This window comes from Aedes albopictus, chromosome 2 (assembly GCF_035046485.1).
Source record: "Aedes albopictus strain Foshan chromosome 2, AalbF5, whole genome shotgun sequence".
Taxonomy (NCBI): Eukaryota; Metazoa; Arthropoda; class Insecta; order Diptera; family Culicidae; genus Aedes; species Aedes albopictus.
The window spans coordinates 278537889-278609977 of record NC_085137.1 but is presented as its reverse complement, the minus strand read 5'-3'; the positions used below and the strand labels follow the sequence as shown (position 1 = coordinate 278609977).

General features: G+C 42.8%; 2 protein-coding genes and 2 long non-coding RNA genes across 4 annotated transcripts; 1 reads left to right on the top strand and 3 right to left on the bottom strand.

Moving 5' to 3' along the window:
- Positions 1 to 12559: 12559 nt before the first annotated feature.
- On the bottom strand, positions 12560 to 12994 carry LOC134286584 (uncharacterized). The gene has a single exon (XM_062848219.1). It carries the CDS (start codon positions 12992 to 12994, stop codon positions 12560 to 12562), a length of 435 nt encoding a protein of 144 aa, XP_062704203.1.
- Positions 12995 to 55073: 42079 nt separating this feature from the next.
- Positions 55074 to 57816, bottom strand: LOC134288105 (cytokine-inducible SH2-containing protein-like). Its single transcript, XM_062851837.1, has one exon. It carries the CDS (start codon positions 57154 to 57156, stop codon positions 56497 to 56499), a length of 660 nt encoding a protein of 219 aa, XP_062707821.1. The 5' UTR covers positions 57157 to 57816; the 3' UTR covers positions 55074 to 56496.
- Positions 57817 to 60285: 2469 nt separating this feature from the next.
- Positions 60286 to 61166, top strand: LOC134288106 (uncharacterized). Its single transcript, XR_009997757.1, has 2 exons — positions 60286 to 60910; positions 60983 to 61166. It is a non-coding gene; the product is annotated as an uncharacterized LOC134288106 (long non-coding RNA).
- A 1435-nt stretch (positions 61167 to 62601) lies between these two features.
- LOC134288107 (uncharacterized) lies at positions 62602 to 63163 on the bottom strand. The gene is made up of 2 exons (XR_009997758.1): positions 62858 to 63163; positions 62602 to 62785 (listed from the first exon to the last, which is right to left on the bottom strand). It is a non-coding gene; the product is annotated as an uncharacterized LOC134288107 (long non-coding RNA).
- Between the last annotated feature and the right edge of the window lie 8926 nt (positions 63164 to 72089).

Sequence of the window (72089 nt, the reverse complement as noted above, 5' to 3'; positions counted from 1 at the left end):
TTTTTGAAAATAATGTGTACGAAACCCGATTTTGAAAATATTGCTTCGTTAAGGTGGAGATATGACGAAGCCATCCATCAAATTTTCAAGAGCACAAATCTAAGGAACCAAATGTCGGTTTGCGCTGAAAGGTTTATCGATTGGTCACCACCAACGGGTAAACAGTCGATCAACTTTTCAGTGCAAACCGCCATTCGGTTCTTCAGAATTGTGTTTTTGAAAATTTGATGTTGGCTTCGTCATATCTTCACCTTAAATATTTTATGAAAAATCAAAAACTAAAAAATGAGGAAATGGATCCAGTTTCGACTTTATAGAAAAATCTTTCTTACTAATGAAAAATATTGATCGTTCTACGACACATAAATAGTGAAAATTTAAAAAAAATGGTTGAAATCGGATGAGAACTGGTTCCACCGTAATCACCGCATAAACATTTTTGGAAAAACATGATTCCGAGATAAGAGCGTTTAAAGTTTCAGGTTTAGACAATGCACCCGTAAGGGAGTGTGGTACAAATCGCTATATCTTTGATTCTACTGCTTGGAGCTCTATGAAAATTTGACACAGCTTTCTTAAGAACTCATACTTTGGGGTAAAACTTTTATTTTTTCAATTTTTCTCCCGACCTCAACATATTAAGTTTTTCAAAACCACAATTTTAAGAATCATGACGTTAAAGCGTTCCTAAATGGAGCGTTTTATAACTAGTAAATAGTCCATATTATAATAAATAGTCCATATCTATATATATAAATGCAGTGACATACGTGGGACCGCGCATAACACAAAAATGGAACGTCGGATTTGGGTTGTCTTTGTTTTGTTCTGTTAGTTTTCACCCAAGGAAGGTTTATGAAGCAAAAAACATGGAAAAATTGCGAGTTTTTGAAAATCGATCTTGCATACATTTTGACCGGGGACTTGATCTTGGCTAGAAACTTGAAACGTCAAAAAACGCAGTAGGCAAGACAAAGTTTGCCGGGTACAGCTAGTTTATAATAAAAGCCAAAATGTCGCGTAAAAGTTTGAAAAAAAAACATGAAATCACTTCTACTGTTTTGGCTTCCTAATCAGTGGTGAGATAATTCCATATTCTGAATCTGCACGCCAAACTGGGCCGAAATTGAAGTTTTCATGAATTTTGGGCCCTAAAATCAATTTAAAGTTGGTATGGGAGCGATTTGTTAAATCACCCCTTGACGGATTTTATACTGGATGGAGCTGTCAAGCAGTTGCACAGTTGTCAAAAGGTGATTTCAAAAAAATCTTTGGAATTTGCTTTTTTTTGTTCATTAAAGACCTTTTACCCTAAAAACGCAATCGGCCATTCACGTCTAACATTTTATTAACAATGTATTTACAAACTACATTTATCAATATTCGATTTTTTTTTCGTTCGCTTTTCCACTTTTCTCGACCGCTTGCTAAAAACGCAATCCATTTATCCAAATCCTCTGGGGCAAGCTCGGGTTCTTAACCGTTATGTGTCCGACAAACTTTTTGCTTTTTTCTACACCGTGCTTTTTAAATGGGCGTTGGGTACCCGAGTACCCTGTCCACGCTGCTGGCTGTATCCAATGAATTGTCCAAAAAAAAGTCTTACGAAACCTACTGCAAGCCTATCCATATACATACGTGAAAACAAAAGATATTTACGAAGTTCTAACAGATAGATTAACACGGGAAATCTGAACACAAACCACTACCACACAGGAATTTGGATTGGTCAATATCATTCTCCTCATAGCAAGCGCGTCCGTGTGTGGTGGTTGTTTCTGCAGCAGTTATTGTCGTCGCGGTTAAAACCCGAAGTTTCCCCACACCCAACAATTGAAGTTTCTCAAAATCCATACGTGAAACCTAACGTCGGACATAGTGCGCTGGACAGCGGACCTGGCCCTCTGTCCAGCGCACTGTGTCCGACGTATGTCCGACATACGGTTTAGGAGAAAAGTCGATTTTCGCGTGTCAAAAATTCCGATTTTCAACTGCACGAACAATACTTTCTTATCAACTCTCTTTGCTGAAGGCGGCTTTGTCTCAAGTGTAGCGTTGGGCAATTTCAAATCGGTGTTCGCAACATCGACGATTGGGCTGCAAAACGGTGAGTCGATAAGGAGAGCGTCCAATATAGCTCTGGTCCTCACAAGTTCCTACCTCATGCTTCCACGGGTCAAGCGATGACAAAGACCGCCAGCTAAGAATTGTGTGCTTAGCTGGTAGTGCAGCCTGGGCACTGTTGTCCTTCTAACTTCAGCTAGATTGAGGAGGAACGATCCGAGTGTCTGTTCACCAAGGAGGTGCGGCTCAAACAGCGTCTGTTCTGGCATCCAGCGGCTGAGTAAGAAACGCTGCACCACGCCCAGCTAGATCCAAGGTGGTAGCCCCATCAGCGTGGTCGTCCCAGTGTTGGTTGGGACGTTAAACAGAACTGGCACGATGGCCCTCCGGCGAGACAGGAGTGTTGGCGTAGGCCCAATAAGCCACCCGTAAAAATCCCCATTGCGAATAACATAGGAGAAAATACGACTCGATACAATCGGCAAAGACCCACGCGACGAAATAAGGACTACGATTGGAAACTTGGAACATGGAATTGCAAGTCACTAGGTTTCGCAGGATGTGACAGGATAATCTACGACGAACTACATCCCCGCAACTTCGACATCGTGGCGTTGCAGGAACTTTGTTGGATTGGACAGAAAGTGTGAAAAAGCGGGCATCGAGCGGCTACCTTCTACCAAAGCTGTGGCACCACCAATGAACTGGGAACAGGATTTATAGTGTTGGGCAAGATGCGACAACGTGTGATCGGGTGGCAGCCGATCAACGCAAGGATGTGCATGTTGAGAGTTAAGGGCCGTTTCTTCAACTACAGCATCATTAACGTCCACTGCCCACACGAAGGGAGACCCGATGACGAGAAAGAAGCGTTCTACGCGCAGTTACAGCAAACATACGATGGTTGCTCGCCGCGTGACGTGAAAATCGTTGTCGGCGACATGAACGCGCAGGTAGGAAGGGAGGAAATGTACAGACCGGTAATCGGGCGCAACAGCCTGTACGCCGTATCAAATGATAACGGCCAGCGATGCGTAAACTTTGCAGCCTCCCGTGGTATGGTAGTCCGAAGCACCTTCTTCCCCCGCAAAGATATCCACAAAGCCACCTGGAGATCACCCGACCCACAAACAGAAAACCAAATCGACCACGTTCTAATCGACGGTAAATTCTTCTCAGATATAACCAACGTCCGCACATACCGCAGTGCGAATATAGATTCGGATCACTACTTAGTCGCTGTATGCATGCGCTCAAAACTTTCGACAGTTATCACCACGCGTCGAAGTCGAACGCCGCGGCTCAACATCGAGCAACTTCGTAACGTAGAAGTGGCTCAAGACTACGCGCAGCAGTTAGCAGTGGCCCTACCAACGGAAGAGCAGCTTGGCGCAGCTACACTTGAAGATGGCTGGAGGGACATCCGATCCGCCATAGGTAGTACCTCGGCTACAGCACTAGGCTTCGCGACTCCGAATCACAAAAACGACTGGTACGACGGCGAATGTGAACAGTTGAAAAACGAGAAGAATGCAGCATGGGCGAGAATGCTGCATCACCGTACGAGAGCGAATGAGGCACGTTACAAACAGGCGCGGAACAGGCAGAACTCAGTCTTCCGGATGAAGAAGCGCCAGCAGGAAGAACGAGATCGCGAAGCGATGGAAGAGCTGTACCGCGCTAAGGACACACGAAAGTTCTACGAGAAGCTGAACCGCTCGCGCAGAAGCTTTGTGCCACAAGCCGACATGTGCCGAGATAATCACGGGAATATTCTCACGAGCGAGCGTGAGGTGGTCGAGAGGTGGCGGCAGCATTACGATGAGCACCTCAATGGCGACGTTGCAAGTACCGAAGGTGGCGTGGTAACAGATCTAGGAGTATGTGCACAGGACGAAAGACTTCCGGCCCCTGACCTTCAAGAGATTGAGGAGGAGGTTGGCCGGTTGAAAAACAACAAGGCCGCTGGAGCAGATCAACTACCAAGCGAGCTTCTAAAATACGGTGGAGAAGCACTGGTGAGAGCACTACACTGGGTCATTACCAAGATTTGGGAGGAGGAAGTATTACCGGAGGAATGGATGGAAGGTATCGTGTGTCCCATCTACAAAAAGGGCGACAAGTTGGATTGCGGGAACTACCGCACGATCACACTACTAAGCGCTGCCTACAAGATACTCTCTCAAATTTTATGCCGCCGTCTATCACCGATTGCAAGAGATTTCGTGGGGCAATATCAGGCTGGATTTATGGGTGAACGCGCTACAACGGACCAGATGTTCGCCATCCGCCAGGTGTTGCAGAAATGCCGCGAATACAACGTGCCCACACATCACTTGTTCATCGATTTCAAATCGGTGTATGATACAATCGATCGAGAACAGCTATGGCAGATTATGCACGAATACGGATTCCCGGATAAACTGATACGGTTGATCAAGGCGACGATGGATCGAGTGATGTGCGTAGTTCGAGTATCAGGGGCACTCTCGAGTCCCTTCGAATCTCGCAGAGGATTACGGCAAGGTGATGGTCTTTCGTGCTTGCTGTTCAACATTGCTTTGGAAGGTGTAATAAGAAGAGCGGGGATAAACACGAGTGGGACGATTTTCACGAAGTCCGTTCAGCTGCTTGGTTTCGCCGATGATATTGATATTATTGCTCGTAAATTTGAGACGATGGCGGAAACGTACATCCGACTAAAGAGTGAAGCCAGGCGAATCGGATTAGTTATTAATATGTCGAAGACAAAGTACATGATGGCAAAGGGCTCCAGGGAGGAATCACCGCGCCCGCCACCCCGAATTCATATCGACGGTGATGAAATCGAGGCGGTTGAAGAATTCGTGTACTTGGGCTCACTGGTGACCGACGACAACGACACCAGCAGAGAAATTCAGAGGCGCATTGTGGCAGGAAACCGTGCTTACTTTGGACTCCGCAGAACTCTACGATCGAACAAAGTTCGCCGTAACACGAAGTTAACCATCTACAAAACGCTGATTAGACCGGTCGTCCTCTATGTGCACGAAACATGGACCCTACGTGCAGAGGACCAACGCGCCCTTGGAGTTTTCGAACGGAAGGTGTTGCGTACCATCTACGGCGGAGTGCAGATGGAAGACGGGACTTGGAGAAGGCGAATGAACCACGAGCTGCATCAGCTGCTAAGAGAACCAACCATCGTCCATACCGCGAAAATCGGGAGGCTACGGTGGGCGGGTCACGTCATCAGGATGTCGGATAGCAACCCGACTAAAATGGTTCTCGAGAGTCATCCGACCGGTACAAGAAGACGTGGAGCGCAGCGAGCTAGGTGGGTCGACCAAGTGGAGGACGATCTGCGGACCCTACGCAGAGTGCGGAACTGGAGACAAACAGCCATGGACCAGCAAAATTTTGCTGGTTTTCAGCAAAATGAAAATAGTGTGTGACTGCGCGCAAAGCGGGTAGTCCATTGCAACGTCACTTTGACACTAAAGTGCATCGAAATGCACTGACAGCATGACTTACAGCACAAATTTGACACATGATTGCTGTCAAATCATCAGCATGTCAAAAACCAGCAAAATTTTGCTGGTTTTCAGCAAAATGAAAATAGTGTGTGGCTGCGCGCAAAGCGGGTAGTCCATTGCAACGTCACTTTGACACTAAAGTGCATCGAAATGGACTGACAGCACAAATTTGACACATGATTGCTTTTTAATTGCAAAAACTTGTCAAATTTTGCAATTAGCGGTCTTGCAATTAAAAAGCGTTGCAACAAGCGGGTTTGCAACGAGCGAAAGGACGCTGTAGGATGCACAAATTTGTAAACAAGCGAGTTTGCAACGAGCGCAAGGACGCTGTAAGATGCACAAATTTGTAAACAGAAGCATAGGCTCTGTAACAGAGAGACAAAATGTGTTGCCAAATGCGTAACATATCTCCCAACCTTTTTTCTCCTGGCATTTAAAGAGCAGTTGAAAAGCATTCTGTATGCTCCCAAGTGAAACCACTTTAAGCAGTTCAAATGCTAATTAACAGCCGAAAGCTTTTGAGCAGCACAGCTCATGCTAACTCAAGGCAGCTATGCATTCGAACTGCTTATGTAGGGCAGCAAGCAGTTTAAATGCGTAATACGGGCTGATACACGGCTTATTCAAATGCTTAGTGGTTACCTGGGTAATATTAATATTGTTGATCCAAACCAATAATTCAAATATTAGAACAATTTCAGATGGAATGCGTTTTAACTTTTGTAGATAAAAACTTATAGATTCCAAATTTTTCGGTCTTTATTGATGAATCGGTGAATTCTTTATCGGTCTTTATCGGTGAATTATTCATGCATATTGATGGAATTTTGGAGCAGGTTTTGTTAAAATACGTTTCAAATATATGTATCGACCGCAATTTCTTGGGAATTATAGGAAATATCTTTCGTTCGATTTGAATAGGTCGAAAAACAGAAGTTCTTTCTAAAAGTATTACAGTAGACGTTCGGTCGGTGCAAATGGTTTAACTGCAATGCTTTTTATTTGCAAGTTCGGTAAGTGCAACAAATTTGCAGTTATCGCACCACCAAATGTCAAAATGGTGCGCCAAGTTAGCCCAAATGAACAGTTGGATGAAGTTAACGTTCATTTTACGTCAGTTGATTGTTTGTTGACACTGTTAGGCGTTGCAGTTATCGGATTTTCGTTCGCTAAATGAAACGTAAACATGTTGCAGTTATCGAACGTCTACTGTACCAATACTTTTTATTCGAAAATTCTCACCAGTACTTCGTTTGAATTTCAAACAGAGGTACGTCCAGAATTTCACGCAGATTTTTGCGAACATTTTTCCAAGAAAGTCTGTTAAGATTTCTTCAGTACTTCCTCGAGATGCCTCAAGAAGTTCCACTGGAATTCCTTCAGGATTTCATAAGGAATTCCTCTAGAAATTCATTCAAGAGTTTCTCGGGAATTCATCCAGGTGTTCCTCAGAAATTCCTCCAGAAGTTTATCGTAAATTCCGCCTGGAGTTCTTCGGGAGAATATCGGGAATTCTTTGCGGAGTTCCTAGAAAATTCCCTGGAATTCTTCCAGGAGTTTCTCGAGACCTCCTACAGGAGTTTCTCGGGAATTCATCCAGCATTTTCTCGGGAATTCTTCCATTAGTTCCTTAGGCATTCCCCCAGGAGTTCTTCAGGAGATCCTTAAGAAATCTTTAAGGAGTTTCTCGGAAATTCTTCCAGAAGTTTGCCGAGAATTCAGGAGTATCTTGGGAACTCCTCTAGGATATTCTCTGGAATTCCTCCAGGAGTTCCAAGGAAATTCCTGCATGTATTCCTCCAGAAGCTCCTCGATAATTCCCCCTGAAGTTCTTTGGGAGTTTCTCCAGAACTTCTTCTGGAATTCATTCAGGAGTTCCTCGGGTATTCTTCCAGAATTTACCCACGAGTTCCGCGGAAATTCTTCCAGGAGTTACTCGGAAATCTCTTCAAGAGGTTCTAGGCTATACCTGTAAGAGTCCCTTGGAAATTCCTCCAGTATTCCTCGGAATTCTTCCAGGAGTTCCTCGAAAATGCATTAAGGAGTTCCCTGGAAAATCCTTTGGGGAATCCTCGAAATTCCTCCAGGAGTTCCTCGAATATTTCTCCAGAAGTTCCTCGGGAATTCTTTCAGAAGTTCCTCGGAAATTTCTTCACGAGATCCTCGAGCTTTTTCCGGGAGATCCATGAGAATCTCTCCAGGAAATTCGCGGTCAGACCTCCAGGAGTTCCTTGGGAATTCTTAAAGAAGATCCTTGGGAATTTCTCTAGGAGCTCCATGGTAATGTCTCCAGAATATCCTCGAGAATCCCACTAGCATTTTATCGGAAATACTTCCACGAGATTCTTAAGAAATCTTTCAAGAATTCATCAGAAGTTTAACTGGATGTTCCTATGGATACCTCCAGGAACTCCTGAAGAAATCCCGGAGGAACTCCTGGAGGGATTTTTAGAAAATTTGAAAGGAGGAATATCCGAGGAACTCTTGGTGGGATTTCCGAGGAATTTCATGAGAAATTTCTGATGATCTCCTGCAGGCATCCCGACGATCTCCAGAAGGAATTCCCTAGGATCTTCTGGAGCGTTACCTGTGGATCTTTTGGAGGAATTCCCGAGGAACTCCTAAAGACATTCTCGAAGACCTCCTGCAGGAAAACCGGAGGAACTTCTGGAGGAATTCTCGAATAACTCATGAGGGATTCTCCGTTGAACTTCAGGACGACTTCCCGAAGATATCCTGAAGGAAAATCCGTGGAACTCTTGGAAAATTTTTCGGATTCCTTTGTAGAACTAGAGGAAACAAGAACGAGGGATTTCTTTAGAAAGTTTCGGGGAAAACCATGAACTTCTGAAGTAAATTTCTTGAAAATTCTAGATAGAATTTTCCGGGAAATTCCTGGAGATATTGTCGAGGACTCGTGGAGAAATGTGCATGATACTCCTATAGGAATTTTGTGGGAACTCCAAGATACATTCTCGAAGACTTCTGTAGAAATTTCCTTCTATAGAGAAATTCTTGAGGGTCTCTCAAAAGAATCCCCAATGATCTCCTGAAGGGATTACCGAAGAGCTCCTGGAGAATTTTCCGAGAAACTGCTGGAGGAATTCTTGAGGATCTCTCAGAGGAATTCCCAAGGATCTCCTGGAGAAATAACCGAAGAACTCCAGGAGAAATATCCAAGGATCTTCTGGGGAAATTGTATCTAATATTCTTCCAGAAGATCCTTGGAGAAGTTTCTGTAAAACTCCTGGGGGAATTCCCGAGGTTCTCCTAGAGAAATTCCCGAGAAACTTCTGGAGGAATTCTCGAAGAACTCCTAGAGGAATTCTCGTGGAACTTCTGGAGGAATTTCCAAGAATCTCCTGTCGGATTTCCCAATTATCTGCTAGAAGAATTCCCGAGGAACTCTAGGAGTAATTTCTGTAGACCTCCAGGATGAATTCCCGAAGATTTTCTGAAGGAATTCCCAATTTTTTTGTGGAGCTCCTGGAAACAAATCTGAGGAACTTCTTAAGGAATTTTGAAAAAATCCGAGAAACATTCGAAGGGAATCCTGAAAAAAAAACATGCATTGTTGCTGATGACCTTCTTGAAGTAAATTTCATGGAAGTTTTGGAGGGAATTTCCAGATTATTTATGTAGTTATTTCCAGTTAGATCTGTGGGAGAGTACGATTTGCCGCACAGGGGAATCTGCGTAGGTTTCGGATAACCGGAAAAAGAGTCGACCACGAGTTTTAGTGAAAACTATACAAAAGAACTTTTACTCTGCGTGTTTCTCGTACGATGTACAAAGTTGGACTGAAATCTATCGTATGATTGTCTCACGCCTCGCCGGCGTCGATGTGCGGCGTCCACCCCAGTGGAAATTAATAGGGTAGTGTAGGGTAACTTACCGAAATGTGAGGAGGGGCAAGACATTGTTAAAACTCTTCACTCCTCCTCAATGTTTGACGCTCGGCTCACCTCCAACTAGACCGAGCTGGCTGGCTAGGTCATGATGCTTGAGTCTTCCCAGCGGTTTCGTGAGAACGTCGGCCTTCATGTCCTCCGTTGGGCAGTAGACCAGTTCTACCTCGCCACGTTCACAAAGGTCTTTCACGAAATGTCGTTTTGTCTCTATGTGTTTTGATCGCTTGCTACATCGTTCGGAATGAGTGAAGTTGAGGCAACCTTGGTTGTCCCCGACTAGATGGACATTACAAAATTATAACAAGCTGTGTTATTTTGTTACAATAAATTTTTATAACAAGGGTTGTTATAAAACATGTACCGTTAGTAGTTAAAATAACAAAAATTCGAACAAAGTTCCCATATGAAAAGAACAAAAATGTAATAACTTTTGTTATGATCATAACAAAAATATTACAAAACCTGTTCCATGAAATATGGTAGAATTTAACAAAATTATAACAAATTGTGTTATAATTCCTTGGCTACCTTTCAGGGTAAAAACTAATTTTTATACTCATTTTTTGGGTAATTTTTTTTAAGTGTACTATTCTATTTTTAGAAGAAGTAGGTAACATAAAAATAAGTTTCCAGTACGTTATAAAATTTTCAGAGCCGAACGGGATTTGAACCAAGACACCAACCATCGGTAGCAATCTGACGCCTCTGCCAATGAGGCCATCACAACACTTGAAGAGGGCGGTGGTAGAAGCTCTACTGGTTCTACGTATTGCCAGCTTCCTCATTCAAGTCCTTGTTTGTCAGACGCACACGAGCGGGATAGTATGACGTCACATTGAGTTCGTTGACGTATAATAGACTTGATTTGTGGTTAGTGATTTTGTTTTAATCTATCACAATTATATCATAAGCAGATATGATAATAGCTGTAGACATAATTTAGTTATATTCCACTTTTTTTTTATATTAAGCAATGAAATGGAATCTATCACATAAGGGGTCATCCATTAAATTTATCGTCACGTATGGAGGAGGCAGGGAGTTTCAAATTTTAGCGTTACGTACTTAATAGATGTTCCCTAAGGTTGAAGCAAAATAGTAGAATAAACAAATTCCATGTTATAATTATTTAGTTCCAGTTTTGCTTTCTCCATGTTAACATTTACATTCATCACTTGGTGTACTTTTTGGCGAAATGAGAACAGCAGTACTATTTTGGTATTTATTGTAATCGATCTAAAACGATCGCGTGTAGAGATACGTCATTTGTGTAAAATTCAACTTAAAAGTATTGCAAGTCCGGTTACTTTCAGAAACGCTATTACAGTAGACGTTCGGTCAGTGCAAGCGGTTTAACTGCAATACTTTTTAAATGCAAGTCTGGTAAGTGCAACAAATTTGCAGTTATCGCACCGCCAAATGTCAAAATGGTGCGCCATGTTAGCCAAAATGAACAGACGTTCACTTAACGTCAGTTGATGGTTTGTTTATACTGTCAGGCGTTCCAGTTATCGGATTTTTGTTCGCTAAGGGCCGATTTCTTCACCTCGGCTTAACTGGTAAGCCAGGCTTACCCATATAGTTAAACCTGGTTTAACGCTTAAGCCAGGATGAAGAAATCGCCCCTAAATGAAACGTTAACATGTTGCAGTTATCGAACGTCTACTGTATCTTTGACATCCTACTAAAATTTAAAAACGGTCTGATAAAAAGTTGCAAACCTTTTTTTATGTTGTTTACCCGACTATCTATCGCGTAAGAAAACAAAACTAAGGTTAACAGAGAAGAAAGAAAAGCTAATGGTGTGATGAAGGGGAAGTTTGTCAATGTTTACTTGTTGTGTTTCACACCAGACAAGACATTACAATGGATCACTAAAATAACTAAAACGGCCACTATGAAATGAACAGATAGCACCACCGTAGCCTTGTGTGTTTGACGTAACTCGACTGCTGTCACTGTGTTATCGTCCATATACGGAGGCGCTTTTGTTTTGATGTGGTGAGTATTGGAAAAGTCGGCTTCATTGATCCATTGTGCCACAAAACTAACCCAACAACATCTAGAAAATACTGTGCTGTTGCGTCAACAGGTTCTTCGCCACAGCTTCCAGCAGAAAGAATGTTCTTTAAATCGCTACAAAGCTCTGCAACAGTATCAAAACGTACCAAACGTATTCTATGAAAGCAGCTGTTTTGTTGGTGAGGATTCTTATTCGATTGACACATTACCGGGAACTATTCCGGTTTTGGATTAGAGTTCAATAAAAGAACCCCGAAAAAATAGAAAAAAGATAGCTGTGAAGTATTTGATTTCCACCTATATTCCAGCTTACAGTTAGTATTAATAATAATGTTTACATTCGACAAGCCAAGGTGATATCACAACAGTTATTTTTTTAAAACACCTTCCAGCTGTAATTACATCGCATAACGGTATTAGCTTTAAAGCACTGCTGGTTTGGGAAGAATTTGGTAGATTATAACTAAATTTTAACAAGTTGTTCTGTTACATTTTTTTTAACAAATATGACGCCGTTACCAAATTACGCGTCGCTCAAGGGAGAGGGGAAAGTACATCCAAGTGTTACGGTCCATACAAAAATTTTAGGAGTTTCATACAAAAAAGCGTTCTTCAATTACGCTTTACGGGGGTTTTAACATGACGACTTAAGCGTTTCGTTCTAAATGAATGCTATAAGTTGTGTTTTATGGATTTTGGTTCGAGTGATCAATATTACAATAATTGTCAAACTATTTCGCGTCAATACAAAAAAACCCAACAAATTTTGAAATTATTTTGTTACAAAAAATGTAGCAAAAACTACAATAAATGTGTTACGAAATTTTGTTATAGGCAATTATTTTAATATGCATAATGTAACAAATGCTGTTATATATCTGTTTGAATAAATAATACAAGTTTTGTTATAGTTTTGTGATTAAAATAATAACAAATTTTGTTTCAATTTTGTTATGGTTATTCACATATACGAATATTTACAACAAAATTATATCAAATTGTGTTATTTCTAACAACGGTTGTAATAATTTTGTTACAATCTTGTTAGGAGCATCTGGTCGGGTCCTCATTCACCACAGTCGCAGTAGTCTGCTCTTCTCCCAGATCACCAAGCAGTCGTCGCATCCAGACCACCTCCTGGCACGTCTCCGTTAGGGCGACGTACTCCGCTTCTAGTGTGGACAGCGTGACACAGTCTTGGCGGCGACTGGCCCACGAGACAGCTCCTCCTGAATAAAATAGCACGAAGCTCGTCGTAGACTTCCGCGTCCCAGTGTCACCTGCCCAATCGCTGTCCGAGAATGCCACGAGCTCTTCACTATTGCCACCGAGGTTCAGCTTCCAATCGCGTGTCCCTTTGAGGTAGCGGATTACGCGCTTGGCTGCCGTCCAGTCACTCTCAGAAGGTGCACTGAACTTGCGGCCAAGGATAGCAGCACTGTTCATGATGGCAGGGCGAGCGCACACGGCAATATACATTAATGCACCCACCGCACTTCTGTATTTTGTAATGTCTTTCAAAAGTTCACTGTTCTTCTCATCACCGAGGAAACCTTTGTCCATAGGCGTCTTTGAAACTTTCGCTTCGCTGAGTCCCGTTCTGTTCACTAGTTAGGTTCACACTTTATACATTGTTCTCTTTCCGTACTTGGAGACCCAGGAAGCATTTCACATCACCAAGGCACTGAATGTCAAAACTTTTCTTCAACTGTCCAAAAACCTCTTCACTCTCGCAGTCCACAAGGAAATCATCCACGTAGACAATTAAATACACTTTCTTCCCGTCTACGGTGCTCACAAACAAGCACGCATCTGCTTCACTCGCCTCGAAACCCATTTTCTGCAGCACTTCCGTCAGCTTCTCGTTCCAGCATCGGGCCGATTGTTTCAGCCCGTAAATGCTCCTGCGCAGCCGGCAAACAAACTCCTCCTCGCCGCCTTGAGCCGTGTATCCCGGTGGCTGCCTCATATAAATTTCCTCGCTGATGCTGCCGTACAGATAAGCGGTTCGAACGTCAAGATGCTTCAGTACGAGATTCCTTTTCCCAGCCAACGCCAAGAGAGTCCGCAGAGTGGCATGTCGCGTTACCGGGGCGAACACGTCCCCGAAGTCCACGCCAGGAGTCTGCGTATATCCCTGCGCCACGATTCGGGCTTTGTAGCGCACGATCTCGTTGGCTTCATTCCGCTTGAGTTTGTAAACCCATCGGCTTCCGACGAGCTTCTTGCCTTTGGGAAGTCGAGCTAGTTCCCAAGTGCCATTTTTCTTGTGCGATGCCATCTCACTGTCCATGGCGGCCTTCCAGGCAAGCCATCGCCTCCTCGAAAGTAACCGGTTCGAACTCCGAATGCGCTGCTACACCAACGACGAAATCCGATAAACAGGTGGGTAACACGCCCCGCGTCCGGCGGCCTGATTGCCGAACACCTTCCGCTTGGTCCGATCGCGCTTTTTTCTCGTATCCTTCTTCGTCCGGTTCTTCTTTCTCCTGCTTCACAGCCAGGGGGTCTTCTTCGGGATCCTGATCTTCCACGTCGAAAAAGTCTTCATTCACGCTTTCTTCGTCCGGGTCCTCGCCTTGTTCTGAGGGAACATCTTCTTCTGTTGCTTGCTGTTCTACGTTGTCACGAAGCGGCCACACCACCTCAGCGCCCTCGGGCTCCTGGCTCGGATCCTTCTGCAGACTGTCCTGTGAAGATCCGTCATCCAGCTCAAGGAAACGCGCGTCCCGACTTATCTAGACCTTGTCGGTGCGAGTGTCGACGAAGCGATATCCCTTATGCTCTTCGGAGTATCCAATGAAGTGAAGCTTCCGTGCCTTCCCGTCAAACTTGCCGCGTTTGACATCCGGAATGTGTACATAGGCATGACACCCATATACTCGGAGGTACCCTAGCTCTGGTTTGCGTCCGTGCCATTTTTCGAAAGGAGTAGAATCCACGGAATGCGAGGGAAGTCTATTCTGCAGGAACGCCGCTGCCACCACTGCCTCCCCCCCCCCCCCCCCCCTAGTGTGGACAGCGTGACACAGTCTTGGCGGCGACTGGCCCACGAGACAGCTCCTCCTGAATAAAATAGCACGAAGCTCGTCGTAGACTTCCGCGTCCCAGTGTCACCTGCCCAATCGCTGTCCGAGAATGCCACGAGCTCTTCACTATTGCCACCGAGGTTCAGCTTCCAATCGCGTGTCCCTTTGAGGTAGCGGATTACGCGCTTGGCTGCCGTCCAGTCACTCTCAGAAGGTGCACTGAACTTGCGGCCAAGGATAGCAGCACTGTTCATGATGGCAGGGCGAGCGCACACGGCAATATACATTAATGCACCCACCGCACTTCTGTATTTTGTAATGTCTTTCAAAAGTTCACTGTTCTTCTCATCACCGAGGAAACCTTTGTCCATAGGCGTCTTTGAAACTTTCGCTTCGCTGAGTCCCGTTCTGTTCACTAGTTAGGTTCACACTTTATACATTGTTCTCTTTCCGTACTTGGAGACCCAGGAAGCATTTCACATCACCAAGGCACTGAATGTCAAAACTTTTCTTCAACTGTCCAAAAACCTCTTCACTCTCGCAGTCCACAAGGAAATCATCCACGTAGACAATTAAATACACTTTCTTCCCGTCTACGGTGCTCACAAACAAGCACGCATCTGCTTCACTCGCCTCGAAACCCATTTTCTGCAGCACTTCCGTCAGCTTCTCGTTCCAGCATCGGGCCGATTGTTTCAGCCCGTAAATGCTCCTGCGCAGCCGGCAAACAAACTCCTCCTCGCCGCCTTGAGCCGTGTATCCCGGTGGCTGCCTCATATAAATTTCCTCGCTGATGCTGCCGTACAGATAAGCGGTTCGAACGTCAAGATGCTTCAGTACGAGATTCCTTTTCCCAGCCAACGCCAAGAGAGTCCGCAGAGTGGCATGTCGCGTTACCGGGGCGAACACGTCCCCGAAGTCCACGCCAGGAGTCTGCGTATATCCCTGCGCCACGATTCGGGCTTTGTAGCGCACGATCTCGTTGGCTTCATTCCGCTTGAGTTTGTAAACCCATCGGCTTCCGACGAGCTTCTTGCCTTTGGGAAGTCGAGCTAGTTCCCAAGTGCCATTTTTCTTGTGCGATGCCATCTCACTGTCCATGGCGGCCTTCCAGGCAAGCCATCGCCTCCTCGAAAGTAACCGGTTCGAACTCCGAATGCGCTGCTACACCAACGACGAAATCCGATAAACAGGTGGGTAACACGCCCCGCGTCCGGCGGCCTGATTGCCGAACACCTTCCGCTTGGTCCGATCGCGCTTTTTTCTCGTATCCTTCTTCGTCCGGTTCTTCTTTCTCCTGCTTCACAGCCAGGGGGTCTTCTTCGGGATCCTGATCTTCCACGTCGAAAAAGTCTTCATTCACGCTTTCTTCGTCCGGGTCCTCGCCTTGTTCTGAGGGAACATCTTCTTCTGTTGCTTGCTGTTCTACGTTGTCACGAAGCGGCCACACCACCTCAGCGCCCTCGGGCTCCTGGCTCGGATCCTTCTGCAGACTGTCCTGTGAAGATCCGTCATCCAGCTCAAGGAAACGCGCGTCCCGACTTATCTAGACCTTGTCGGTGCGAGTGTCGACGAAGCGATATCCCTTATGCTCTTCGGAGTATCCAATGAAGTGAAGCTTCCGTGCCTTCCCGTCAAACTTGCCGCGTTTGACATCCGGAATGTGTACATAGGCATGACACCCATATACTCGGAGGTACCCTAGCTCTGGTTTGCGTCCGTGCCATTTTTCGAAAGGAGTAGAATCCACGGAATGCGAGGGAAGTCTATTCTGCAGGAACGCCGCTGCCACCACTGCCTCCCCCCCCCCCCCCCCCCCTATAGCGCTTGGGAAGATCGGCATCGAGGAGCATGGTCCGTGCCATCTCCTGCAGCGACCTATTCTTCCTCTCCGCAACCCCGTTTTGTTACGGAGTGTACGCGGTAGAATATTGAGCTTTTATTCCCTCTTCCGCGAAGAATGTACGCAGTTCCTGATTACAGTATTCGCCGCCACCGTCTGAGCGGACAATCCTTGGTTTGCGGCCGAATAAATTATGAACAAAACGAACATATTCTTTGATCTTACCTGGTGCCTCCGATTTCTCGGCGAGAAGATAGACGATCGTGTAACGGCTGAAGTCGTCAATCATCGTCATGATGAATCTCTTACCGCCCGGCGCTGTTGTTTTCATTGGCCCGCAGAGGTCGGTATGGACCAAATCCAACGGCTGTGTCGATTTGCGTTCTGCCACTTTCGGGATCGGATACCGAGCCAGTTTGCCCTCGATGCACGGCTCGCAGGTAAGCCGAATGCCGCAATCCACGACCTTCACTTCCGGATGCCTGTGGTCGAACCGCCGGTGCCACTGGTGCTGGCACAGCGGATTATGAACCTTTTCTTCCACCTTTTTCGACACTTCACCAAGCTGCAACCGGTACAAGTTACCGCAGCGCTCCTCGACAACAACGACCTTATCGGCTTTGTTACGAATCTCACAACCACTGGCTCCGAACACAGCCGTGAACCCCTTGGAGGTTAGCTTGTCCACGGATATCAAGCCGCTCGTTAGCGACGGCACTAGCAAAACGTCGGATAGCTTTACGTTGATGACGTTACCACTTCTGTTCACAACCAGAAGTGTGCCATAACCACAACCCGCCGTTTTCACCGTTTTGCCATCAGCCACACTACATTCTGTCCACTTTTCTTCGCCGTGAAAAACCGCTCGTCATTTGTCATATGACAGCTGGCACCACATACCATTGCATTGCCTTTTTCATTGTTGGTAGCCACAAAGCACACATCACTGCTGTCATCGTTCGCTTTCTTCGCACTCGGTTTAGCTTCGGGCTTCTTCTTTTCCGCATCGCTCTGCTTCGCGTTCTTCCATGCCCGACAATCGCGACGAAGATGGCCGGCCTTCCCGCAGTGGAAGCACGTTTTCACCGCACTGCTCTTCTCGCGACTTTTCTTTGTCACACTTTTCATGGCGGTTCACGGTGTCAAAATTTCGATTATTATCGAACATTCATGTACCTCGGATTTTTCTTCGAAAATGATTAGTTTTTGGGCTATTTAGTCATAATCGGACAACTAGAAAATATTTCATCGACGAAAATTTTTCCATACATTTTGTATGGGACGTTTTTGGACTAAAATAGTAGTTATTGATTTTTAGTATGGAAAATAACCAAAAACTAACTCAAATTTTCCCCGATAAAATATTTTCAAATTTTTCATTTATACATTATAGCCGAAATTCTAACATTCTATGAAGAAAAATCCGAGGTACATGAAAGTTCGATAATAATCAAAATTTTGACACCGTGCGGTTGCCTCACCGCTCGCCGAACCACACACTCTTCCAGAACGCTCATTCTTCATTTCCGAAACGCAATCCGGGCACCATAACCTGTGGGAGAGTACGATTTGCCGCACAGGGGAATCTTCGTAGGTTTCGGATAACCGGAAAAAGAGTCGACCACGAGTTTTAGTGAAAACTATACAAAAGAACTTTTACTCTGCGTGTTTCTCGTATGATGTACAAAGTGTAGTGTCTACCTAATGATTGTGTGCATAGGATATCTACCTACATAAAATACTATTCATTACAGTACCTAAATGTCTAGGTATGATTCATTATGTCTACCTAAGGTAGTATAAATACGGGTGGTCAAAGGACCACAGAGCAGAGACTGCACAAGCCTTGGACTTGTCAACATCTTTAATATTCTTCTTTTGAAGGATATAAAACAAAGTTAGACTGAAATCTATCGTATGATTGTCTCACGCCTCGCCGGCGATGTGCGGCGTCCACCCCAGTGGAAATTAATAGGGTTGTGCAGGGTAACTTACCGAAATGTGACGAGAGGCAAGACATTGTTAAAACTCTTCAAAATCATGGAGAAATTCCCTAGGAAATACTGGAAGCATTCTACCTCAAATGCCGCAGGAATTGTTCGGATGCTTCTTAAGTAATTTCCATGGTATTCGTGAGGAAGCCATGGAGGGATTACTGGGAAACTTCTGGAGAAATTCTCGGAGATTTCTAGAGAAATTTACCTGGATACTTCCGAAGCAATTCCCGAATACTCCTGGAGGAATGCCTGAAGAGCACATAGACGAATTCTTAGGAAACTTTAGCAAGACTTCCCGGTGAACTGACTAAACCTTGGAAAGCTCCATGAGGAATCGCAAAAAAACTGAAGGAACCTCAGAAGAAATTAGTGAAGGGGTGCCAGACTCCTAAAGGAATTACAAAAAAAATAAGTCCCAGATGAATCCCACAAGCAACTCTTCGAAGAATTATAAAAGATATTCCTTGTGTAATCCAAACAGGAATGATGATAATATTACAATGTTTAAGTATTTCCTTCGAAATTGACTGAAATCAGACTATCTCCAAAATCCCCTCACGTTTCTTGAGGAAATTGCGAGGGAAATTGTTAAAAAAAAACATTTTCTGAACTTGTCTAAAACAAAATACATGGTCTTCCATTCACCACGAAAAAAAATCTTTAGTTATCCCGATCCTTGTGTAGGAAATCTGCGTATAGAAAAAGTCTCGTCTTTCAAATACTTGGGTCTTCACTTAGACTCTTGTCTATCTTGGAATAATCATATACAACAAGTATCGAATAAAGTGTCATCTTTGTGTGGACTAATGAAGAGGGTTCGCTCTTTTGTACCAAATGAAGCATTGCTACGTTTTTACTTTGCCTGTATCCATTCTGTGCTCCAATATCTAATAGTAGCATGGGGTCATGCTGCTAAATCCAAACTAAAAAAACTTCAATCCTTGCAAAATAGGTGTTTAAAATTAATTTTCAATTTGCCACATTTATTCCCAACTATTGCACTGTATAATTATTCAAACCACAAAGTTATGCCCATATTAGCCTTGCGTGACATTCAAACAATCACATTTGTACATAATACATTGAATAATAGGAAATTCCATCATAATCTTGTTTTTTCTGCTAGAGTAAATTTACATAACACTAGGCATGCCAATGAACTTATGAGGAGTAGTGCAAGTACAAATTTAGGCCTAACGCGTATCACCAATTACGGACCATTAAAGTTTAATGCACTTCCCAATGAATTAAAAGAAATATCAAATTCGATCATTTTCAAAAGCAAGCTGAAGCATCACATACGGAGGAATGTAAATGAATTTATTCTTTAAGCGTGTCAACATTTTTTGTGAATGTAGGTTTTTGTCTGGCTTCTGTCAGTTTTTTTCTCCTGCATTTTAGTATATTTTAAATTTAGTTCATTCTTAAGCCACAATCGTTATCACAATGTAATTTAATTTAAGAATTATTATTGATTTTATTCGTGAATCCCTTCAAAGGAGCAAATGCTCCACTGGGATTTCACATTAGTTTTTTAATTCTTAGTTTTTTAGTATCCGCGTTTTTTTTGTTTGTACTTTGTTAGGTGTGTCCACAACCAGGAAGCTCCACGCGAGCTTTTTGGTGTGGGGGTCAGCGGAGGGTATTAAAAAAAAAAAAAAAAAAAAAAAAAAAAAGTTGACGCGCAATGAATTTTGACAGGAGGTAGCGTCCAATAACCCGTGAAAATCAATAAATATCATCATCAGCATTGTTGTCACTTGGCTCACAATTCCTACATGAGCAGTAAACTTTTCCCGCGACGACGAAGACGACGAAACTTATTTACACTCGAGGCGAGTTGTATATAATTTGACAACATCATTAGATATACTATATATCAGTACAGCAATGTAATAAATGGAATCGCTATTACTTGGAAAAAAATGCAGCCCATTCCACATATCAACATTCATGTAGAAAGGCAAAGGCAAGTTTCATGGGTGGTTTAGAAAGCTTAAGTTTATATTGACCAAAATTTGTGCTCTGCTCAGGGCAGATCAGTTTTTTTTTTCCTCCCCTGTTGGGGAAATTAAGCCACTGCGTCCAATGGCTGAACTAGTTACTAGGCCAGTGTATGTACATATAGCTCTCTTGTTGAGCTCTAAGAGCTTTTTGGTTTTATAAGCATTTGGTGTTATAAATCGTTTTGACTGATTGCAATTTTTGACGTCCATCCAATTGGATATCACCCTCTGCTCAGCCCAGCGTTTCAGGTCCATTTTAATTGTACAGTTTGATATACCACAGAATGGTTCTGGGCCAGCAAACTGCAAATTGGAACCACTTTTAGCAAGCTCGTCTGCCATTTCATTCCCTTCAATGCCACAGTGACCTGGAACCCAATATAAGTTTACTGAATTCCCTTGGCACAGCCTGCGCAGTAAAAGAATGCATTCCCAGACAAGCTTTGAAGTACATTTGTAAGCGCACAATGCTTTTAGTGCAGCTTGACTATCTGAGAAAATACAAATATTTGCATACCTGTATTTTCTCTCAAGGCAGATATTTGCGCATTTTAAAATAGCAAGAATCTCTGCTTGAAACACCGTAGGCAGATCAGTTAGTACAATGATATGGGCTTAGACTCACAATTTCGAAGTACCGTGCTCTAGGCTAGGTGTCAACTTTTTTATAGCTCATTTTGGACATCGTATTTCATATCACACGAAGTCGTATGTTATTCTTTCGATCGATTATTTGAGACATCGTAATGATGATCACATGAAATCGCGCGTCAGGAGTATAATTATATATATATATATATATATAAATATATATATATATATATATATATATATATATATATATATATATATATATATATATATATATATATATATATATATATATATATATATATATATATATATATATATATATATATATATATATACACTCCCGTTCAAAAGTTTGGGGTCACCCCCTCAAAAACATGTCATTTTTTTAGGCCCATATCTCCGCCAATTTGCGTCCGATTTTAAAACCCTAGGTTTCATTCAAAAGATAATAAGTCAAAGAAACTTTAAACATGATTTAAAAGAAACTTTTTCAAAAAAAACTGTATGTAAACTTAACCCAAAGTTGCCAAATTTTCTAAAAAATGAATATAAACTTACGGCAGTGTCGCTGGAAGTTGGGTCGACCAAATTTTAAGATGAGAGCGGTAATATGACCCATTTTCTATTAGCTTTCAACTGCTTTTTACAGAACTTAGCTAAAAAATCTAGAAAAAAAGTTATTAAGTAAATTAATCCTTGATGTCATCGACCAAAAGTTTGGGGTCACCCCTCAATATGATGTATCGGCCAAAAGTTTGGGGTCACTTTCGTAAAACATGGAAAAGTGATTTGGTGATATCTTCGTCATCTATAGTTCAATTTTAATTATTTTTGGCTCATTTCAAAGATAATTAACTAAATTTACGTTTGATGTCTTCAACTTAACGTATTTAACGATTTTTGTATATAAAAATGTTATGTAAAGTTAGCACATTTTACCACGCTTCAAAAAATGAGGCAACTTTGCGTTAAGTTTTAGTATGTAAATTTCAACAAATATGTGTGGTTCAATGTCTATGCAGTAAGTAGCATTCATTGTGTTTCAAATAAGCCAAGAAGAATTAAAATTGAATGAAAGATGACAAAGATATATATATATATATATATATATATATATATATATATATATATATATATATATATATATATATATATATATATATATATATATATATATATATATATATATATATATATATATATATATATATATATATATATATATATATATATATATATATATATATATATATATATATATATATATATATATGTTAGGATTTAAATTGAAGTGCATAAACTTATTCGGAAACCTCTATTGTAAATTGAATTTGATTGTACACAATAAAATAAAGGACAGTTGAAATTGAGCGTGCCGACAGATCGAACGTCCGTTATCTGATCGGAGAAATAAAGATAATTGGAAGTCGTAATGTGTTTTCGCGTAATATAATCTGGAAAGATGGATTATGGGAGTTATTTGCCTGGGATCCCAACAAATTTGGGGGCTCGTCCGGGAATCCCAAGTGGTGAGGTGAAGCTCACATGGGAGCAAAATGATATATTTGCGAATAACAATTGGAGTACGAGTTGTGATGGATTGACCATAGATCCATACGGAAGTTTCTGGACAATGTTTGCTGAAAAAGTGGAGATGTTAGCTACTGGAACGTCTAAGTTAGTACAAGAAGTAAACGGTATGAGGGTAGCAATTGATGATCTTAAGTGCGAAATAACATCATTGAGTGCTACGATTAAAATTGTGCGCACCCAGGCCATCGTAACTGAGCCATGCGAAGATGAACGAAACAATAGGATGGTTGCATATAATGGGCCAAGCAACGATGTCGTTCCTGCTATCGTATCAGGTCGATCAAATTCAGATAGTACTGAAGCTGCGGTGCTGATACCACCAAAGAGTATTGCGAATACAAATGTTTCAAACTATCTAATGTGCAGCGATGGTGATACTTTGGCTTGCCAGCAACGGCAGAAATGTGTTTTTCAACGTGTACGACCGAGTGCACGACCTCTTCGGATTCAAACAAATAGGAAAAAGAGTCGTGGTCGAAATGGAAAGAAGAGATTTCGTCAATATGGGAAACGAACGAATTTGAAAATACCGATGGTTGACTTCGTCACGCAATTTCTGCTCGAGCGATGTTATCAGAGGCGTTTTAAGGAGAGACATGCTGTTAAAAACGGGTCCAAGCATACGACAGATGAGGACGACGCAGGCGATGATGATGACGACGACGACGACAACGATAACGAAGGCGCCATCCGGGACGGATGCCGGTCAGGTTGGCCGAATGTTAGGATTTAAATTGAAGTGCATAAACTTATTCGGAAACCTCTATTGTAAATTGAATTTGATTGTACACAATAAAATAAAGGACAGTTGAAATTGAGCGTGCCGACAGATCGAACGTCCGTTATCTGATCGGAGAAATAAAGATAATTGGAAGTCGTAATGTGTTTTCGCGTAATATAATCTGGAAAGATGGATTATGGGAGTTATTTGCCTGGGATCCCAACATATATATATATATATATATATATATATATATATATATATTGATAAAATCGTCGGCATCAGAAATTCGAAAGCAGTTTTCTCACTCAAAACTTAAATGATTGCATTGAAAATGTATTCATCGTACTCCATTCTGCACCCGCAAGGCCGCAATACAGTGAATATATTTTCATTGCGGAAATTACATCTTTGAACGAGAAAACTGCTTTCGAATTTTCAATGATGACGATTTTGTCAATGACGAATCCTTCAACCTTAAGCAATTGAAACGAAAATTTCTTTCTTACGCCCGACGTTTCAATGGGCTATGCCATCTTTTTCAAGCGTTCTGTAAAGGTATTGGCTTAGTTACATGAAATACAAAAAACATACAAAAACTACAGTCTTACAAGAACATTTTTCGTTTTTCGTCTGGAGGTTCAATTTTTGCGTGAAAACTTGTCTACATATGTAATATATACATATTATGGTTCATCAATTTCTTAAAATATCACATAAAAAAACACGTTTTAGAAATTTGAAACTAATCTAATCTAATCTAATCTAATATTGTCGCGCTTATCTTTTATTAGAGTCCTACGGCGGTCGTACGCTCGCAATGCATACCGCCGCATGACAGTCGCAAGGCAAAACAAAAGAAAAAGTGTACCCGCCAAAAACAAAAGCACGTGGGTTTCGCGAAGTGACAGATGTTTTTGAATGTATTTGTGACGAACGGCAAGAGTAGCTCAGTGGAATGAGTGTTCTTGCTGTCAAACCCCATATAGTGGAATTATATACTTCTAAATCTGGTGACGCTGTTATGATTAGTGACTGTCGCGCTAATATCAGAAGCCAGAGGCAGACAATCACCATATTCTGATTTTTCTTGAGAGGCATAATACATACGCAGCCAGTACAAGAAAGCATCCTGGAAAATAATCGGGTTAGTTTAAGCCCGACTATTTTTCTTGTCAATATTGAAGCTTGTGGCATATTAGGAATATGACACAAGCGTCAAAGCGGCCAGGCCTACTGCGCAGTATTTACCGCAGAGATGATTCTTCGAATTGCCTCGACTTCTACATTTTGTAACATTTTGTGTCAAAACAATTCTAGAATCTTCAGGGGTGGAAGGATGCGTGGACATACCGTACCAAACGCTCCATCACAGACAAACAGACGTAACACTTCGAACATTTTTCGATTCAAATTATAGTCACGAAAACATATTCGCCCAATGCTAAAAGGCCTATGTTTGGCCGACCACCAACTAGGTGGCGGTAGTGAGCAAACGTCAAACTCGAACAAAAACGATGCGAGCGCCAAGGTTGGGCAGTTGGCCAACTATCAAATTTTGAAAAAGATCGTTAAATCGGTGTACGATGTGAATTATCAGAGTGTTACGTCTGTTTGTCTGTGGCTCCATATTATACGCAATTGAATACTGGTTGAAATATAAATATTATTGCAAAGGTTATTATGATTCAATGTCAAATAATATATGTTGGATAGATCTCACCAATCTGTTGAGTTGCTTGTTGTCCAATGGTATACTTGAGGAACTTTCGACAGTTGATCATTTTCAAATTTTGCCTGATCCCATGAAACGGCGGATGTTGTGTTTACGACATTGTTAACATTACTTCACACCTTCACCATCAATTTCTATCATCGCATTTTTACTACGCCATCACAATCAAACTTTCTTTTGGAGAATATTCTTATAGACTTTTATACACTCTTTCCTAAACACAGGACGATGTCCTTTCCACTTGTAAAGGGATCGATTTTTTTAGAACCACGTCGCTAGAGACAAATTTCTTCATGGCTTCTGCCAGCCAAGCACTCGCGATCTCAACAAGAAAGGCATATTGAAAAGCTAAGCTTTTCCTATATATGTTCTTCACTAGCATGTCAGCATCACTAAATAGCCTTCTGCTGGATTGCTACACCATCCGCATAACCACTTTTTCACTAGTTGAACTACAGAAAAACAGTCGAAATCGCTGTCGAACGCGACCGGACTCCAGGCACTTTTTACGAAAAAAAACCCTTCTCCAGGAGAAGTTATATTTTCAAAACCAAAATCTAGAACGTACAAACGCACACTTGCTTTTCGAGGCAATCATTGTTATTTGGGGCAATTAAATATTGGAGTAAAATATAAAATTCGCGGATTCCAAAAAAAAATACAGCGGAAAAAAATAAACACCCGTACGCGCTCGCGGACTGCTGCGATCTCACACGTTTTAGAAATTTGAAACTACATTAAACAGACAAAACAGTTACTAACTATTGGATTTGTTACACAAAACGGGAAGAAACCTGAACACTGGACTACACTATCTTTCTTCGCCCTAAAACTATGTACATTTAAATGATCATTTTGTAGTCATTATTCTATAAAAGTTATGGAGGGAGATTGTTGTACGCAAGTTTATGTCAAATAAGCTATTGTGTGTCATGGTCACTGAGGTTTGTCTGGTTATCTATTGTCTGTAAATCTGTGCGATTTGTTTTGGTTATTGTCTTGAGAGTGTGTAAATTTCCTTTATCTTTATCTTTATCTTTATTATTACTCATCAACATGTCGGCGAGAATCAATCCCCACCTCCTGACTACACCCCTGCGCGGGCGAAACGGTGGAATCAGGCAACACTCTTTCGCCGTGTCCGTTCGTCGTTGGGTAAGAGAGTAAATCGTTACCAGTTCTTTTTCAACCGCGTCAGAATAAAGATTGCTTAATAAAGAGTTAATTGTATTTGAATACCGCGTGTTTTGTGTCGGCCGAAGTATCCGTATTCCCACTGTCCTCCCACAGGTTAATGGGCCCAGTGGATGTTCCGGAAGCAACGGACGGCTTCCCGGAATCGCGAAGTGATTATTCGGCGGTGGTATTCTGTTTTCGGCGCGAGTGTGAGCCGGCGGGCGTTCTGCTGAACTGAGTGCCAGTGTTGGACAAAATGGCGGACATCGCAAAGTTCTCTTTCGTTCGATTGAACAATGCGAATTGGCAATCGTGGAGCTTTCGCATGCAAATGCTTTTAATTCGAGAAGAATTGTGGCATGTGATTTGCGACGATGAGCCGGATGACCCGGATGAAGATTGGGTGCGTGACGACCAGCGAGCATTAGCGACGATTGGGCTGTGTCTAGAAGAGTCGCAGTACAGTTTAATAAAGAAGAAGACCTCTGCAAAGTTAGTGTGGCAATCACTCAAAGAGTACCATGAAAAGCCGAACATGTCGTCGCGTGTGTCGTTACTAAAACGGTTGTGCTCGATAAACTTTTCCACCGGCGGCGATATGGAAAAGCATCTCGTCGATCTCGATGATTTGTTTGAGCGTTTGGAAAACGTCGGTCAGAAGCTCGACGACTCGCTGAAGGTAGCTATGGTGCTGCGTAGCCTACCGGACTCTTTCGATAGTTTGGTGATGGCACTGGAAAGCAGGCTAGACGCGGATATTACTCTCGATCTAGTGAAAGCGAAGTTGCTTGATGCCCATCAGCGGCAAGTGGACCGGTCGAATGGGAAGTCGGTCGAGAAGGCGATGAAATCAAACGCGAATCGCGAAGACGGCCGGGTGTGTTACTTTTGTCGAAAGCCGGGGCACCTGAAGAAAAATTGCAGAAAATTTCTGCAACTGCAGAAGAGTGGGGAGAGCTCGGGTGCAAACGAGCCGAAGCAAGACAACCGTGGCCGTGGTGCGCCTCAAAAGGCGAAACAAGTGCAAAAATCTAGTGAGCCTTTGTGCTTTATGGTCGGTCGCACGGTGAAAAACGCCTGGATCATGGACAGCGGTGCGTCATGCCATATGACAAGCGACCGCAGTTTCTTCACTGTGTTCTCGGGCGGCGTCGGCGCTGACGTCGTATTGGCAGATGGAAAGAAGACCAAAACAGCCGGCTCCGGTGAAGGTGTGATAAAAGGCATAGGTGTTGATGGTGATCCGGTTGAGATTCGACTCACTGAAGTGCTTTTTGTGCCGGAATTGGAAGGAGGATTACTTTCCGTCGGAAAAATGGCTCGGAAGGGATTTGAAGTTCATTTCAGTGAACATGGATGTAACGTTGTGAACAAATCGGGAAATATTGTCGCGGTTGGTGATCGGTTCGGGAACCTTTATAAGCTGAAGCTAGCGGAAGAAGCAAAATCGGCCAGCTTGTGCCATAGTGATCAGTGTCGTCATTTGTGGCATCGACGGTTCGGACACCGTGACGTTGACGCAGTGGATAGAATGATCAGAGAAAAGCTCGGTCGTGACATGAAGGTTACCGAATGTGACAAACAAGAAGTGTGTGAAACATGCCTTGAGGGGAAATTGGCGCGTAAGCCGTTTCCCAGTGTTGTTGATAGGAAGGCGAAGAAAATTTTGGATATAGTGCACACAGATTTATGCGGCCCCTTCAACAACGTGACCCCGAGCGGCAACCGGTATTTCATGAGTCTCATAGATGACTACAGCCGGTTCGCCGTGATCTACCTGCTCAAGGAGAAATCCGAAGCGAAGGACAGGATTAAGGAGTACGTAAGTTACTGCGAGAACCACTTTGGAACCAAGCCGAAGGTAATCAGGTCCGACGGAGGCGGTGAGTACTTGAACAAAGATTTGTCTACTTTCTATGCCAAAGAGGGGATAGTGGCGCAGTGCACTACTGCGTACTCACCACAATCAAACGGGGTTGCCGAGCGCAAGAATCGATCCTGCAGGAAATGGCCTCCTGCATGTTAATAGATGCTGGCCTGGAAAAGAGATATTGGGGGGAAGCAATTAGAACAGCCGCTTTTCTCCAGAACCGGCTTCCGTCAAGGGTCATCGACGGGACGCCGTACGAGCGATGGTATGGAGAGAAACCATCTGTAGATCATCTTCGAGTTTTCGGCAGCGAAGCGTTTGTCCATATCCCGGATGTCAAGCGCAGCAAGCTCGATCCCCAGTCGCGGAAACTAACGTTTGTGGGTTATGCCGAGGATCGAAAGGGGTACCGTTTTCTCGACCGGAACACGGATACCATCACGATAAGCAGAGATGCCAGCTTTATCGAGTGGAGCAATGGATTATCGCAGATCGAGTTGCCAGCGATGAAGCCGGGGACAGGATCAACTAAACGTCCGGAGAAGTCTAGCGTAGAGGAGGAGGCATCCGGTGACGAGGATTTCACCGATGCAGAAGGCGAAGAAGCTGATAAGCTACCGCTTCAGGAGGAGCAGCGTGAATCGAAGAAGCTACCGGATCGTCTGACAAGAGGGAAGGTACCGTCGAAGCTCTCGGATTACGTCGTAGGAATCGCATCCTGTTCTCCACAAGAACCAGCAACGTTTAGCGAAGCAGTGAAATCACCTGAAAAGGAAATGTGGATTCGGGCTATGGACGATGAGTTGTCGTCCCATGGCAAAAACGGAACTTGGGACCTGGTTCCGAGGCCACGTGATAGAAAGATAGTCGGCAGCCGATGGATTTTCAAGGTGAAGGAGAACGAAGCAGGCGAGGTCGTCAAATTCAAGGCGAGGGTTGTGGCCCAAGGCTACAATCAAAGGTACGGCGTGGACTACGACCAAGTCTACGCACCTGTCGTGAGTCACACAACGTTGAGGACCCTGTTGGCTATTTCCGGTAAGCGCGGATACGTATTGCGGCATTTTGATATAAAAACTGCGTATCTATATGGGAACATCGACGAAGAGGTCTTCATGAAACAGCCTCCAGGTTACGAAGTCCGTGGGAAAGAAGATTGGGTCTGCAAGCTAAAACGAAGCATATATGGCCTAAAACAATCGGCACGATGTTGGAGCGAAAAACTAACGGAAGTTTTGTTGGAGCTGGGGTTCATTCGAAGTTCGACGGACCAATGCTTGTTCATCAAGACCCTGAAGGATGGCGGCAGGCTGTACGTATTAGTCTACGTTGATGATATGCTGGTTGCCGCGAAGGATGAACGACTGATCGACGAGACGTACCGTGAGCTCTTACGACATTTTGAAGTGACGGATTTGGGAAAAGCAACATATTTTCTCGGATTGGAAATCACGCAGGAGAACGGATTGTACGCAATTAGTCTTCGTGCTTACATTGAGAAGCTGATTGCGCGATTCGGGATGATCGATGCGAAGCCGAACAAGACGCCGATGGATGTTGGATTTCCCCAGAAAGTCGATGATGGCAAGCCCCTCGAGGACGAAGAAACGTACCGCAGTTTGATTGGAGCGCTACTGTACGTGGCGGTTAACAGTCGTCCAGATGTGGCAAACCCTGTAGGAATACTCGGCAGGAAGGTCAGTCTTCCGACTTCGGCGGATTGGGTAGCCGCAAAACGCGTCCTGCGATATCTTAAGGCAACGTGCAAGTGGAAGTTAATTTTGGGCGCACCTGAAGCGAAGTGTTCCGGCCTTGTCGCCTATTCAGACGCTGACTGGACAGGTGATGCTTCAACGAGGAAATCAACAAGCGGTGGCGTGTTCTTTCTGAACGGAGGAGCAATCAACTGGTTCAGCAGGAAGCAAAGTTCGGTTAGTCTTTCTACAATGGAGGCGGAATATTTTGCGTTGAGTGAAGTCTGCCAGGAAGTCGTATGGATGCGAAGATTGCTGAAGGATTTGGATGAGGAGCAGGAAGAACCAACTACGGTGTATGATGATAATCAGAGCTGCATTAGTTTCGTTAACAGTGATCGTCCAAGCAAGCGTTCTAAACATATTGAAACTCGTCAGCACTTCGTTCGGGACTTGTGTGATCGTCGTGAAATCCGAATTGAGTACTGTCCAACTGATTTGATGGTGGCCGATCTTCTAACGAAACCACTCGGCACCGTCAAGCACCGGTTCTTCTCGGAGATGTTGCGACTGATGGAGTAAGGAGATGGAGCTTGAGGAGGAGTGTCGGCGAGAATCAATCCCCACCTCCTGACTACACCCCTGCGCGGGCGAAACGGTGGAATCAGGCAACACTCTTTCGCCGTGTCCGTTCGTCGTTGGGTAAGAGAGTAAATCGTTACCAGTTCTTTTTCAACCGCGTCAGAATAAAGATTGCTTAATAAAGAGTTAATTGTATTTGAATACCGCGTGTTTTGTGTCGGCCGAAGTATCCGTATTCCCACTGTCCTCCCACACAACAGACTATACAAAGTCCCAATGATGTCTAACTTAAATTATAACATAAACAGTACAATTTAAAACTATCAACCTTATCACAAACAATTAAAATAAAATCGACACGTATCTTACAGACCAAGTAAAATTTGAAAAAAAAAGTTTTAAAATTGCGACGAAGCGCCTCCCTAGGTAGATGGTAGTCAAATACAGCCGCTACTCTATTGAACAAACGCTGAAGTCCGGTCATGGCGTTGTTCAAACCATAATTGTCTCGACGGAAAGGAATCCTAAACATAGCATTATTGCGCAGCAGTCGAGGTTGAACATTGATGTCTAGCTGCTCCAGCAAAGCCTGACACTCAATTCTCCCTTGGAAGATATCAGCAACGGTCAGTGCTCTACATACGTCCCGTCGAATCCGCAGAGGGTCCAGGTCGATCAATCTGCAGCGATCTTCGTATCTCGGTAGACGAATTGGATCCCTCCAAGGCAACCTACGCAACGCGAAACGGAGAAAGCGCCGTTGTATTTTCTCAATGCGGTCGCTGTTATTGTTGTAGTTCGGGCTCCAGACTGCAGAACAGTATTCTAGTGTTGATCGCACCAAAGCACAATACAGCGACTTGAGGCAATAGATATCGGTAAACTTCTTCGCCGCCTTGAAAACAAAGCCGAGAGTTCGTGACGCTTTGTCAACAGCGTATGAAATATGCTGCGAGTATGACAGTTTTGCATCCAGCAGCACCCCCAAATCCTTGATACAATGTACTCGTTGTATAGGCGTTCCTAGCAAATTGTAGCTGTAGATTATTGTCCGCTTCTTTCTGGAGAAAGAAATAACCGAGCACTTCGCTGGATTCACCGATAGCCGATTAAGTATGCACCAGTTCGCGAAGGCATCGATCTGAGCTTGAAGGAAACTGCAGTCGGCAATTGAACAGACCCGCAGAAATAGCTTAAGATCGTCTGCGAAAGATAATCTTGGTCCTCGAACAGTGTGATTAACATCGTTGAAGTATAGAAGAAAAAGAACGGGGCCAAGATGGCTGCCCTGCGGTATACCGGAAGTTGCACGAAAACTATCTGAGCGAACGTTACTTATAGTTACCACCAGTTGACGACCTGTAAGATATGTACGGAACAACCCAAGGAGATTATCGCTAATCCCTAATCTATCAAGTTTTGCGATTGCGATCTCGTGGTTTAACTTATTGAATGCGACAGTTAAATCAGTGTAAATTACGTCCGTTTGAGCCTGAGCATTCATGCCATTCGTGATGTATGATGTAAGGCACAGCCGGTTTGTAGTTGTAGAACGTCCAGAAGTGAATCCGTGTTGATCAGCACTCAAGTACTGTTTGCAGTGCGAATTTAAGGAGTCCACAACCACCAGCTCAAAAGGCTTCGAAACAGCGCTTAACGAAGTTCCTCGGTAGTTATTAACGTCACGCTTGCTACCCTTTTTGTGCACGGGAAACATTTCAGCTATTTTCCAACAAGATGGGAAAATCCCACTAGAGAGCGAGAGTCTGAATAACAGGAGGAGAGGTTCCAAGAGACAAACAGCGTTCGCTTTGAGCAGTGGTGTTCAGGCTGGAGGATACCGCGGGCCAAATTTGCAATTCGGGATCGACCTGCGGGCCGCATAAAACATCGATGCACAAAAACAACAAAAAGAACAATTCTACAGCATATTTATTAAAAATCTGAACTGTTCAGAACTTGTGTAAGGGTCAAACATTATAATCTATTGCCTTCGTGGAGTTCAATTTAGATTCATAAGTTTGGTTGACAAAAACCTTTGCGCTTCAAATTGAAATTCAAACAAACAATTTAGAAGCTGCCCCTAGAATTGCATTGAAGCCACTTCAAGAACTTGTCAAGCAGCTTTTACAAGAGTTTCTTTTGAATCGCTCCAAAAAGGATTGCTGGATTTTCTCCTGAAATTTCTTGTGGAGTTGCTCCAGGAGGTTTTCGAGAAATTTTTTGAAGTTTCTTTTAGTTTTTCTAGAATTCTGTCGAACACCTCCAAGAACTCCTCTTATATTTGCCTTTGGAACTCCCCTGAAGTTACTTCAGGAATTCCTCATTAATAGTTTCCAAGAATTTCTCCTAGAATAGCTTCCGGATTTTTCCGAAAATTTTCCAGGAGTTTCTTGAAGATTTTAGTAAATTCTTTCCATAAGTCTTTTCTAAAGTTGATAAAATACTTTATTATTGAATTTCTTCAAAAATTAGATTTTTAACAATTGTTTGCGGAAGTTTCTTCTACAGTTGCTGCAAAAGTTGCTTAAAATTTATTGTTCAGATTTTCCTCAGGCGTTCTAGGCAACTTTTGTGTCTTGATGCAGTTGGTCCTGGAATCTTGTTTGTAGTTACTCCTGAAAATTCTCTTTTTGTTGCTCGAGGAATTTATTCTAAAGCTGTTTAAGAAATTTCTGTTAGAGTGGCACCAGAACATTTTTCTAGGAGACGCTCCTATAATTTCCATGCAGTATCTCCAGAACTTTCTCATTGAGTTTCTCCAGGTTTATTTGCTCCAGGATGATTTGAGTTTCTCCATATATTTCGCTTAGAGTTGCTTAAAGTTTTTCTCCAATAATTTTTCCTGGAGTTTCTCCAAAAATGTATCAAAAAGTTTCTCCAAAAGGGCATAGGAGACGCTTTATGAAGCTCTCCTGAGATTTTTTCTTTAAGTTCGTTCAGTAGTTTTGCTTGGACAATTCAAATTGGATTCGTAAGTTTTGTTTCGGAAAATTTTTGAGTCTTATAATAGAAATTTAAACAAACAGTGAAAATTAATCAATATTGGCAACCAAGTTGAGATTTGTTGAGAATTTTGTCAAAAACTTCGTGCATTGTGTTTTTATGTTCTTCGGAAAGGCGAAATGTGAAATATTTGCTCAGCGTTGAATTGACTGGGCCTTAAAACACGAACTAATTTTTGAATGATTCAAGATTACATTTTTAACAAACTTTCATTTGATTCGTACCACTTACAAATAACTATAAGCTGGCTTCGTGACTTAGCTGAAATGCCGAAGTACTTTGGAGTTGTGATTTCGATTCTTACCAGAACGGATTGTTCTTTTTGTTTATTTATCATTTAATTTGTGTTCAACACTGTGCAAATTGATCAGCAATATTTTTGTTTGTTTGATTTCTTAATAAATTTAACGAGTTATTTCAAAAAATCGTTCAAAAATTTCGATTCGTCTTAAAGTACTCCGCGGGCCGCATCTTAAGGCTTGGAGGGCCGCATGCGGCCCGCGGGCTGCAGGATGAGCATCACTGGCTTTGAGAAACGTTGATGGTACACCATCAGGTCCGGGTTTTAGCGACGATTTAAGCAGCGACAACGCACGTGAGAGCGATTCTTCGTTAACATCAACGGCACTGAGGGTTTGATTTGCCAGTGGAACATTGCTGACAGCGGTGAAAATGGTGTTGGAGGATAGTTGCTCATCTTCAAACACGCTTGCTGTCGCCACGTCGATGGTTCAACGCTCACTCTTCACTTGATTATAGTAATGGCAAGAGAAGTGCCACCATTGGCGTAACTAGAGGGGGGGGCAGGGGGGCCAGGCCCCCCCCCCCAGAATCCACCAGGCCCCCCCCCCCTAGAAATTTTTCATGACTTTATATATGGAAATTAGAAAAAATCTGAAAACCACTGTCGTGGTGACAAACATAGATGTATATTCTCAATTTAGTTGAAAATCGGAGTTTTCGACTAGCGAAGTTGGATTTTTCTCCAAATCCGTGCGTCGGACCTAACTTCGGAAGTGGTGCGCTGTATAGCAAACAGCTATACAGCGCACCACTTCCGAAGTTAGGTCCGACGCACGGATTTGGAGAAAAACCCAACTTCGTTAGTCGAAAATTCCGGGTTCCAACTGCACGTACAGTAATAGAAATTTATTTGGCATAATATGTGTTTAAATTGACAGTTATAGGAGACAAGCAATACTTTGTACATCTTCTTTTTTAAATCGCTGAGAAATTAAATCTAAATGATAATTTCCAGGAATTCCTGGATGGGTATCTTTAAGAATCTTTGAATTTTCTAGCAGCATTACTGCTAAATATGGTTAAGTGCTTCTTTATGGAAATCAAGTATCATGTGGGAATAAAACTCTGGTTGAATTTGCAATGGAATTCCAGCAAAATTTTGTGAATTCCTAGTGAGAATAGATGTACGTAGCTGAAGCGTAAACGCGAGTGTATTCATTAAAACCATGCTGGAGGTGATTTCTAGTCAAACACTATTAATTTCTTTTATTTCGTGGGCCAGGGGTATTTTTGCGTCTATCAAACAACGCACAAATTCAAATGGTCATTGAGGAAGTTTTAATATATTTAAAAGCTGGTGCTGCAAGATGTAATCGTAAGTTTGGACTTGTAAAAGACTTGGTATTCATGAGATAATTGTGAAAGAATTCCTGGATGACTTCTAGGAGATTTTTTTGGCTTCTATGTCCCTCTAAAATTATTCAAAAGAATTTCAATACAAATCGCTGGAGGAATTCCTCTAGAAATCCTTCAAATTATTCAAAAAATCTACAAGTAATCCTGAAAAAGCCCTGGGGTGAATCCCTGAAAAACATTATGAACGAAATACTGAATTTTTTTAACTAATCGCTGAATAATTAAAAAAAAATCCCGAGAGAAATTTCGGAAGAAATCATTACAAGAATTCTCGCAGCAATACCTGCAGGAATCCCTGGAGTAATTTGTGAAAGTATACCTGGAGGAATCCCTGGATGAATTCCTGGAGGAGTCCGAGAAGCAATTATGCTAGGAATTTCAGCAAAAAAAATCTGAAGAATCCGCATCAGAAATCCCTGTAGAAATTACTAGAAAATTGTTTAGATGAATCCTTGGAGGAATTTCTGGATGCATTCCTGGAGGAATCCTTAGAAGAATTCTTCAAGAAATCACAGGAGGAGTTCCTAGATGTATTTCTGGAGGATATCCGGGAGAACCTTCTGGAAAAATTCCATGCGGAATCTCTGGAAAAGTTCCTGGACTGATGCCTGGAGCATTAGGGGATTTTTTTATTATCGTACAAATTGGTATGAAGTTTCTGAAGGTTAATGAAATAAGGTAGGGATCATATATATTTGAAAAACTAAATTGAAAAAAATCAGGGTTGCCTAATTTTCCGGAAAACTCCAGTGAAAATCAAACATTTCCCACAGACACCACCTACTTTGAAAAATCATAGAACGAAGCATCATAGGCACATTTTTTTTTTTGTGAAATCATAAGCCAATTTTCTCAGCAATTCCAAGATGGATTTCTGGAGGAAATCCTAGAAAATTTTTTGGACAAATTCCTGGCGGATTCCCTGGAAAAGTTAATGGATTGATTGGTTGATTTGTTTTTTTTTTAAGAGACTTTCAGCCATTGGCTCCAAAGTTAATGGATACATTTCTGAAGGAGGCATCCCTGGAGAAGTTCCTGGAGTAATACCTGGAGCATTAGAGAAATTTCTGATGAAATTCCAAGATAAACTTCTAGAAGAATTCCCAGAGGTATTTCTGGAGGAATTCCAGGAGGAATTCTTGGAGGAATCTCACGGAAGAATCCTTAGAGGAATCCCTGCAGGAATTTCTGGTATATTCTTGGAGGAATTCCTGGTGGAATTTCTAGAAGAACCCGTGAAATAACTCCTGGACGGATTTCTAGAGGAATCCCTAGAGTTGAAATTCATGGATTTATTCCTAGAGGAAACCTGAAAGAATTTCCGGAGGAATCCCTTGGAAAAATTCCTATAGAATTTCCTGAAGAATCTCCTGAAAGAATATCGGAAGCAATCTCTAAAGGATTTCCTGAAGAAATTCCTGGAGGAATGCTGTAGGAATTTCCGAAGAAATTCCTGGAGGGATTCCTGGATCAATTTCTGAAGAAATTCCTGTAGGAATTTCTGAAGAAATACCTACGGTAAATCTTGGTGAAATTTCTTGAGGAGCCCCTGAAGAAACTGCGGTAGTAATTTCTGAGGTATTCCCAGAGGACTTCCTGAAGGAATTCCTATATGAATTCCTGAAGGACTTTCTGAAGGAATTCCTGGAGTATTTCTGAAGAAACCTCATAAGGAATTCCCGCAAAATTTCTTAGAGAAATTTCTACAAAAATTCTTGAAAGAATCCCTGGAGAACCCAGCTTTACTTTTTTCATTATAGATGAACTGTCGTGCCTCGAGCATGCTATATTTTAGAATAACGTTAACAGTATGTTTCAACCTTTCCTTGTGGATGCCTTCAAGCAAGCTCTTGTTTTCAGCATCTTTTCGCTGATATTTGGCATCTGAAGTAGCTCAAACATTGATTTGAGATGCTTCAGTTTGATGGAATACTTAGGTAGTACAGTTCCTTAACATAGAATTGCACCTAACCCAACACTGCATGAGCAGAACTTGTCAAGAGTTGACTGATTGGCCTGTGTCAGATGAGGACCCTCTATTTGACCTTTTTACACTTTGGAGTGTTCCTTCGCAAACTTTGTGATTCAGGCGTCCCTGCTCAACAAGCTAGGGTACCTGTAATAATTGGTTGCGATCACATTTTATGGATAACTCGCTTCCATTGCTACTCCAAGAGAGTTTCATTATGGTTTTGTTATTACAACGCCCTTCATTGTGGTATACCATAGCTACTGCATTGAAAGAAGCTTGTCCTCTGCGGTCTGTGCGGACCGCAAGAGGTATTCCTGAATGGAACTCGGACCTGTTCAAGTTCTAAATATCTTCGGATAAACCAGTCTTTTGTATAGCTACGAATCTTTAGCTTCTGCCCCGAGGATTGTAGCTATAGAATCGATTTAGTGGACACTAAAAAGCTCTGCTTACTTCAAATCTCCTGGAGCAAATGGGGCTTTGTCCTATTTTTCTCCAGAGGGATTTGAGTTTTTCAAACATGTTTTGAACTCTTGTAGTTTTCTATTGGGTATTTTCATGGCGTGAAATTACTCTGTAGTTTTATCCCGAAAGGGTGCGTGCGTTGTAAAAAGAAGGAATAAGTTCCAGATTTATCTGGTTACGTCGTTCTTTCTGAAATGCTCGAAACGCATTGTCGATTATCACATCTGTGATGTTCGTCTGGCTAACATGCCTGTTCATGTGAACTCACATGTCTCCCAATTTGGGATGTCCACAGTGACTCTTTTACACAAAGTTGTATACGTTTTCAAGAAAGCACTCGCTCAAACGTAGTTTTTGCTTGGGTGATTTCTTGAATATTGAGGATGCTTTTGATGACGTGCCTTTCTATGTCATATTGAAAGTCGCATGACGTCGCAAGCTACCTCCAATGAGCTATAGGCTCTTTTTACGCTTATGCGTTTTACAGTGTCATTTTCAGGGCACTGATTAACCCCGTTGTGGTATGAGCTATGAGCTCTCGTTGCGCTTATGCGTTCATTCCCTCTTGTAGGGCACCCCTTCCTATTTCATCACCATTCCCTTTCCCTTTTCCCATCCCTTGTCCCATTCTCCCTCAGGTAAATGATGAAATAGGCTCATATGTATGGCGATGGCACAAATGTCCCAAATGGAGGATAACGTGCCTCTGGAGCCGGCCTTCTGATACCTGATACCTGGAGATATTCTTGGAAAGAACCCTGGAGAAATCTCTGAAACTCTGGAGGAACCTTAGGAGGGATTCCTGGAGGAACTTCCGGACAAGTTTCAGGTAGAATTTCAGGAGGAATTTCTGGACAAATCTTTATAGGAAATCTTGGGGAAAATCCATGGAACTATTCATGGATTAATTCCAGGAGGAATCCTTTAATCAATTCTTTGAGGAATCGTTCAATGAATTCCTGGAAGAATCTCTAGAGGAATTCTGGAAGGAATCTATGGAGAAATTTCTGAATATATTCATAGAGAAATTCCCAAAGAAATTCCTAGAGAAATTCCTAGAGGAATTCTGAGAGGAATTTCTAATGGAGTTCCAGACGAAATTTCCAGAGGAATTTCTGGAGGACTTACAGGAGCAATTTCAGAAGGAATTTCTGGAAGAATTACTGGAGAAATCATCGGAGGAATTTCTGGAGGAATCCATGAAATAATTCCTGGAGGAATGTGTAGAGGAAACCTCGGAGACTAAATTCCTGGATTAATTCTTGGGGGAAACCCTGGAAGGATTTCTGGAGGAATTCCCGGAACAATTCCTGGATCCATTCCTGAATAAATTACCGAAAGTATTCCTGAAGAAATACCTGGGGTAATTTTTGGTGAAATTCGTGGTAGAACTCCTAGAGGAGTCCCTGGAAAAATGCCTGGATGAAATCCTGGAAGAATCCCAGGAGGAATACCTGGAATAATTCTTGAATAAATTCCAGAAAGAATTTGTGGGGAAATTTTTAAAGGAATCCCTTGAGGATTCCCTGGAGGATTCCTGAAAAAATATTTGAAGGAATTCCTAGAGATATCTCAGGAGGAAATCATTCAGGAATCCCAGGAAGAACTATTGAAATATTTCTTGGATAAACTCCGAGAGGAATTCTTGGGGTAATTTCTAAATGAATCCCTGGAGGATTTTCTAGATAAATTCTTGGAGAAATTGCGGTAATAATTTCTGAAGGAATTCTGGATTAATGCCTGGAGGAATCCCTATAAAAATCTCTGGAGGAACTTCTGGAGGAATGCCTGGGGTAACCCCTGGATAAATTCCTGGAGACATGCCTGTATCAATTCCTTGAGGAATCTCTCGAGAAATTCCTTAAGAAATCCCTGGAGGATACCCTGGGGAATTGCCTTGAAAAATCCCTGGAGAAATTCCTGGACTAATGCCTGGAGTAATCTCTGGATACATTTCTAGATGAGTACCTGGTGGAGTTTTTAAAAGAATTCTGGGAGCAATCTAGTGGAGTTTAGAGTTTTTAGAAGAACTCCCGAAGCAATCTTTAGAATTGCTGAAGAAATCCTGAGATGAGTCCATGGAGAAACTCCCTGGAGAAATTTCTAAAGAAACCTCTCGAAAAATTCCTAGAGAAATCCTTAGAGAAATTTCTAGAGAAATTCTTGGAAGAATCCCTGGGAAAATTCTTTAAAAAATCCCTGGAGGAATCCCTGAAGCAATTTCTGGAGAAACCTCAGGAGGAATGCCTGGAAAGTTCTGGACAAATTCCTGCAGAAAGTTCTGGATAAATTCCTTACGGAATCCCAGGAAGAATTCCTGGATTAATCTGTAAAGGAATTTTTGTGGAAATTGCTTGGAACTATCCCTGGAAGAATTCTTGAATGAATTCCTGGAGGAATCTCGAGAGAAGTTCTGGAAGCAGTTAATGGAGGAATTTCTAAAGAAATTCCAAGAGAAATTTCTGAAGAAACTCCAAGAGAAATTTCTGAAGAAAATCCAAGAGAAATTTCTAGAGGAATTCCCAGAGCAATTTTTGGAGGAATTCCAGGAGGAATACCTGAAGGAATTGCGGTAGTAATTTCTAAAGGAATTCCTATGGGAGTTCCTGGATCAATTTCTGGAGGACTTTCTGAAGGAATTCTTGGGGTAATACTTAAGTAACCTCTTGAGAAATTCCTAGAGGCATCCTTAGAGGAATTTCTAGAGAATTGCTTGGAAGAATTCCTGGGGGAATTCTTGCAAAAAAAAAAAACTGGAGGAATCCCTGAAACAATTTCTGGGAGAACCTCAGGAGAAATTCCTGGACAAATCTCTATAGGAAATCTTGAGGAAAATCCGTGGAACTATTCATGGAAGATCTGCAGGAGGAATCCCTAAATGAATACCTTGAGAATCCCTGAATGAATTCCTGGAAGAATCTCTAGAGGAATTCTGGAAGGAAACCATGGAGAAATTTCTGAAGAAATTCAAGGAGAAATTTTTAGAGGAATTCAGAAAGGAATTTCTGGAGGAGTTCCAGGAGGATTTTCTGGATGAATTACTGCAGGAATCATCGATGGAATTCCTGGAGGGATCCATGAAATAAATCCTGGAGGAATGTGTAGAGGAAACCTTAGAGAAGAAATTCCTGGAAGAATTTTCGGAGGAATTCATGGAAGAATTCCTGGATCCAAACTTGAATAAATCCCTGGAGTAATTCCTGAGGAAATACCTGGGGTAATACCTGGAAGCAGTTAATGGAGGAATTTCTAAAGAAATTCCAAGAGAAATTTCTGAAGAAACTCCAAGAGAAATTTCTGAAGAAAATCCAAGAGAAATTTCTAGAGGAATTCCCAGAGCAATTTTTGGAGGAATTCCATGAGGAATACCTGAAGGAGTTGCGGTAGTAATTTCTAAAGGAATTCCTATGGGAGTTCCTGGATCAATTTCTGGAGGACTTTCTGAAGGAATTCTTGGGGTAATACTTAAGTAACCTCTTGAGAAATTCCTAGAGGCATCCTTAGAGGAATTTCTAGAGAATTGCTTGGAAGAATTCCTGGGGGAATTCTTGCAAAAAAAAAACTGGAGGAATCCCTGAAACAATTTCTGGGAGAACCTCAGGAGATATTCCTGGACAAATCTCTATAGGAAATCTTGAGGAAAATCCGTGGAACTATTCATGGAAGATCTGCAGGAGGAATCCCTAAATGAATACCTTGAGAATCCCTGAATGAATTCCTGGAAGAATCTCTAGAGGAATTCTGGAAGGAATCCATGGAGAAATTTCTGAAGAAATTCAAGGAGAAATTTTTAGAGGAATTCAGAAAGGAATTTCTGGAGGAGTTCCAGGAGGATTTTCTGGATGAATTACTGCAGGAATCATCGATGGAATTCCTGGAGGGATCCATGAAATAAATCCTGGAGGAATGTGTAGAGGAAACCTTAGAGAAGAAATTCCTGGAAGAATTTTCGGAGGAATTCATGGAAGAATTCCTGGATCCAAACTTGAATAAATCCCTGGAGTAATTCCTGAGGAAATACCTGGGGTAATACCTGGAGAAATTATTGGTAGAACTCTTGCAGAAGTCTCTGGAGAAATGCCTGAATGAAATACTAGAGGCATGCCAGGAGGAATACCTGGAATAATTCTTGAAAAAAATCCGAGAGGAATTTCCGAAGGAGTTCCTGGAGGAATCTCAAGATTCATTCCTGATGAAATACAAAGTTCGATTTCTGAAGGAATTCCAGGAGGATTTTCTGAAGAATTCTCAGGGGAAATACTGAAGAAACCGCTGAAATTCCTGAGGAAATCCTGAAATTCTGGATTAATTCCTGCGGGAGTTTCTGATGGAATCCCAATAAGAGTTCTTCTAGAAATGTTTAAAATAATCTCGGAATTCGTTTTTGTAAGAATAACAGAAGAAATTTCCGGTGAATCCCTGGAGGAACTCTTGAAGTAATTTCTGAAGAAACCCGATGAGCAATCCCGGAAGCAAGCCCCATTAGGAACTCTTTATGGAATCTCAGGAGAGCTTTTTTAGCGAATACCTGGAAGATTTTTTGTAGGAATATTCCTGGATAAAAAAATGAAGAAATCAATGTCTGCAGTAATTGTTGAAGGAATACTAGGATCCCTAGTGGAGCGGACCTGGTGGGATGGTTAGAACACTTGACTATCACGCCGAGGGATCGAATCCCACTCCCGACAAACTCGCAAAATGTGACTTCTTCCTTCGGAAGGGAAATAAAGCGTGGGCCCCGAGATGAACTAGCCTAGGGCTAAAAATCTCGTTAATACACATAAAAAAAACTAGGATCCCGAAAGGTATTTTGTACAAATTTTTCAAGCAATTCTTGGAGTGTTTTTTTTTAAGAATCTCTAAGTAAAATTTTCTAAAAGAATGTCTGGAATACATTCCTGCAGAAATACTTCGAATCATTCCAGATGTAATTATTGGAGCAATCTCTAGTGGAATTTTGGAAGGCATATATGGAGATATCCCTGTAGAAATCTCTGAATACCTGCAGAAATACCTTAAAGGATCTCTGGAGAAATTCCTGAAGGAAACTTCGAAAAAAGCACTGGAACAATTACTGGAGGAACCTCTATAGATATCCCAGGACAAATCCCCGAAAAAATGTCTAGTGGAATCCCTAGATGAATTCTTGATTGAATTTCTGGAAGAAGCCAAGATGGAATCACTGAATTAAGCTATGAAAAAAAAAATCTTGGAGGAATTGTTCGTACTCATATAGTTTACAAAACTATGAACAAATCTGAAACAGTCATTTTGATTACTCAAAACTACAATACTGATTTGCATATTCACTTATCGGGCGCCCATCCCGCTTAAAATTCATCTCAAGTCAGGCCCCCCCTGGGCCCCCTCCAGGAAAAAATCCTAGTTACGCCAATGAGTGCCACATAAATATTCCTATTATAATGATTTATAATAATAAGGAACATAATAATTGTAAAAATAACGTTTGATGAATCGCGTTGGTCACAAATTCATGTAGACCGGTGTAAATTCCAATGTGCAAAAATCAACCTGAATCGATTGGAAACAAGCCAACGTTCCATCAAACGTTATCACCATTATGCTTTGATCGCGTAGCGTTATGGAAGGGACTGTTTTGGATAAACACATGATCCAGCGCGGAACAAATCGCGCGTAGTAAACGATTAGTCCAGAGCACATATTTATAAACAAATCATTTGCTTTCCACTTCCCTGATGCTACTACGGTTATGCTTGGCAATGGAACTCTAGTGCAAGATCAATGTCAATGTCAATTATTAAGCGTATTATACGCAGATCGCATACATTCAGAACATTATAGGGAATGAATGATCAAGTTGTATTGAATAAAAACGTTTTCATATTCAGGATCAATCATGATCTTTACTACGCGTTTTCATATTCAGGTTAATTCATGATCCATATGATGCAAGAATTCTAGATGTGTGGTAGTACAGAAATTAGATCGATTCATGTAGGCATCTCCGGTAATACGCATGCGTGAGATGAATTATGCGATCGGATTTGATATTGCGCACTCAGATAAAGACTTGCCATTTATACATAAGCACTATGATTAAGCAATATTGTGAAACCCTATTAAAGCAGACAAGCACAGCTAGGATTACAATTGTATGCAACTATCCATGCTCACCACTAAGAGTTAATCCAGGAAAACTCTAATCTATTGCAGAGGCTTAATTGCTGAAAAGATTCTCAACTCGGCTAAATTAATTGTAAGCACTGAAACAACTTTCGCTGCTGGTCCAGCCAACGGTAGCTTCCGGGGTGGGCTCACAAAGCCTCTTTTGACTCCCGGGTCCCAGGGCGTTTCGGATGGGGAAGTTTTCGGTGGGGTTTGACCTAAAAAGAGATTTGAATTACTTACAGATTTATTGATTTCTGAAGAAGGCGTCGTGCAGTGGCTGGTGGAACGCCGGAACACGGATCTCGTCCATCGTGTCGCCGGCAGGTTAATCGTGGAGCGGCACAGGGTTGGCGACCGGGGGGGGGGGGGGGGGGTCGGCGCCGTTCTTCCGCAACCCAAGTGGTGCCGGCGTCTAGAGAGCCGACGCGAGTAGGATAGTCCTAAGATTCCCGAAAGCGGTCGGAGAGCGGCTTATGGGGCGGAAATCTTCTTGGGGTGTCCGGCTTCCGCGTCACAGATGGCGTAGGCGTTTAGGGAGTCGACGCGAGCAGGGCCGTCCTTGGGTTCTCCGAAGGCGGCCGATGAAGTGTCGGACGATGGATGCCAGTCGGAGGTGGCGGGCAATCGGTTGTGGTCCGGATTCGATCCGGCACGGAAGGATAAAGTGCGGCGTGGCCGGCAGGCCGTCGCGATTCGGCGAAAGAGTGGCTAACGTGAGCTCGTAGTGTAGTCCTGCACGGGGGGGGGGGTGGTCCTGATACGGTCCGGCGGCCGATAGATTCTGGCCGGACGAACTTGCGGCCGATGAGAAGCGTAGCGAAGAAATGTCACTGACCGGTGGCGGCGGTTTGACGTGGGTTACCGCAGCTTGTCGCGATCTGTTCCCTAGCTAGCGTGTGCTGTAATCTAATCCGCCAACAGCCCAAATCGAACCCCCCCACGAGGTTGGACCCGCACTTCTTTACACTGATCGGAGGCCGCAAACGTGGCAACTCCGACCCTAAGAATTTGCACTTCTTTCCTCGAGCACGGTTAGGGATTCACTCGTCTCGAACACCGCTCGTCACCTCCCTCGCCGTCCCATTCTCCGATTTTCTCTCCGGTTTCTCTCGATCTCAGTGTTTCCGCCCACATCGCCACCCGCTTCAGGCGGCTGCAGAAACTCACCATTCTTCATTGCGCGTTGACGTACCGTGGCGCGCATTGGGTCGACCCGCACGACGCCCACTGTTCAAAGCGACCGTTGGAGTAGCTATATAAACATTTCCCTACATTCCCCCACCATAAGCGCAAAGTTACCGTTCGGTAACATCCCCCTCTGGTCAGGGGAAAAAAAAAGGAATTTACAATTGCTTTTTTTTACACTGAGCTACTTCTAATTGAACGTAATAACCAAAACATAAACAAAACGATATAAAGCAAACAAAAAAAAACACCAAATGCAAAAACAAACAGAACATGCCTTACAACTGAACAACTATTGATTATCACAGTTCAGCTTCTGAAAAACAGTGCGAACTTCCATATATAAATAGGTCAAAATCTTCGCTTGAATCAGCTTCAACTTCCCATGTCAGAGCATCATAGGACTTTCTAGGGTGGATCAGTAAAACAATCGCGGTTTCTGTGCTCACACAACATCTACTGCCCCGCATACGAACCGTGGTCAAAATAATTGACGCGCCACCAACTGTCGCGCGGAACAGTACCGATACGCGTGAAAGACCGATGGATACTAATTCACACAAATTTCTACCGACGATTATTTCTCACGAATTCTAGTGATCATATGAATACGAAGGGGAACAATAGACGATTCGATTGTACTTGAAGTACATAACAATACTAACACTCAAGTTAATTATGTATTGCTGTAGGAGAATATAAGCTTTATAATGCTTTCACGAGAGAAGTTCTCCGATCGCCCTAGCTTGGGATCGATCGGCATCAGTCCGGACAGTATTCGTTTGGCTGTCGTTCGCTATGGAACGCAACCCGCGCGCGCGTATACATTGTAAACCCCGCTATTCGAGGACGTCTCCTCCTAAAGTTGGGTAATGTTCTTCCAGAAATTTGCTTCTACGACGGCTCCTTTTGACCTGAAACGCCTACATGGCTCGCTCCGCGGAAAGCGATTGCCCTAGGCTAAGTGGTCAAGGACAGAAGGTAGATACCGCAATTTCAAATGGAAGTAAACTTGGTCGTGAATCGAATATTCACATCTAAGTATTTCAGGTTTTCAGAGTCTAGCCTCAGCATCCAAGAACGGATCGGCTTCATTAGTCACACTGCTTGTGGACAGAAGCGATGAGAACTATTGTTCGGAGGATTTTATTGGGTCGACCGACAACGCTCAACAGTACGACGTTTTGACTGTGATCATAAGCCAATCCGAAGGGCAATGACCCTTGTTTGGCAATCACCAAGTACCCAATGTGAGCTTGAAAATTGATTGTATATTTATATGAAACTGACTAAATTGAGATGTCCTTAGAAGGTTATTGGTAATACGTTTTGTCACATAATTGTATTTCGGAAATGAACTGAGTTATATCGTACCGAGGCCATTGAAGCAGGGATGGGTTTCGCTGCTACCTGGTGAAGAATATTGAAAGTACTTTTAATAACCTACAACTTCGTTTTAACAAAGTTCGAAAAGTCAAATATTATTTGGCCATTGTTTGATACGGTTTCGTGAATCATTCACGCTGTGTTTTGGTTTTGACGGAGCTATGATTCTCATCTCTAAATCTTTTGTGAAAGGTGTAAGTTATAGCCGCATACATTTAAACCGTGAACGTAAGAAAAACATGAAGTGTAAGTTCCTGGTTGAGTGCCAAGAACCAGTGAGAAAGTCAAATTCTGGTGGCGCTCAAAGAAATCCAGCGACTTTAGGATTGCTGACATAGTAGAAGGGTTAGTTTGTCCAAGCTGCATCATAGATCCCACCACTTTTCGAATCGAGCAGCTTGTCTGGGAGAGTTAGCTTCAGTAAACTGTTGGACAGGCGAATGTAAATTACTTTTGGACTCTTTGTAGTATACAGTCTGTCCATGCATGCTTTCTACAGAGGTTCGGAGTAGAGGCAGTGTTGTGGAGCTGAAATCTCCTGGTGGCTGTCCAGAAAAATGATATGGGGTGCGGGTATTTGTCTCAGAGACCGGGGACTGGGCCAAGTATTTAAGGATCGTCATAGCTTCCAATAGTGATTTTAACCTTACGCGTCGCGACAACGAGTTATTTTAACCATAATCGCTATCGAGCTCATGAAGAATGGTAACGATAGGATTCGGCGCTACGGTGCAGATGTTTTGTGGCTGATTGGTGGCATTCAATTCGCAAAAGCTTTTATAAACGAGCGGTATTCTTTAACTTCATCAAACACCCTTAGGTCGCACGGTTTTGCTTTCAGCTCAGTCAAGTCTAATCCATGAAGATGACCACTGCTAGGATAGGTTTGTTTGCATTGATTTTTGTGAAGGTGAACATCATTTACAAATCGTAGAAGGCAAAACTTGTTTTGTTTAAGCACCTAATGTGACCAGAGTGGATTTGAGGAATTTTATTACGAAAACTCCCCCAACGCTAATAGAGAAAAAATATCCGTAGATATTTTTTCCTCCTAGGAACCTCAAATCGTTACTTTTACGTTGGGCGCCAGTGAAACAACTTTTGACCCCGGGAGTCGATCGCGCCGGCCCTGGAGGAGCCGTGCCTAAGCCCCAAGCTGCTGGTCCAGCCAACGGCAGCTTCCGGGGTGGGCTCACAAAGCCTCTTTTGACTCCCGGGTCCCAGGGCGTTTCGGATGGGGAAGTTTTCGGTGGGGTTTGACCTAAAAAGAGATTTGAATTACTTACAGATTTATTGATTTCTGAAGAAGGCGTCGTGCAGTGGCTGGTGGAACGCCGGAACACGGATCTCGTCCATCGTGTCGCCGGCAGGTTAATCGTAGAGCGGCACAGGGTGGGCGACCGGGGGGGGGGGAAGGGGGGCGCCGTTCTTCCGCAACCCAAGTGGTGCCGGTGTCTAGAGAGCCGACGCGAGTAGGATAGTCCTAAGATTCCCCGAAAGCGGTCGGAGAGCGGCTTATGGGGCGGAAATCTTCTTGGGGTGTTCGGCTTCCGCGTCACAGATGGCGTAGGCGTTTAGGGAGTCGACGCGAGCAGGGCCGTCCTTGGATTCTCCGAAGGCGGCCGATGAAGTGTCGGACGATGGATGCCAGTCGGAGGTGGCGGGCAATCGGTTGTGGTCCGGATTCGATCCGGCACGGAAGGATAAAGTGCGGCGTGGCCGGCAGGCCGTCGCGATTCGGCGAAATAGTGGCTAACGTGAGCTCGTAGTGTAGTCCTGCACGGGGGGGGGGGGTCCTGATACGGTCCGGCGGCCGATAGATTCTGGCCGGACGAACTTGCGGCCGATGAGAAGCGTAGCGAAGAAATGTCACTGACCGGTGGCGGCGGTTTGACGTGGGTTACGGCAGCTTGTCGCGATCTGTTCCCTAGCTAGCGGGTGCTGTAATCTAATCCGCCAACAGCCCAAATCGAACCCCCCCACGAGGTTGGACCCGCACTTCTTTACACTGATCAGAGGCCGCAAACGTGGCAACTCCGACCCTAAGACTTTGCACTTCTTTCCTCGAGCACGGTTAGGGATTCACTCGTCTCGAACACCGCTCGTCACCTCCCTCGCCGTCCCATTCTCCGATTTTCTCTCCGGTTTCTCTCGATCTCAGTGTTTCCGCCCACATCGCCACCCGCTTCAGGCGGCTGCAGAAACTCACCATTCTTCATTGCGCGTTGACGTACCGTGGCGCGCATTGGGTCGACCCGCACGACGCCCACTGTTCAAAGCGACCGTTGGAGTAGCTATATAAACATTTCCCTACATTCCCCCACCATAAGCGCAAAGTTACCGTTCGGTAACAGCACGATTTGCTTGGAAGGTTTATAGCAAGATAATATGTATGCAAGTTAGAATCTCGATCGATCATGGCAAATTAATGATGTGAAAAGGATGAGCATACTTTCTGGACGGCACATATACAAATGGAATAGTTTTCCACAGGATCAGGAAAAAACATGTTAAAAAGAGGGTGCGAAAATGTCTGGACAGGTCTGGACGAGGGTATATAAGGGGACCCCGTTTCATGAATAAAGCATTCGCGGTAGATTCTAGTACGAGTCAAGTCAGACTCTTTGTTTTGAAATATCCGAAACCACCTAATTCTCTTCGGGTAACCAGTCTCTTTTGGAGGAGAATTTTGTTTTAGAACTAGCCACAGAGTGGATCTCTTCGGGTAACCAGTCCCTTTTGGAAGAGAAGTTCAACCTTAATCCTCTTCGGGTAACCAGTCCCTTTTGGAGGAGGATTAACCCATCAGGGAACAATCAGTGAAGCTCTTCGGGTAGCCAGTCCCTTTTGGAGGAGGCCACTGACCTTGATTGTTATTGTCGTGAGAGTTTTTGAGGTACGGAAATTCTGTATCTGCTCGACGGCAATAAAGAGGAAATCCTTCGCTTCCTCTAGGTTGAACACTCCCTCACACTTGCAAATTTAGTTGAAAAAAGCCTGCAAATCTCTTGAGGAGAAGAAGCCAATTCCCCGTTGTAGACCATGGATAATGGCAAACCGACTTCCTTTCGTTGCTGGTTGATGTAGTTCCAAAAGCATTTCGGGTGGGATTTTAAACGATGGAGGAATACAGCATCGTTGCTTCGATAGCGATCGAAGCCAAAAATGGCTTTTTTTTTTCTTCTAAACCATAGGGGGATAATCTGCTCAACAGACACCCTAACAGAAGGTTAGGGTAGTGTAGGTCTGACAGGCTGTCTTCTACAACAAAAGTAAAATCCAGGACTACTCTCTCCTCGTATCCACTAAACCATTCCTATGGTCGCCAAACCCTACGTCTCTCCGGAACCACCAAGAAGGTATTGCTTCAGAGAGGGGCTAGTGCACATCGCACCCACAAGGTTAGCTGCGTAGCCTGCAGCAACGAACATCGATGACTCGCTTTGGAGAGTCCATCACGGTAACATGCTGGCGCTTAGCCAGTTTCCAGAGTGGTCCTCGCCACTCCCTTTGTCCTCGGAAGACGGGCAGGGTCAACCCCGCCCGCGCCCTACTGCTGAGCGGACATCAAGAACTGATGCCCACGTGCAACCCGATCTGACCTGCCCGTAAGGAAGGGTATCACTACCCTTCAGGCCCTATCAGATGCACCCGTAGGTTGCAGACAGCAGGATCTCACCTACCCCGACCCTTGCCGGGGAAACCCCTTTCCAACCGCGGGCCCGGATCCAACCCAGTAGACCGACGCCACGACAGCACCGCTACCGGGACTTCCTCTCCGCGGCCACTTAATCGTTGTAAGGGTCGATCTCGACCGCAGGGCACCGGTATGATCTACGAAGCCGACTCCGAACCCCTGGACCACCTCTTGTACTGCATCTGGACTAGCCACTCTCCGAGTCCACGCGCCACCTCCTCTGTAGTTCCCAGACGATATGGGTGATAGCCGTTGAAACGGCGTTCCAGCCGAACTCATCTCTACACATCCTCTGGCCCAAGTTGTCCGGGTTTGTGTCCTCCCCGCATGTGGCAAGCATGCGGTCACGCAATGTGCGAAAACGCAGGCACACGAACAAAATGTGTTCCGCCGTTTCCTCTAAACCATTGCACGCTGGGCATTCGGGAGAATCCGCATGCCCGAAACGGCGTAGATACTGTCGGAAGCAACCATGACCTGTAAGGACCTGTGTCAGGTGGAATGTAACTTCCCCATGGCGCCTATTAATCCAACTATCTACCCTCGGTATCAGCCTATGGGTCCACCTTCCTTTGGTGGAACTGTCCCACGCACGCTGCCATTTGACCATAGAGGCCATCCTGGCAGTCCTGCGTATGCCTCTTGTGCCGCGCATTTCGAAGCACTCCATGTCCTCACTGATAAGAATGCTGATAGGCACCATACCAGTAATGGCGCAGAGAGCGTCGTGTGACACGGTACGGTATGCGCTCGCAACCCTCAGGCACATAAGCCTGCAAGTACTTTCCAGCTTCCGTCGGTAGCATTTAGTACTTAGCGCGGTGCCCCACGCCGGGCCGCCATACCTAAGTATGAACGTAGCAACACTAGCCAGAAGCTTGCGCTTACTGGCGTACACCGCAGAGCTATTGGACATCATCCGGGACAGTGCCGCAATAGCTGTGGAGGCTCTTTTACAGGCATAATCGACGTGGCTACCGAAGGTAAGCTTATCGTCGATCATCACGCCCAAGTGTTTGACGGAGCGCTTTGACAGGATAGTACACTCTCCTACACTGATCTCCGTCTGCTGCTCCGACTTCAGGTTGTGAACAACCGTCACCTCTGTCTTGTGGTGAGCCAGCTCCAGTTTCCTGGACCGCATCCACGCCTCCACAACCTTGATCGAGTGGTTGGTAGTCAACTTTATCTCCTCGATCGTTTCACCGTAGACTTCGAGCGTAATGTCGTCGGCAAATCCAACAATCACAACTCCCACTGGATACTCTAATCTCAACACCTCGTCGTACATGACATTCCATAACACCGGACTCAGGATGGAACCTTGCGGGACTCCTGAGGTTATGTGAAAGCACTTCCGACCCACCTCCGTGTCGTAGACTAGTACACGATTCTGAAAGTAACTTCCGAGAATCTTGTACAGGTACTCCGGTATCCCCAGACGCAAGAGCGCATCGGCAATAGCAGACCAGCTGGCACTATTAAACGTATTCCTTACGTCCAGAGTCACTACCGCGCAAAAGCGAATTCCCCTCCTCTTAGGCTCGAGTGCTTTCTCGGCGGTTTTTGTAACCGACAAGATAGCGTCTACGGTGGACCTCCCCTTCCGGAAGCCGTATTGGTTACTCGAAAGACCATTTTCGCCCTCGGTGAACCGCAACATTCTATTGAGGATGATCTTTTCGAGCACCTTCCCCGCCGTGTCAATCAAGCATATTGGTCTATATGCCGACGGGTCTCCGGGTGGTTTCCCCGCCTTTGGCAATAGTATTGTGCGTTTAGCACTAAATTGATTTCCGAAAAAACTTCATTGACTTCCGCTGCCTTTCCTATGCGTTAAACATAACGTCGGAAGTAGTGCGCTGTACAGTAAATCTGATTTGCTATACAGCGCACTACTTCCGACGTAATGTTTAACGCATAGGAAAGGCAGCGGAAGTCAATGAAGTTTTTTCGGAAATCAATTTAGTGCTAAACGCACAATACCAGGCTCTGCCTCTTCCAAGCTTCTGGAAAACTCCCTCATTTCTGCATAGCAGACCTGAACATCTCGGGAGCCTCTGCAATGGCTACTTTTAAGGCCAGGTTTGGAACTCCGTCCGGACCTGGGGCCTTACCTACGCTAAGGGACTTAGCTATCCCCACAAGTTCCACATCGGTGACCCTCTCCTCATCGCCAGCCCCAGTCCCCGGCTGTCCTACGAAAGGAGGCCAAGGATTAGGATCATGACGCGGGAGAAGTCCTCCAATGATCCCCTCCAACATCTCTGGAGATTGCTCTGTAGGAGCCATCATACCTCTCGTCTTGGCCATAACGATCCTGTAGGCGTCACCCCACGGGTTCGTATTGGCACTCTGACAGAGACCCTCAAAGCAGGCCTTTTTGCTTGCTCTTATCTCGGTCTTGAGCGCGGCTTTTGCAGCGGCGAACACCACCCGCCGTTCGTTTTGCTCTCCCTCTGATCGTGCTCGCTGCATCCGCCGCCTAGCCCGTAGGCAGGCGCGGCGCAGGTCCACAATCGCGTCGGTCCACCAGTAAGCCGGTGGCCTCCCATTTCTAGGGTGGACTCGCCTAGGCATGGTCGCATCACACGCACGTGAGAGCACCGCTACCAGCTCGTCGCCGTCTAAACCGATTAAGTTTCGCTCACGGCGGAGCGCCTCCCTAAATACCCCTTCGTCGAAGTATGATGTCTTCCACCTGCGAGGGCTTGGCCTTGGCCTAGCCGCCTCTTCTTCTATCCGCTGTCTGCTGTTATTGTAGTCGATACTGTAGCGAACCGCCAGGTAGTCGCTGTGAGTGTAGCCATCATCTACTCTCCAGTTCGAACTACTTGTTAGGCCAGGACTACAAAAGGTCACGTCAATAATTCACTCCGCTCCGCTTCGACTAAAGGTACTCTTGGTACCGACATTAGCCAAGTCGACATCTAAGATGGCCAGTGTTTCTAGCAGGATCTGACCCCGCTGGTTCGTGAAACGGCTTCCCCATTCCACGGCCCAGGCATTAAAGTCGCCCGCTATTACCACCGGCCTTCGCCCTGTTAGCACGGTCGTTAAGCGGTCCAGCATTTGCGTGAACTGCTCGATCGGCCACCGCGGAGGCGCGTAACAGCTACAGAAGAAGACCCCGTTTACTTTGGCGACCACGAAGCCCTCATGGGTAGTAGACACCAACTCTTGAATGGGGTATTTACCCGTCGTCCATATCGCCGCCATTTTTCTGGTCCCATCTGAGGCCCAGTTGCCGTTGCCGGCGGGTACTCGGTATGGGTCCGAAATGATGGCGATATCCGTCTTCCACTCAGAAACCGCCTGACAAAGCAGTTGCTGAGCCGCATCACAGTGGTTCAGGTTCAGCTGCGTTACCTGCACTGTGATTTGTTGTCCACTGCGGCTTTCTTAAAGGCCGGGCACCCTGGACCACCCATCGGATGTCTGTTTTTCGAGGTTTTCCCGGTACAGATCATGCAGATGGGCGGACTCGTGCAGCTTTGGGCCTTATGACCTTCAGCGCCGCATCGCCTACACAGTTTGCGCCTGTTGGGGCCTTTACAGTCCCACGACTTGTGTCCTGATTCCAGACACCTGAAGCAAACCTCTGGTGGCTCGTGGAATGTCAGGTGACATACACACCAGCCCACCTTTATACTCCCTACTTTAACGGACTTTTTAACATCCGCCACAGGTAGCTGAACCAAAACTATCTGTGTCCCTGCTGGCCTTCTCCGTAGCTTAACGGCTGCGGCGGCCACCTGCACATCGCACTGTTGCCGCAGTGCCGTGACGAGCTCTTCCACTTCGGTGATCTCGTCAATGTCTTTGACCTTCAGAGTCACCTCATGTGTCAGAGCCCTCACCTGCACACCTTCGCCAAGGACCTCTTATGCCAGCCTCTTGTAGGTGGCGCCCTTGTGTTCCTTCTGGCGCTTCAGCTCCAGGATCATCTCGCCCGTACGAGTACGTCTAATACTGCGCACGTCGGCTCCAAGACCCTCAAGCTTGGCGTCGCTTCGCATCGTCTTCAAGACGTCCGAGTACTTAGACTGTTCCGTCTTGATGACGATAGCGTCGCCTTTCTCGCGCCTGGCACCTGCCTTCCTACGCCTTGGCTTGGCGTCCTGCAACCCCTTGTTCCCATCGTTCCGGGACGGGCCAGCCTTTTCAGGCCCACCCTTCCCAGCTTTCCGGGAACCCTGGCTGGGGTCCGACTTTCCGGCATTACCACCGGCTTTCGGGGTTATTATACGCCTGGCCTTGCGGGCGCCGCCAGACAGCTCCTCACCTGACGGCTGCCTCGCCCGCTTCTGCGAATGCTTGTCACGTTTGTCACGAGCATTCGCTTCCACTCTCTTCGGACTACCTGCAAAGGAGAAGGCCTCCGTTTGTGTAAACTTCGACGCCTTCTCTTTTGCGGGTTCCGCCGCTGCAGCAGCCAGCAACGCGACCGCGTGCTCCTGCTTGGCCTCATCGACAGACACTCTAAGTCTAAGCAAGACCGTTTTCAGGTCCTTGCTTATATTCGACTTAGTTGTCGCAAAGTCGATGATTTTGCCAAGCTGGTGCTCAGCAACCTCTAATGCGGGCCGTCTTTTTCCTACTTCTTGGCTGATGGCCCTCAGCAACCACGCTCCGTCCATGAACTCCACTGGCTGGCTTGCCGTGGAGTGGACAGGAGCTCCCACGCTTGAGCTACGTAAGCAGCTTCCAGCACCTGACTCCGCACTTCTCCTTGTCGGAGACCTCATCAACCCGCTTCTTGCGAAGGGGTTGATCGCACCACTACTACCTGCTACACTTGTTTTCTGAATTGATTTGTTACTCATATTTTATTCCCACGAGTCGCACGAGAAAGAATGTCCACCACGCCAGAGCTCTGCATTAACGCGGTAAGGGACAGCTTACTGTGGGGGGTGCCCAGGTACCCCACAGGCTCCGTTAAAGATCGAGCATCTTTTTCACCCCCTCGATCACTCATTCCTCGGCACGGGTCGCTTGACACCTTGAATTGGGATTAGTAGTCCTATTCTTAGCCGGCAACTACGCGGCTGACTCGCAAGCGGGGGGGTGCGTCAGGCCCCAGGACTTTCGTCCCTGCTGCCCCTGTGTGTGTGTGTGTGTGTGTGTGTGTGTGTGTGTGTGTGTGTGTGTGTGTGTGTGTGTGTGTGTGTGTGTGTGTGTGTGTGTTTTGTATCCGTCCCTGCTGCCCCCAAGCAAAAATGGCTTAACCTCTTGTATTCGTAGTTGAGTCTGATATACTGGATCTTAAGCGATGGAGTGCGGTATTTAACGTACCTTCGGAGAGCAGCTCTTTTAATTCTTTTTAATGAACGCAAATTGTTCGTTATCCATTGGGTCCGGGAATCTTCTTTAACGACTTTTTTAGGAACGTGTCTGTCGATTGCGTAAAGCAAGATATTGGTAAAAGTCTGTGCAGCGCTGTCATGTCCAAAATATTGATCCAGTTTATACTGGACAACAATGCTACTATACTGCCGTAGTCAGCTCTTCGAAAGTTATATAGCATACAGCAACCGGATTCCAGTTGCAATCACGATCCACAATGGTGCCTTCAACGGTAACTACTAAATGAGGATGATGAGCAACCACCTTAACTAGTGGTGCTGGTGCCGGATAGATGGATGGAGCCGTGTCACTATTACTCACGAATTCCTGCATAAATGTTACTAAGACCGTCGGAATCGCTTCGCTTGTTTACCGTCTCGTCCGTGTTAACGATGTGGCAAACTTCCAAAATAGGGAGAGCAGAGTACCGTCGGTGACTTTCGAGTATAACTGGTTTGTATGTTTTTAATGTAGTTTCAAATTTCTAAAACGTGTTTTTTGAATGTGATATTTTAGGAAATTGATGAACCATAATATGTTGACAAGTTTTCACGCAAAAATTGAACCTCCAGACGAAAAACGAAAAATGTTCTTGAAGGACTGTAGTTTTTTGTATTTCATGTAACTAAGCCAATACCTTTACAGAACCCTTGAAAGAGATGGCATAGCTCATTGAAACGTCTGGCGTAAGAAAGAAATTTTCGTTTCAAACGCTTAACAGACTGAAAGCCGAAAAAACCCCTGTGTATAGCAGTTTGGTGCAGTTCATACGATTGAATAGGCAGGAGCACCTATTTTGGGCACTTTCTGCTATAACTCAGTCAATTTTCAAACCATTGACTTGATTTTTAAGACATTACATGACACAGTATCCAGCCATGTTCAAAAATTCAAGTCAATCGGTTTGAAATACACTGAGTTATAGCAGCAAGTGCCCAAAATAGGTGCTCCTGCCCAAATGGTCCCAGACCCTAGTAGTGTATAACACAAATTATACAGACCAAAAAGTTTACTGGGTCAAAGCGATTTCACAGGAATGACCTTCTCGATATCATGTTAATTATGTTATTATGCACTCAAAGTGGAAAATCATTAAACATAATCAAATCTCTAAAATAATGAAAAAAAAAAATACAAACACACCAATTTTCAAAAACTGCTGCAAAGTTTTTAAAGGTTCCGCAATTTAGAGCATTTTGGGCCAGTCTCTCTGTTCTCCTAACCAATTCGTTAATTAATTATTAATACATTTCATTGAATTTGTTTCGTTCGAACTTACCAACTATTATCTTTGTAATCAATCCGACAGTGCAGTGTGATGCCAGAGCTTCGAAAGCTTATGGAAAATTTATGTTTCTCGGTTTCTGAATCTCTCACTAAGAATGTCCCATTATCTTGACGAGCGAGACGTTTTTGAGCAGACGATCGCGTTAGTTTTCCCCAGTACCATCCGTATTTCAAGAGATCCGTTCTCACTTTATCCATCATGGTTTCAAGATTATCAGAAACATTTATTCGTTCGATACAGCAAACATTTCTAAACTCAGGCTGTACTTGTATAGGCATTGGTTGAACTCCGCAGAGCGATATCACAGGTAGATTTACATTGGGTGAGGAAAATCTAATAGGATTCTGGCTGTGGCGCTCCAAAACAATCCGAACAAAATCGTTTTCTGAACGAGTATTCGGAAATTCTGCCATTTGTTTCCTTTCACCGTCTGAGGCAAATTGCTCTGGTTCATATGCTTCTACGTTCACTGAAGTCAGGTTCTGAAATCGTTTTCGAAGGGTAAAAAATACTCCACTACTGTGAGTCATTTTCGCTGGGGCTTGATGTTGCTTTGATGTTTTTTCCGGTTTACGGGAACGTTTTCTTGCAAGAGACATAAACCACTTGAATCTGTAAATGTTTTCACTTTGCCTTTGTTCATCCATTTTTCAATTATAAAAATTTACATTAAAACTGTGAGTAAACCAAATGCATTTTTTATCACTATTTAGAGCTTTTTCTTGCACGGAACTACCAATGAACCCAAAGTTGTTTTGACGCAGTCTCGGATCATGGAGTTACTCAAATTTACGTCAAACAGCGATAGTGATGAGTAGGGTAATTCGCTAATTGTTGAACACTACCCAAATGTTGAACAGTTTCTGAAAGTTGTATTATAAATCTTACTTAAGTAATTTTCGCTCAACGTAAACGTATGATGTAGATGCATATACATGTGTGTCACGATATTGCTCCTCTTGGCTTCTTTAACGGTGTTGAGATAATTCGATATTCTGAATCTCAAAGACGAACCAGCCAAGGGCTGAAAGTTTCTTTAATAAAGACAAATCAATCAATTCTGAATCTGCATGTCAACTAAGCCGAAATCCAAATTTTCATGAATGTTGGTGCTCGGGAACCTATTTAAAAATCAATTTGAAGTATGTATGGGAGCGATTTGTCGAATCACCCCTCGTCGCAGTTTGTACTGGGCGGAGCTGTCAAACAGTTGCCCAGCTGTCAAAAGGTGATTTCTAAAAATCTGTTTGAAATTGATTTAAGGTGCCAAAATAAAGTTCTAAAAATCTGAAAAAAATCATAGTGGCTCAGAAAAAGGTTTTTCATAATTTGAAAACCCAATTAAATTAAAAAATTATACATATTTCACGTCAAAAACATTTATTGAAAATTTTGTATCGCTGATGACACGAAAACTGCACAATGAATTAAATGCTTTGGCTGTTTTCCTACTCTCCGCATCGACCAATGTAGTACTAGCTTCTAAGCGAAAAATCGCTAAAAGTAAATCACAAAAATATTGTGATTTTACTTCGAAGACGAATTCCAAGGGAATTTGCTTGAGCTGGTTGGGAATCGCCGTTACATTTCAAGGGGCGTTTCATTGCGTTCTTGTGAAATTATAGACTTTACAGTTAATGCTCTTATTACGTGAAACGACCTCTAGACTGATTCTCTGCAAAATAATATATGAAACACGCATTGAAAAGTTTAATGCTGAACTTTCAAACTAGAATTTTCCATAATTTTTATCCTGGTTCCAACCCAGGTTGGAACTGGATCAAAAAGAAAAACGGCATGAGTCTACACACTGAGAGATCAAAGTACTATTTAAAGAGTGAAAAAGTACCCTTTTCGAGAGTAACTACACTGAAAAAACAGGCATAGTAACGCTGACCAAATCGAGGGTCAAATTAAAACACTTTTGCCACTTGATTTTGGTAGACCATGATTCATTCTTGAAACTACCATGTGCAGGGTTCAATTTACCATACCGCTTTTTATTTACATTACATTACATTCCTTGAACCTTACTCAATGGTTAGGTTTACTATGCGCATGGTGAACAGCATAGTAAGTTTGACCATCGTATCATGGTTTTAGTTACTATGTATGTGGTTGAATGGTAATGTCATCTTTGTTGTTTTCATTGATGAAAATCGGCAAAAATATGAAATCGATTGGATTTATTGCTGTTTCTCTCTGTAAAGTGAAGTAAATATAAGATACACTTTTTACTATAATATGGATGTCCTCCAGGGGCGCCTGAGGCAAGCTTCCTTTTGGCCACTTTCACGATGAAATTCGTTTCTCTTCCGACGATACATGCATTTCCGGAACTGATGAATCATGTTTTAGTTTCTGCGGGATGTCCAAGAATTTTAGCTACTGAATGCGACTGGAAGGATGTAGTGACGAAGGAATTCGTTCTAGTCAGTGACTTCGTGCGATTTAGTTAATAGGTTTCGGGTGACCAAGGCATGACTGTATTAACCAGCGGCGGAGGAATTGATAGAGAAAGAATCCGGGAAATAGCCACCGTCCATCCGCGGATCGGAAGTCATCCACAGGGCGGATTTTTCTGCTTCAATGTATCAATTTACACATTTCGAGATGATTCAGGTTGTTCTTTGGCCTGTAGCAGTTACTCCGGGTCATTCGGTAACGTTAGTGATTTTTACAACCTGTGAAATAAGCCTGTGGATGATGGAATACGTGGTGGAGCATGTGTTATAATTTCAAAAAATCGTGTCTTACTTTTCGCTTCCATTAGCCTATTCCCGAAACTTTTCATCTATGTTCGCCTTGATGAAGGTCTCGAATTCTAAATCCGATGGCCGAGCCGGTGGCCTGTTAGACAGAATAGTTAGTGGGTACATCATTGGTCGAGTTGCTGCGGGTTTTAGTAATTATCTTTGTTGGTTTTAAAAATAGCCAAAAATGTATGAAAAACTTACCCCCAGTTTTATAAAACAAAATTTATCTCCATAGCAAATTCTCATGAAACTACGTCGCAAATAATTTGTTGGAAGAATGACGGTGATATCACCGAAGTCGATAACTCATGGAAACAGTATAACGTGGTATAACTGAACATGAGAATAGTTGTAGGTAAACATGAACATGGTTCAGACAACGACGAAAACGCACTCCAGACAACCATATTAAATAGTATTCATTACTATTGGCATGGTTGTCAAACCATGGTAATTGTAAGGAAACCATAGTAGTCATCACTGAAAACATGCTCACTGTTACTATTTTTAGGCATGGTAATATTAATAATGGTTGAATGGTTCGATGTACCATGAAATTTATTTCAGTGTAGGTGAACTCATAAAAAGAGTAAACGGCCTTTACTCTTAAAAGGGTAAACCGATTGTACGTCAAATCAACGAGTGATTTTTACCCTTTTTCTAGATCGATTGGAAATTATGAAAAGAGTAAAATTTACCCTCTTTATCAATATATGGGGATTTTAAAAAATACATATAATAAACTTCTAAATGCAGCAAATAAATAATAAATAACCATCAATAGATTGCTTATGCAAAATATTTATTAACTTGATTATTGTTTTAATGTTCACCATTCCTACGAGTTTGCCCTTGGTTTTGCCAGTCGGATCACCTTTATACCGCTTCTGGTTGGCGGAAACCTGCGGATCCAACGTTGATCCAGGTGGAGGTCAGAACCGTCGTCATCCTAGTTAAATAAAGAAACCACTGATCAGTTCATCACTTAAAAACGCAGTCGAATATTTAGTTTTACTTACCCGTAAATATTAGGAAAATCCCTAGCAAAATCACTAACATGGTGACTGAATGCACTCAAAAAACAATATTTTCACTCATTGAAGAGTACTCGGTCGGAATTCTGAGAAGGGCAAAAATTACTCATTATCAAAATTTGACAAGAACCCTTTATTTTGACAGTTTCATATACAGTCCCGATTCGTTCGTTGGCGGCTCGTTAGATGGGTTGTCTCGATAGTTGAATGTTCACTGGTTGGGGTAAAACCCAACTAAAAAGCACTGTCAATGTCAAAATCGATGTCAAAAAGAGTTTGACGTCTGACCGCCGTCGCATCGCAGCTCCTACACTCAAATTAATTTACTGATAGAATCTAAGTGCAGAAAGCACATAGATTGAGAACGAGAGAGAGAAAAATCATTCTATGTGCAACACATGAAAATTAAAAGTTGCATTATTATATTTCATTCTTCCTGTGATATATTTAGAGTGCAGCAACATAAAAAGCAACCCTGTCAACATAAAATCCAAACGCAAGCATAACAATCATGGAACGAACATGGCGCGCGCAGAAAACACACTTTGTCGTGAAAAATTTCATTTTCATACGTGGTGCTCCGTTGACCGAGTTGCTTGCTGTTAATGAAGGTAAGAAGTCAACTTAATATTCTGACTGTACAAACTTTTTCAAACTACACATTTCTTTTGCATTTTCTGTAGAGAATTGCACTACATTGTTTGCCGCTTCGCCACCCTCACCAAGGACGATTTCGTAAACGATTTGGGAGCTGCCGGATACAGCTGCGACTGGAAGCTTGCAGTTGCGACTCACGTGCTAAAATACCTAATCCATTAGTGTTAAGTTCAAGTATTAAGTTCAATAAAATCAGCTTGGTCGTAAATGGTGTAAAATTTTGATTTATTTACATTTCGAAGCTAATCCCACGTGGAAATCATGTTGTTATTCGTCATAATGAAAACTATGCATTGTACGATTGAAAACCAATAGCGACGCACTTTAATTCTATCATGATTGAATCGGCAAAGATTTGATTGCGCTGCACATATTTTCCAAGTGTAAAAGCAACTGGTCTCAATCTAAGTGCAGAACTTTTAAATTTAATATGTTATTTATTCTGAGTGTATATAGAGATAAGTGACATTTCAACACACGAACACTAACGCAAATTTTTCCTCACACAAAAGTGCACGCCGATTGAAAGGCTATTCAGATTGCATATGCAAATATTACACAATCGAATTGGGTAAAACGGGTAAATAATGATAAAACTGACGTCCGGGGCAAGAGTGCAAATATTTTCCTCGCAGTTTCACAACTACATCTACAAAAAAGGCACGCATACATTTGATCGTGATTACCTCTATACAGAACGTTTACGCAAGTATGTGAGTGTTTCGTGACATATTTTTCGTCACTTGCGTGTGTTTACAGCATTTTGATCAGTTGTCAGTTGCCCCAACGAACGAACACGATTCGCTAATCGGGGCGCAGTCGTGACCCAACGAGCGAATCCTCACTGTACTAGCAAAAAAGGGTACTTTTTATTCTTTATAGAGTAATGCCGGATTCCCAGTGCATAAATTGATAAAAAAGGGTAAATTGTACTCTTTTCAAATTTCAAATCGTTCTAGAAAAAGGGTAATATTCACTCGTTGATTTGACGTACAAGCAGTTTACCATTTTAAGAGTAAATGCCGTTTACTCCTTTTATGAGTTCACCTAGTTACTCTCGAAATGGGTGAAAAAGTACTCTTTAAAGAGTACTTCAGTCTCTCAGTGTAGTCAACGTATCTAAATACCAAGGTAAGAGATTCCCGTAAATCAAAGTATCTAAATACCAAGGTAAGAGATTCCCGCAAATGTCAAAAATGAGACCAACACATCTGCGTTAGTTATGAAAAGTTGGTGTTTTCACACTAAAATGTCATTATTTCAGCAAAGTTTGTGAAGTTTTATTAGTTTGGATGTTTCTAAATGCTGAAAAAATATGTTTAGAACCAATTAAAAAAAATTGTTACCGATTTTCAAATGGCGATATTTCCTGTTTTATAGGCTAATTCGGATGGCCCCCAATTGTACACTCAGAATAAATAACATATTAAATTTAAAAGTTCTGCACTTAGATTGAGACCAGTTGCTTTTACACTTGGAAAATATGTGCAGCGCAATCAAATCTTTGCCGATTCAATCATGATAGAATTAAAGTGCGTCGCTATTGGTTTTCAATCGTACAATGCATAGTTTTCATTATGACGAATAACAACATGATTTCCACGTGGGATTAGCTTCGAAATGTAAATAAATCAAAATTTTACACCATTTACGACCAAGCTGATTTTATTGAACTTAATACTTGAACTTAACACTAATGGATTAGGTATTTTAGCACGTGAGTCGCAACTGCAAGCTTCCAGTCGCAGCTGTATCCGGCAGCTCCCAAATCGTTTACGAAATCGTCCTTGGTGAGGGTGGCGAAGCGGCAAACAATGTAGTGCAATTCTCTACAGAAAATGCAAAAGAAATGTGTAGTTTGAAAAAGTTTGTACAGTCAGAATATTAAGTTGACTTCTTACCTTCATTAACAGCAAGCAACTCGGTCAACGGAGCACCACGTATGAAAATGAAATTTTTCACGACAAAGTGTGTTTTCTGCGCGCGCCATGTTCGTTCCATGATTGTTATGCTTGCGTTTGGATTTTATGTTGACAGGGTTGCTTTTTATGTTGCTGCACTCTAAATATATCACAGGAAGAATGAAATATAATAATGCAACTTTTAATTTTCATGTGTTGCACATAGAATGATTTTTCTCTCTCTCGTTCTCAATCTATGTGCTTTCTGCACTTAGATTCTATCAGTAAATTAATTTGAGTGTAGAGGCGCTTGGTGAGAAAATGAGAAAATCGTTTGTATACATAAAAAAGTAGATTTTTTGTCGTCAAATTTTACTCATTTTTTGCTCTAGAAATTGCTATTTTCCATTTGCAATGGCTTCCATTATCATCACGCCATTATCATCATTCTTGATGCCCACGCCGACAGACACCGGATTGGCCAGCTAACAAAAAATCCGGAAGATCGCCTGCCAGAGGCATAGCAAGAGCTCCTCAAATTTATCACATAAATTGTTCGTATGTACCTACCGGATCTATGTGCATCTGAAAGAGAAATAAATTTTCTTTCCAAAAAGTGCTCGTTTGTTTCTCTACGATGCGGAATTCGATACGAAAAAGTGAGAAAGTACACTTTATCTATGCTGCGCCATGGCACTTTTTGGAGGAGTCACGCTTTTCGTAGGGTTCCCATTCCTGCCACCAGATGCGGAGGGATCGTTAGCTTCTGTCATATTTGCCTATTGCATGGAGGTCACATTTAATCCAGTCAGATGCAGTTAAATAATTGCTTCTAAGATGGGAGTGCTTAATTTCTTAATAAAGTTTGCTAAATAGTGATGTGCCCATACAAATCAGCGCAAACTTCATAACTATTTTATGCTTTTTTCCTTTTCTCACTAATCCGTGAAAATTAGCGGGAATCTCTTACCTTGGTATTTAGATACTTTGCCCGTAAGGCCTGGGACACACTGGTAGTGTTCGTACCATGGTACAAGTTGTCAAGAAAATTATTTCAAGGCTATCTTGAATGAAGACAATTATCAGTATGAAACTCATTTCAAGATAATTGTACCATGGTACGAATACCACCAGTCTGTCCAAGGTTTAAATGTCAAAAATGAGGCTCACCACCACATCTGAGTGTTAGTTATTGCTTATAGAGATAAGTGACATTTCAACACACAAACACTAGCGCAAATTTTTCCTCACACAAAAGTGCACGCCGATTGAAAGGCTATTCAGATTGCATATGCAAATATTACCCAATCGAATTGGGTAAAACCTGAGAGAGAGGAGACAGCTCGCTTCGATTGCGTGCTACTTAATGTCAAGGAGGACCTGTCACAAACTGTCACCGCGAACCGAGCTGAAAATCGCACATTGCTGGTGTGGAATGGCCAAATATCCAAAGTATCTTATTAAAATTTCGCTCCGGTTGTTGAAATTAAAAAAGATAAAATGATGATGGTCAGTTTTCCTCAACCAGCGCAACGAATCCATTTATTTTCCATGCTCTGTCGCAGCAAACTCAATATGCAAAACAGTTTTGACCAATAATCAATTTTCAAACCATTGTGCGGCGCACAAAATTGTAAAAAGAAGTAAGAAGAAGAAATGTAAACATCGGCGCCGTCAGTGAGCTGTCTCCTCTCTCTCAGGGTAAAACGGGTAAATAATGATAAAACTAACGTCCGGGGCAAGAGTGCAAATATTTTCCTTGCAGTGTCACAACTACATCTACTAAAAAGGCACGCATACATTTGAACGTGATTACCCCTACACGCTAAGCTCAGTTTACCTTTTTTCCAAAAAGTGCACAACCGCAAATATGCGTAAATGATACTCAAATATAGGTAAACAAGACTCAAATATGGGTAGTGTGTACCTAAATATGAGTAATTGTAACCCAAATATGGGTAAATATTACCCATAAATGCGAATGTGCACTTTTCCAAAATATGAGTTTTATTTACTCATATTTGCGTAAAGTTTACGCATATTTGAGTAAAATTTACCCATATTTTAGAAAAATAGGTAAACTGACCTTAGCGTGTATCCAGAGAAATCTTCCAACCTGGCGGAGTGAAGAAGACAAAGAAGACCTGTTCTGCAAACGTCAAACTGCTGCTCACTTCAAAAAGTATGCACACAACCTTGAAACAAAAATAAATAGTTGAAAATCTAAATTATGTTTAATGGCGTACAGCTGCATACTAAAGTGCTAAAACTACACCTAATATAGTTCAGAAATAAGTTACATGTTGTGGCAGCAATTGCGATTACATAAATGAAACAATTTTAATTATTTTTGAATTTTATGGCAACCAGTGAGTGAGACCTTTTTAGCGTGAACCGAGCACTTTTGACGTTTGCGGAACGACTGCGGCGGTCGAAACCACCGCAACCCCGTTGGATTTTTTCTATTTTACCGCAATATAGTCTATTTTACGAGCCGATTTTATGAATGAATTTTGACAGGAGGTATATTGTGGATTTACCGGCTACTTGTATTCTACCGGTCGCTTCAGTATGGCCTCCAAAGTGGCCGTTTTATAAAAAGAGTAACTTAAAAATGTTTTTTAACATTTGTATTGTATGCGCTATTCCTCGTTGCCACTAGCTATTCAGCGACATTCATTTTTTGACAATCAAGTTGATATTTATATGAAAACGGCTACTTTGTAACGGCTACTTAAGTAACCGGTAGAATACAAGTAGCCGGTAAATCCACAATACTATAGTGTCCAATAACCCGTGAAAACCAATATCATCATCAACATTGTTGTCACTTCGTAAAATGGCTCATTGCTGACTGCACCCCAAATTAGACTGACACACACTACAAAAAATCCAATGATTTTATTTATGTGTGAGAACACATATTCTGAGGGACAGAGTTCATTCCGACGTTTATAACCGCCACACATATTTTTTGAAAGTTTCACCAGTGACATCGATATTTGAAATCCAATATATAGTAAAAATCCATAACTGTTCACACATAAATTTCCTATGGAAAATGCCAGAATGAACTCAACCTGAAAATGAATTTTGTTTACAGTTAAAGAAAAAAGGTGGTGTTTGTGGAGCTCATTTGAACAACGAGAAATGCAAAGGTAAAGGATTAATCTAGGGATTAAATAATTAATTTGTGGGATATAAAAACTGATTCTACTGTTTCTTCTGCAGGGAAATATGAACCGCCCCATGAGAATCTTCAACAGATACTCCAGTACAACAATGCCACAATGTGCTTTGCTGCTGGCTGTGACGTCCAGCGCCCACCACGTGCAACCACGTGCTTCTCGGATGAGGTTGAATCATCAGCCGAATCGGAACGGATCTAGGAACGGATAAGCAGCCAACATCCGACTTGAGTGAAATCCGTCAAAGTATAATTCCGTTGATTTTGCGGGAAGCCGAAGCTAATTCGTATAGAAGATCGCAAGTTTGACCAACGCACCGTGTGGGTGGGATATTTGTGTGTGGCAGCTGTGCACAATGGGCTCGTGCAATATCCTCATATGAAATGTGCAATTGCTGTGATACGTTTTTTATATAGCTATATGCATGATGATGGTATTAAATAAATTTTTCAAACAAACAATTTGTTTTATAATTTAAACAAAAAATATAAATAATACGTGGGTAAAACCTCAGGTAACATTTAACCAGACAAATAAATTCTAGATTGAGTTTAAATAAGGGTGAAAGTAACATGAGAGAGTTCTCTTCATCGACTCTCTCTTCTTCAAATTAAAGTGACAAGATGCAAGTATTGTTGAGCTTTTTGGTCATAAATCGCTAGATTGCGATGCAATCTAGCGTCTAAGTGTAAAAAATTCGATTGAATTTGCATCTTGTCACTTTAATTTGCAGAAGAGAGAGTCGATGAAGAGAACTCTCTCATGTTACTTTCGCCCTTATTTAAACTCAATCTAGAATTGTATGCGTTCTACGATTTACAATGTAAATATCGTAGCCTTAATATTTAAAAGAGCTACACATAGGTTCAATAAGCTGGAAGTTCATTTCGAGTTATGTGTCGGGCTTTTGAAATTTATTTATAAAATCTTATTGCAAAAATCTATATAGGCTGACACATAAACCCGATGTGGATATTTTTATCAGTGTATGAGGAAATTCTAATATAAATTATTACAAAGAGCAAATGGCATTCATAAGTTAAAACTTATACTTTGTATTCGGTGTATGTTATGTTTCATATAACGCACTCAAATGAGCTTTATTAGGAAAACGAAATGGCAAAAATGTATAACATTTTCTTATATATTCCATATGGAAATTTTTTTTTCGTGTATGTAGTTGACGATATTTAAAAAAATACCATATTTTGCAAATATAATCTGCCAAACGTTTTCCACCAAGAAAAGTGCATCAACTGAACAAAAAATGCATAGGACCTACTCTTCATATGTAGTTTAGAAGGTCCTGTATAAAAATATTACATTAAGAGAGTTTAAAAAAGTTGAAAACACTTGGCACTTTTATTGATCAAAATATGATAAATTTCCTTATAATACTCTGAACATATACAGATTTTTCATATTTTTTGTAATGAATATAAAATCTCAAACGAAGCTGCATATGAAAGCCTTAGGTATAAGCTGTAACACAAAAAAGTTTAAAAAGTTTCATCTAGTACATATTGAGATATAATGTTTTAAAAATGTGTTCAAAAATCTCATAAGTTTTTCTGAAAGTTCTATAACTTTCAGAAAAGTGATTCGATCTCGCTGAAAATTTTACCAGTGGAGCTTCAATATATGGTTCATGATTCGTAAAAATTTCATCGTTTTTGATTGACGTATAAAAAAGCTATAAACATTTGAATGCAAAATTATTTTGACCAATAAATTGCTGTACGGACAATTGTTTGATACACTGTACATTTGTTGCTTAGGCAAAATTTCAAAAAAATCGATGCACTATCAATAATGTTATAGTCGAAACATGTATTGGGACTAAACGTGATTTTAGCTCCTCAGACAGCAAACAGTCTGCACCCTTTATTGTTCCGATTGTACTAATGGAAGTACTATATCAATAATCATCAAATTTTGCAGGCATAATATACACGTTATCAACTATCTTCTGTAAAAATTTCATGAAAATTGGCAGAGAAATTCAAAAGTTATGAATAGGCAAACATCACACATGAAAAACACGAAAATTTTTCACTAACACTCACCCCTATCAACACCAGTAACTTTCAAACCAATTGATCAACGTTGATGAAATTTTGCAAGAAAGTGTCTCTATAAGTATCATAACTGCTAACGAAATTTTATAATTATCATCACAGAACTTTGAACTGTAGCGTAATAGAACCATCTATTATGCGAATGAAAATTGGTCATGATTGTACAAATTGCTTAAAACCACGTCTGTTTGTTTTTCATCCACAGTTAAAAGTAATGCATCGATTTTTATGAAATTTGGCACACATAATAAACATACACCAAAAAGTTCTTGGTCAATGATTTGGCAAATTTTACCGATTCATTACAGAGCTACTGCCGTACTTCTGTGTCCCGATTATTGCGGATACAGGCTTTATTTCAGAAGTTTGTGAAGTTTTATTATTTTAGAAGTTTCTAAATGCTGAAAAAATATGTTTAGAACCAATTAAAAAAAATTGTAACCGATTTTTAAATGGAGATATTTCCTGTTTTATTGCATGGAGGTCACATTTAAGGCCTTTTCTTGTGTCATCACAAAATGGCTTCTTCAGAATCATCATCAACTTCAACTTTACACAGTATCGCACTAATGCACTTACGTAAGAAAATCGACGCTTACATTTTCGCTAAAATTCTTCATTTCACGCAAAATATTGTACGTGGATTTGCAAACTGAACACGACGAATCAGAACCGTCGTTTTTGGAATCTTGGACATTTCTTTTTGACGTAGGACTACGTCTCTGTTTTCTATACCCGGTGTCATTTCAAAATTTATGAAACCAAGAGCGTAACGTTTGAGTGATAGATTTTAAACGCTCACAGTCTCTTTTCCACTGATCGAAATGATAAACAAATCCCGTTATTCGAAAGATGAAACTCCCACGTTCAATTTGTAACATTCGGTGAACCTGAAAATCATTGATAAATAGTGGAAAATTTGTTTTAAAGTTAGACATTGAAATCGCTGAAATCTATAAATATGGGTAACGGACAAATTTTCTCGTTCAGTCTACCGCCGCTCTCTGATTGGTGCGCATCGTGAGGGGCAAACACGATGCAGAACGGAATGCGATCATGCGAGAGCTGTTCGTCAGTTCCGTTTCGACCACCGTCGAGCTGGGCAGCAGCACACCGACTCAGCGACGACACTCGGAAATCTCATCCACGGCAGCAAGTGGCGGGCCAGTTCTCGACGGCATTCAGCATTCAGTGCGGAGAAAACACGAGCGTCGCATGCATCATTGTGGTGCCAGCAGCAGCATCCAGTTCGAAATTCTCCGGCAGACCAACGATCAGCCGGTTCCATCAAAGATTTTCAGCGAGCACACACCAAGCCATTCCGACTGCTTGAGACGGTGGAAAATAGGCACTATCGCCATTGTGGCAGAAGCAGCAGCTGGCTGGCGATGATGGGCTCCTACCAGTAATGGTGGTGATCGAATCGGTTCAGTGAGAAGTTTTGGACGGTTGCCAATGGAGGAAAACACGCTTTCAAAAGCGCGTCACTGCTTGCATCAAACACATCAAGATGATACTTTCCCGAGTGATAATAAGTGAAATCTAGTAAAACGGCCTTTCTCAAGGCCACAAAATTTCATTCGCAAGAGTTGTTTAAATGCAATTTGAGAAAATTGAGACTGCCACAAGACAGCTGAAATGAGCGCAAATGATTTATTCTCTATCAGCTATTTTCTCACAATTTGTTTCTACAAATTTAATACGGAAAAGTCTGTCTAATTCATGTTTCTATGAATTATTGAGTGAATTATTGACTTGCATATTGAAAGAATTTTAATTTTACGGCACTCAGAATTTGATCATGATGAAACACGCTCCGCGATTCCGTTCCATTTGCGCTAGCTGCAAAAATGACTGAGAAACACTCGGAAAGGGCGGTGCTACAGGCTCTATTCTGTGGGTATAAATTATGTGTGCATGCTCCACCCCTCATCATTCACACTTTGCACCTTGCCCAGAGAGGTCATTGATACGGAGCAAACACGAGCGTCGCATGCATCATCGTGGTGCCAGCAGCAGCATCCAGTTCGACATTCGCCGGCAGACCAACGATCAGCCGGTTCCATCAAAGATTTTCAGCGAGCACACACCAAGCCATTCCGACTGCTTGGGACGGTGGAAAATTGGCACTATCGCCATTGTGGCAGAAACAGCAGCTGGCTGGCGGTGATCGGATCGGTTCAGTGAGAAGCTTTGGACGGTTGCCAATGGAGGAAAACACGCTTTCAAAAGCGCGTCACTGCTTGCATCAAACACATCAAGATGATACTTTCCCGAGTGATAATAAGTGAAATCTGGTAAAACGGCCTTTCTCAAGGCCACAAAATTTAATTCGCAAGAGTTGTTTAGAATGCAATTTGAGACTGCCACAAGACTGCTGAAATGAGCGCAAATGATTTATTCTCTATCAGCTATTTTCTCACAATTTGTTTTTACAAATTTAATACGGAAAAGTCTGTCTAATTCATGTTTCTATGAATTTATTGATTTTATTGACTTGCATATTGAAAGAATTTTAATTTTACGGCACTCAGAATTTGATCATGATGAAACACGTTCCGCGATTCCGTTCCATTTGCGATAGCTGCAAAAATGACTGAGAAACACTCGGAAAGGGCGGTGCTACAGGCTCTATTCTGTGGATATAAATTATGTGTGCATGCTCCACCCCTCATCATTCACACTTTGCACCTTGCCCAGAGAGGTCATCGATACGGAGCAAACACGAGCGTGCCAGCAGCAGCATCTAGTTCGACATTCTCCGACAGACCAACGATCAGCTCTTTCCATCAAAGATTTTCAGCGAGTACACTAAGCCGTTCCGACTGCTTGGGACGGTGGAAAATAGGCACTATCGCCATTGTGGCAGAAGCAGCAGCTGGCTGGCGGTGATCGGCTCCTACCAGTAATGGTGGTGATCGCATCGGTTCAGTGAGAAGTTTTGGACGGTTGCCAATGGAGGAAAACACACTTTCAAAAGCGCGTCACTGCTTGCGTCAAACACATCAAGATGATACTTTCCCGAGTGATAATAAGTGAAATCTAATAAAACGGCCTTTCTCAAGGCCACACAATTTCATTCGCAAGAGTTGTTTAGAATGCAATTTGAGAAAATTGAGACTGCCACAAGACAGCTGAAATGAGCGCAAATGATTTATTTTCAATCAGCTATTTTCTCACAATTTGTTTCTACAAATTTAATACGGAAAAATCTGTCTTATTCATGTTTCTATGAATTTATTGGTTTTATTGACTTGCATGTTGAAAGAATTTTAATTTAACGGCACTCAGAATTTGATTATGATGAAACACGCTCCGCGATTCCGTTCCATTTGCGCAAGCTGCAAAAATGACTGAGAAACACTCGGAAAGGGCGGTGCTACAGGCTCTATTCTGTGGGTATAAATTGTGTGTGCATGCTCCACCCCTCATTATGAGGATCATTCCAGTCCTAGCAAGCGGCACGTTCTGACGTGTTTTGCGCTTGGCCGAGAAAATTTTCGCGTCGACCATGGAAGTAACGGAAGAAGAAGAAAACAATAGTTGGCTTTTGTCCAACAACAAGAGGAAGCCGAAAGAAGTGTCCCTCAACCGAGATGAACCCAGACCCAAGCCGTATCCACTTGACTCTGGTGATTCGATGACCGTAGGTAAACCCCATAAACGGAAGACGTCCCCCCCTACCGTCGACGACTGCAAACTGAAGCAGCAGCAGCACCTGAACAGTAACAAGTTCGCCAAGCTGGCGACCGCCTCACTGGACTCTGAAGGCAATGGAGCTCCCAGCACTCCCCACGCTCCGAAAAGAAAGTCAGGTACGGTAATTACCACACAGGAAAACACCCACAACAACCAAAAGCAACCGCCGCTGGTTGTCAAAAATATCGATTTCGCTACGCTCATCGACAAAATGGAGGCTTGCGATGCCAAACCGGTGTACAAAATCACCCGATTCGGCACCAAACT

Coding starts and splice junctions, on each gene's coding strand:
- LOC134286584 (XM_062848219.1), bottom strand. CDS start 12,994: ATGTATATTGCCGTGTGCGCTCGCCCTGCCATCATGAACAGTGCTGCT.
- LOC134288105 (XM_062851837.1), bottom strand. CDS start 57,156: ATGGATGAACAAAGGCAAAGTGAAAACATTTACAGATTCAAGTGGTTT.